General features: G+C 41.8%; 1 protein-coding gene across 2 annotated transcripts; it reads left to right on the top strand.

Annotated features, from left to right (window-relative positions):
* The first annotated feature begins 26,595 nt into the window (after positions 1–26,595).
* On the top strand, positions 26,596–66,825 carry nsfl1c (NSFL1 (p97) cofactor (p47)). Of its 2 annotated transcripts, none has more exons than XM_036148722.1 (10): positions 26,596–26,685; positions 54,390–54,527; positions 55,751–55,851; positions 55,954–56,028; positions 60,272–60,437; positions 60,537–60,632; positions 61,888–61,997; positions 62,143–62,280; positions 62,474–62,641; positions 65,735–66,825. In XM_036148722.1, the coding sequence occupies exons 1-10, from the start codon at positions 26,617–26,619 to the stop codon at positions 65,895–65,897; spliced, it is 1,224 nt and encodes a 407-aa protein (XP_036004615.1). In that variant the 5' UTR covers positions 26,596–26,616; the 3' UTR covers positions 65,898–66,825. The 2 variants fall into 2 exon arrangements, with proteins under 2 accessions (XP_036004615.1, XP_012734851.2); XM_012879397.3 differs by having other exon boundaries at positions 55,951–56,028.
* Positions 66,826–67,043: the final 218 nt, after the last annotated feature.

The raw sequence follows: 67,043 nt of genomic DNA, 5'->3' as shown, positions 1-67,043 counted from the left end.
TCTCCATGTTGTTGCTTCACTGATGTTCTCCAGCAAAGCTCCGAAGCCTTCACAGAACAGCTGCATTTCTACACAGAGACAATCACACGTTTGACTACATTTTCTAATTACATCACTCCTCAACGATGTTCATTGAACCTAATTTTATTTAGGTCTGTTGGAAACAGGGAGTTGAGTAAAAATGAACACCACACTTTGCAAAAAGCAAAACGAGAACCTTCTTTGTCACTTTGTGCACTCTGGAATTTCCCCACTGTGGGAAAATAAAAGTATTACTATTCTTTTGTGTTGCTTTATCACATAAAATAAGCAGATGTGTGTGGATGTAAGAAGATAAAACGTAAAAAAAAACAAACAAAAGAAAGGTTCAATACTTTTGCAGGGTCCTTTGCATGAGGCAGGTGTTACTGTAGGTCATTTAGATCTCACCGCTGCATCAATAATTGACACCCAGCGCTCTGACTGAGCCTCTCTGGGGAGATCTCCTTCACTTCTCTGCTTTTTGTGGCCGTCTCAGAGTCCATTATTGTACAATTTGGACCATCTCTCGCTTCACTGGTGGTCTCATTCAGCTGTACCGCACCCTGTTTGAGAGCTCTTCCAATTCCTTCATAAAACACAGTTAAAGAGGCCGTGCAGTGTAAAATATAAGGGTGGGAACAGGATATTTAGTACTTCCACTTTCAGGCAGTGAATTCTGCATTTGTTCGAAATGTAAACCTGAGGAATACAGAAAATGACAAACATCGACTCTGTTTAATCTGTGTTTGGTCTGAAGTCAGCTGAAGGAATTTTAGTTTAGAGTTCAAAACATATTTTGACGTTTGTTACAGTGAAGAAGTATGCTAAGGTTGCATGGAGTCTCTGGACCACGGAGTCCTACTGGACCAGCACGTAGCCACAGTGGACCGTCATTTCATATCGTCTTCGAAACTCAGTTTTCACTGGCGGTTAGCACATCCTGTTAGAAGTCAGATAATAATCTGTTCTAACCAGAAAAGGCAGAGAAACGGCGGGGCGAAGAATAGAGGGGCAGAGGGTTTTCTTTTTTCCTACAAGTTCTCCAGGAGCAGGATGGACGTCTGAGGATGATTCAGCTTGCTTTGATGGAAAATGAGTTCTCCATTACGGTGAATTTCCAGAAAACTAAAAACTAACAGGTCTCCAAGCGTAAAGATTTTGCTCCTTGTTCCAGTTTTCCAGCACAGCCTGGATCAAACGATCCGTCTGATGAGATCCTCACTCCTTACGTCTGGGTCATGGAGTTTTGAGACTGCTTCGCTGTTCGTTAGGCGACTTCCAGCTTGTGGCCACTGACAGAGGACCGATTAGATTATTTAAATGTATTCCTTTAGTTGTTTTAGCGCCACTTATTCTAACCTGAAGCTTAAATGTGGCTGTACAGACATACAGTCCTATCCAGGTAATTAGTTTTGCCCCAAATCATGGATGGATGGCCTGAAAGGTACATGGACATAGGCATGAGTTCTTTACACGCAGAATCTGTCTCAGAACACGGCCTTGATTCAGTCTGCTTGCCATTTCCTGTAGTGGATGATATTGTTGGCCAGAGGACAAAAGCGAGGAATGGAAACAGATAAAGTTGCTTGCTGTCCCGAGCAGCTGTCATTAACAGCACAAACACTCACGGGAAGAAACAGAGTCACAGATCCAACACCACGACACACCAAAACATCCCAGAGGCACAAAGAGGTAACGAGAGAAACTAGAATCTGGGGCCACCGTCAATGTCGCGTTCCTTTTCATGGATGAATAATTGATCCTTTCCATAATGTTGTGAAACAACCTCAGTGCCCCTCCAACGCCCCCTTCACTAGCTGCTTAAAGCTGGGCCTGACATGCCCTCTGCCTGTTAGTGACTGACCAATAGAGGGATGAGTAGCCATGACGGGTTAGCCGTACCTGTTACTCCTCTGAGCTGCTGATGGAGGTAGTCACAGAGCGGAGATGCAGGCTTATGTAAGGGTAAGCTTGGGTTCCAGAATCACAGCCATTATGTCTGCATTGTCACACTGCATGGCTGGCTTCAGTAGTTGACTTGCAAAGAGCTCATGTGACTTTAAGGAGGGACTCCTTCTGCAATTCCCTATAATCTTAAAAGGTCTACTACACTTGGTGAGTAGGGGTGAAGGGGGGGGGGGGGGCAGCAGAGGCAGCATTTTATTATGACCAGCACAGCTGCTGTCACATGTTACATTACATGTTTCATACATATTGCTTAAGTATTTGTTCACCTGCCTTGACTCTCATATGAACTCAGCTGACCTCCCATTCCTAACCTATGGGGTCCAGTAGGATGTTGCTCCACCTTTGCACCTGTAACAGCTTCAGCTCTTCAGGGAAGGCTGTCCACAAGGTTCTGGACTGTTTATGGGGATTTTTGACCATTTTTCTAGACGTGCATTAGTGAGGTCAGACACTGAGGTTGGATGGGTGGGCCTAGATCTCAATCTCCGCTCTATTTCAGCACAAAGGTTTTTTATCAGGCCAGGAGAGTCAAGGTTATCCACACTAAACTCTCTCCTCCATGTCTTCATGGATCTTGCTTTGAGCTCTGGTGCCGTCATGTAGGAGGGGCCGACTCCAAACTGCTCCCTCAGAGTTGGAAGCATTGAGTTGTCCAAAGTCTCTTGGTCTCCTGAGGCGTTCAGGGTTCCTCTCACTGGAACTAAGTGGTCGAGCCCAGCTCCTGACCCCACCACCAAAACGTTACACTTTGCACAATAGAGTCAGACAACACTGTTGTCTTGGCAACTGCCAAACCCAGAGTCGCCCATCAGATTTCCAGATGGAGAAACATGATTCTTCACTCGGTGAAGAGAAACGCGCCTCCACTGCTCCAGAGTCCAGTGGCGGCACGCTTTACACCACTGACGCTTTGCATTGAGCATGGTGGTGGCAGCATCATGCTGTGGGGCTGTTTAACTATTTATTACTACTACTACTGATTAAAAAATCTAAAACAGGTTGTTATGAAACACAACAAGGATTAGGTTTCTACTTTGTGAAGCAACTTCAGTTTTTAACAATCATCACTGTAACATGTTATACCCTAACCAGTAAAATATTTATACCTATAAAAAAATGCCCCCAGTATCACGACACAAACCTTTCATACTGCTGATGATCAGTCTTCTAAAGAGATTTAAAATCATTCAAGGTCCTTCATAATAAGGCTATTAGTCCTCAAAGCAGCTTTCCAGGGTTTCACTGATCTTGCAACCTTCAATGCATGAATTAAAGATTGATGAATGTGAGTAAAGGCCACCAGCAAAGTCTTTAGAAAACAAATATTTAAAAATGTTACCTCCCTAATTCAGTAATTACACTTCCATTATTGTCCTGTGAAAGAAAGGACACTAAAACAGCCCCCATAGACATGTATGACTGAATAAAAGCTTTTTTTTGTATTTGTCTAGCTGTTATTGACATTGCAGTGCAACAACTTATTTAATATCTATTGATAACAAAGATGGCAGCGAAGGATAGTGGTTGCAGTTGAAATATGTTAATTTTACGGACTACATTTGCTTTTCTTAAAACTGGTCCGATTTTCCTAAATAGATTTCTTTGGCACGAAGAAGAGAAAAGGCGGAGTTGATGTGCACGTCTCACTTCTTCTGACTGAGACGACGGGAGGACGATTCCTCACCTTTCAGGCTCCACCAGTGCCATCGCCATATACCCGTGTGGGCTCCTCTGACTCAATTAGCCGCAACGTCGTGGGGGGAAGCTCTCATTGTGAAATGTCCAGAAACGTTTAACCCGTCAAGCCGTGGAAGAGATCCACATGCAGCGGGAGAATGAGATGGCTCCTGCTGACGGCCTGCTGTGGTTGGCTGAGGACTCTCCCTCAGAAATCATCTGTGTCATCCTAATACTCTCCTTCTCCCAACACAGAGTGACCATATGTCAATATTTACCGAGGGATCAGCTGGGCTCTGGCATGCAGTCAGACGACAAACACACTCAGTTTCTCTGCTGCATGTCGTGTTTGTGTTGTTTTCTAAGTGGAAAGCCCTTCTTAGCACACAGCGTGGCTACAAGCTTAGAGACTCCACTTCGTTTGTTTGTTGAGGACCTTTCCGTTTCTTGAGGATGCGTTTGGCCACCTCAGCGCTCCCTTCTGCTTAGCGCTGTTATTTAGAGACTAGCCGCACAGCTAGAGACAGCTGTTTGTTGTTGTGATGTTGGCTGATGCAGCGGGGACAGCGTATCACTTGACTCCAGCAGTGTAGAGCAGAAGTATGTCAGGGCCTGAACGGCCTCGGAGCAGGCCGTGATAAGCTGATTAAAGTGTCAGGGCAGATGGGAGCTCTGTGTTTTTGGTGTGTGTGTGTGTGTGTGTGTGTGTGTGTGTGTGTGTGTGTAAATCTTTTTTGTGAGACTGAGTGTCTATCCCATGGGAAAACAAAACTGGGTTGTCTGTGTTATCTTAACGTGTTGATGCAGAGCACTGCGTTGCTTCCGTTATCTCCTCCGGCCCATCATCCTTTTTCCTCTCTCTGTCTCTATCTGACCATCTCGATACATGCAGACTCGCTGTGGCTTTAGGAGGAATCCCATTCCCCTCTAATCACAAGATGCTGAGGGCACCGCTCAGTTCTACCGAGAAGTTGTTGAAATCCCAAAACTAGACACCCTTTTCATAAAGCAAAATCTTCATAAATACAGTGCCGTGAAAAATCTGCGCCCTTCCACATTTCTTGGGTTTTTGCCATTTTTTCCACCCTTACACGTTTTATATCAAAACAAAATGTAACATCGGACAAAGATAGAGTAAAAATAAAGAGCAGATTTGAAATCCCCTTTATCACGATAAAAAAGGCGTTGATAAAGGCCTATCTGCCTCTAACTTAAACCAACCCTAAATCTAAGAACTGGTTGTACCACAAAACTCACCAGTACAATACAGTAGTTGCCACATCATGACTAATGGGAGGTGGTATGAATAATTTTGGAAGGCACTGAATGCAACATAGGGATTAGGTACTATATTACAAGGTGATACTTGCCCATGGAGGGAAAAAATAACCTGTGCCATAAATCAGTAATGAATACTGATCAGTATTTCTTCATTAATAATAGCTGATGATCTCAGTGCAGAATAACATTCCACTCCTCCATAAGCATTAAATGCATGGTACATGGATAGCATTCAAGGACCTGAACCCTAAAAAACAATATCTTTAGGCATCCCCACCCTCAGGTTTCTCATTTATTCATTAAATCCGTTTTTACACCCAACAGCGTTTTCGTATGAATTATTGAAATCATTCCAACAACACGGACAATGAAGGAAAAATGATCTGAAAAGATAATATGGGGTATCATGTGTGTAAGTGGGCCTCTCTTTATGTCAACGGGAAAGCGTAAACAGACTGCGTGAGACAGATTTCCCAATGTTTTGTTGACAGACTGTCAGCAGACTGATGATTAGTCCCGTGTTTCCCCACAGAATGAATGATGCGAGGCAGCACAGCGTGCCACTACATGAGAAAAACAATGTGACATCACACCTGTGCTTGAAAAAGGTCCACTTTGACAAAGTGGACCTTTTTCGAAATGTGGACGTACATATGGACCTCAGCAGTAGGCAACCATTACATAAAACACACAAGAAGTACTGATAGACGACAGTGCCGTATATGAAACACACACACACATATCAACTTAGATAGGGAGACAACTTTCTGTAGCTGTGGACAAACCCTCACTAACATCTGATGACATCAGATTATGAACAAAATACGAGACTTTGCAGGATGCCTAGTTTCTGTGGCTACAGTTGTCACATACAGTGCATTGAAGTATTCATAAATGTCTTTTTTCTTCTCCATATTTTGTCACACTACAAACACAAACTTTATGTAATTCATTCCTGTGAAAATGGAAGGAAACTGACATCCGTTTTCCATCCGTCTTCAGATCTTGGATCATTTTAGTCGTTTGTATCACACTTCTCATCATGCTATATCAACACCCACTACCTAACAATCTGATGGACATGAATTAGCTTTGCAGAAATTCTGCCATAAATAGGTTTAGTGCAAATCAAGAGTCTAATTTCTGTTGCTAATTTTCAGGATGACTCAGAGCGAAACACCTAAACACTCACATGCAGTGAAAGACACACAGGACGCCTTTGAAGGGTTTCCCCTCATTAAGAAGAATACGGTTTTTAGTCATCAGATTTAAATTTGGTTAAGGAATATGGAAAGTTATTTTGCCAGAGACTCATACTGGTCACATGTTGTACTTTTTTTGTATGAGCTTTTTCTGTTGCTCTGCTGCTGGTAATCCTTCCCCTGTGGCATTTTCATGATTCATGCATGGTGGAGTCACAGTGTGTCTTGCCAGAGGTTGGACTGACCTGAAGGGCTCAGACTCAGCCAAGCACCATGTAAACAGATCTGCTGGACTTTGACATGACAACAGACCCAGTTGAACACACCGAGCAGACATGCCCCGCAGGCCGCTCTTGGATCCTTTACAGTCCCTGGCTCTCTTATAGATTCTCTTTCATTGTGTAGCCGCTGACACGAGGTGAAGAAGAGCAGTCAAACTAAGCTCTCTGTAGGTAAACACCCTCCAAGTAAAAACACAAAGAAAGACACAACCACTACATTTATTGCAGACAAACTGAAGAACGGATATGTTTGAAGTGGAATCTAACTGCCCATCTGCAGCCAAAACGACATTTTTGGCCGGCAGCTCTACAGCAGCAATCAGTGGAAACATGGAGTTTACCCACAGCTAAAGGCTGCCAAAGAACACTGGCTGGTGTCAGCCAGGGAGAAATGAAAGAGACTTGGGCACTGAAAGTGTAATGTTTACCTAACCCCTTGTCTGACAGAAAAAAAAAAAATTAAAATAGCATCTCGACATCCTGCTGCTTTTATAACGTTCAGGTTTTCTGTAACATTGTGCTAGCTAGGCTACAACCGAACTGCCAAGACAAACATTTAATTTAATTTAAGTATTTTTTTGTGTCCTGTCTGGCAATGTGGCAATAAGTGGCACATTCACATGTTCCCACCCTAGTGCCCCTCTGAACATTCCTACCACAAAAAAAGGGGACGCAGTACACACACTCACACTCACCACACACATCCATTATTCCCAGGTCCAGTCACCAGCATCCCATGGGAACCCTCCCAGGAAGCCAGCTCCTCCACTGACTCCAACAGGCAACCCCGTTCTCCGAAAACCCATCCGAAGAGGGAGGCTCCGCTAGCTGCACCACCGTAGTCCCTGGGGCCAGAGATAGGCGGCAGGGACCGAGAGCCTCCCCGCAAACCAAGACCAGTCCAGCACCGAGAGACGGCCAGTTTTGCATTGTATTACATTGAAATGACTGTCGTCATTTCAGCTTTTAACTTTTTGCTCTCTCTCTTTTTCTTCATAGTAGGTACACCTGGTCTGGCGTTCTGTTAACTGTGACATCATCCAGAGAAGACGGCTCACCCGCTATTACCATCTAATGTAGAACAGATTACTGGATCAATGTGTGCTTCTGTGCTTTTTTGTCTCTCTTATTGTGTCTCTGCTCTGTCTTCTGTAAACCCCAGTCGGTCGAGGCAGATGACCGTTCATACTGAGCCTGGTTCTGCTGGAGGTTTTTCCTTCCCGTTAATGGGGAGTTTTTCTTTCCACTGTCGCTTCATGCTTGCTCAGTATGAGGGATTGCAGCAAAGCCATGGACAATGCAGACGACTCTCCCTGTGGCTCTACGCTTCTCCAGGAGTGAATGCTGCTTGTCGGGACTTTGATGCAATCAACTGGTTCCCTTATATAGGAAATTTTTGACCAATCTGTATAATCTGACCCAATCTGTATAATCTGATTGAACTTGACTTTGTAAAGTGCCTTGAGATGACATGTTTCATGACTTGGCGCTATATAAATAAAATTGAACCAGGACGAGACAAATAGCCGGACATGGAGCCATCCAAGCATCACACCGAAGGAAAGAAAGATTAAATTAAACCCACCCCAACACTAACGTTCAAACAACTCCGACACAAAGATTTTTACCTCATAGCATCTAGTTCGCCCTGCAGAAAACATCAAGGTCTGTGGTTCAGTTTGCTAAAGTGAAGGAAATTCAGATTTACATGGCTAAAAGTGACCCATACAGAACAGAGCGTTGCTAAGTATGACTAATACCTTTAAAGTGTGATTATTGTTTTTTTTTTAATTTACATCGGTGTTTTCAGCTCCTAAATATTTCTCAGAGGGTTTTAATTGTTGGCCATGAGCCATGTGTTGAGAACACTGAAAGGTTTCTGGATCATTCAGCAGCGGGAAGCCGTTCACAACGAGGACCAGGATGAACTGGATTGGGCAGATGCTAGACATATTCTGCGTTCCACCAGAACTCGTAGAACGCTTGTAACATCTGGCACGACTGCTAAAGAGAGTTCACCAAACACGCAGACTGATGACGGGTCAGGTCAAACCAGTAAATCCCACCAAGCCAGCATTGGAAACTTCATCTCATGTTTTAATTGCACTATATGAGTAAATCACAGAATTATGTCCCATGCCTGTTTATAGACTTTGTGGAGCGTTAAATGTGTAAAACTGCAGATTTATCTGTTATCTGTGTGTATGCTGTGCTTACATGTTAAATCATTTAGTGAAGTGCAGCATTATAAAGTGAAAGTGACAGACTTGTGTGGAATTTAATCAAAGGAATAACTTTAAACAGGAAATGAAATAGATTAACAACAGTTTAAGTTCTGCAGATGGTCATTATCCCTGTCACGCTTTGCTTCAACCTCCAGGTTGGAGGCCATCAGGGCTTATGGTAGTTATGGTAGTTATGGTAGTTATGGTAGTTAAGGAGCGGTGCTAGTTCAAAGCGAAGGAGCAGCTCTAGCAAGGCTAGCAGCCTCTAGCTGGAGGTGAAGGGCCTCTGTGTATCTACCAGGAATGTCCTCCTCTAGCTCAAAGCTGAGGGATCTTCAGTGTCATTTAACGGCTTTAAACATACGAGGCTGAGCCGGAACACTCCCTCTGTTATAATTTGAGGGAAAAGTCCGCCTGACTGGATGAAAATGCCTGACTGGATGGAACCTGTTAGAAGTACCGTATCCTGCGTGAGGTGAACCAAAGGCAACAAATCCAACTGAAATGTCCTTCTTTTTGCCACCCTCATTATATTTACTATTAATTTTCCCTTCTGTCAAGCCTTACAACCCTCTCTAACATCAGTGACTCAGATATTGAATGCGCAGAAACCCTATTTTCACTGAAATTTTGCACTTGACTGAAATCCTTCTGTTTTTTTTTTAAATACATTGAACATATCTTGCTCTGACTGCAGTTGGGACAGCCTGCTGACTGAGGACCGGGCAGCTTGGGGTGCTTTTGGACGGAGGAGGGACCAGTGGCTCCAAAAGAACAACACTTTTATGGAGACAAAAAAAAAAAAAGAACAAAGGTGTCTTTGCACATGCATGACTTTAGAACAAACAATTGATCTTTTCATTTCTGCAGTGACATCTGAGGATCCAAATTAATCTACTAGAATCCATCCATCCATTTTCCAACACATCTATCCCTATTAGGGTCATGAGGGGTGCTGGTGCCTATCTCCAGCTGTCAATGGGCGAGAGGCGGGGTACAACCTGGACAGGTCACCAGTCTATCACAGTCTACTAGAGTCCATCTTTTGTATATTGTACAGAAATAGCATGCTTCTCTGTATTTGTTTAAAAGAATGAGTCTGATGCTGCTTCTCAACATTGAAAGCAGTCAGTTAACGGGATTTGGGCAGCTGAGCTGTATGCCTCTTGGAGGGATCCTTTTTTACCAAGTTTTCTGGACATATCATTCTGGGATGGAGCAACCAGGAACAACGCTGTGTTTCTCTTCTGGCCGGGGAAGGCTTTGGGATCCCAACTGAGGAGCAGTAGAGGTTTGCTGGGGATAGGGATTTCTGGGTGGCTCTCCTGTATGGGGTAAGATAACCGTCAGTATAAATATAAGTCAAATTTAAGATATGTATTTGTTTCTTGTTGTCATCTGATACAGACCTGTGACATCAGATGTTTTGTCTGTGAGAATACATGTTTAGAAGGATGCAGTGATACAAGTATAAATCACAGGTTTCTGAGTATGAATCTACAACCCCTGATGAAGCTGTTTTACACTCCTTAGCAGTCGGTGGCAGTAATGCACCTGAAAGTTGTTTACCAACTGCCTTTAATCAAGAAGAACAGGAAAAAAGAGGAAAACAAAACTTGCATTCTCATAAATGAAGCATCTAATGTCACATGCTATTACCGCCACCAACTAGTAAGGAGTGTTGTAATTGTATTGTTACAAAGTTGTAACTTTGTAACTTGTAACTTCTAAACAACTTCTAAACATGTATTCTCACAGATACAGAAACATCTGATGTCGACAACAAGGAATAAATGCAAATCTTAATTTATTCACATTCATCGACTCACATTTACAAATTCAAACACCTACACATACATTTATATTGACCATTATCTTATCCCATACGCCTGGACCTGTTAACCCTGTAACCCAATCACAGATAATGGGAAATTAATTCATGGATGGATGGATATTTAAAAAAATATCCTGACATAAAGTGGAAAAATAATGTGTTTCATCAAATTTAAGACCTTGGAGATTTGTCTGCTGTGGATAATATATTGATTGCTCACAAACTATTAACAGATCCCCTCCTTTAAACTTCTGCTTTTAAGTCAAGTTCCTCTAAATTAAACCTGGCAGTTTTACTTCCAATAAGCTTTTTGCTTTGCATGATTGTATTGCCCATGTCACACACACATGCAAAAAAAAAACAAAACACAGCAGCTGAACCTGTTGCCGTCAATTCTGCTGCTCTGTCACACTGTTGGGTCCAGTTTGTTCAGAATCTGGTTCCTCTTTTCAGATTTGCTTCCAGTTTATGCAGATGGATATGTTTAATGTGTGCATGGACTACCTCTTACCTATTTATTTATTTACCTATTTTTACCTATTTTTCCAGAGAACACAAGGTAAATATAACGTGTTTTCTTTTCTACAGAATATGATAAGATGTCTTCATCCTTGGTTACGTTTTTGCAGCAAACCTGAATGATTCCGTGAGCCTGGAGAGATTTTTGGGTCCAGAATAATTTTTTCCCCTCTATCATGGCTGTTAAATATCTTATATAATATGCTCACCCTAAGGCAGGCGTTACCAACATGGTGGCTGTGGGCACCAGGTAGCCCCCAAGGACCACATGTGGTGCCCAAGCCTGTCACAAAAATAGCGCAACCCTCCAGTGTGCTGCATTTAAAATATTATTTTATTGAAATGCTCTGACTTTTTAATCATACTTGCATTTAAATAGATTTTAAATGATAAATGCATTAACATATGTTTATACTACATAAAGTCAAGGTGAGCTCTGCCTCTTCTAGTTCAAAGGTCAGTACAGGTAGCCCTTTGTATGACACAGCACCAATGAAGTAGCTCTCAACTTCTTAAAGGTTGGTGATCCCTGCACTGAGTTAATTAAATCAAGATTAGACTGAGTGAAACTGTACAAGCAAACACTTTCTATAGCTGCTGCCCCAGCATGCCATGCATGTTTGTGTCTTATAGCTCTTGTAGGATGTTCCCCCTGTTTTGCAAAGTACAGAAAAGTTTCCCTGGAGTCCAGTACGACTCAAGGGGGACTTCAGTGGCAGAACATTGTGCCTGAATGAACATAATCTGGATCAATAACTCAAAGAGCTTCAGCAGAGGAGCAACATGAGTCCGATAAATTTGACGAATACAGTATATAAAACCAGGAGTTCTCAATAAAAAGTCATGAGCGGTTGTTCAGGGTTTTTTGGGGGCTATGCGTATAAAAACTAAAGTACTGCAGGAGGGCCTTTCATGAAGATTAGTGGCCCCCAAACACTTGGAGCTGATTTGGAACCTTTGAAATTCAGTGTTTCCTTGTGTACTTGCTGACAGAAAATGGAACATAACCTAAAATAGCGTACATGTTTGGGATCAGAACATGGATCATACATGAATTTAACTCCAACCATCCCGTGCAGGATTAATGTTTAATGCTTCTCTCGGTAATCACCTAAATCAGCGTAAACATCACGAAACGCTGTTTTCAATGTTGAGGCAGATCACGGGTGGTTACAGCTGGAATAATCTGTGGGATTTTTTTGGTCCGAAGCTGGGTTCTTCTAGCTAAATCTGCAAAGCAAAGCGCTTCATCCTACTCCTCATGTGTCCCTAGAGTCATTATTGCTCTGTGTGTGTGTGTGTGTGTGTGTGTGTGTGTGTGTGTGTGTGTGTGTGTGTGTGTGTGTGTGTGTGCGTGCCAGTTGTCTTTCAGTAGACCGTTGGGCCGCAGCTGGCACTTAGGGATTCAATAAAACCGTCATCAGCAGCTGTCATCTGAACTGAACTATGGGAAAATAATTCAGAATGACAACATCCTGCCAAGTGCAGCGTGTTTACGCCAGTGACGGCGTGGCGCTATAGAAGCACTACACTTACAAATGTTTAAGCGGATGAAAAACACAAACCGTTGCTCACATACGTCACTCTGGACTAACAGGCAGGATTCCTCAGAATAAACAGGACCTCCTTTTCATTCATCTAGTGAAATCAACAGGCTTTTAGCTGCTATTCTCTGCTAATGACTCACGTTTGGTGGAAAAAACTTCTTTATGCTCACCAAGACTGTGCCTCTCTCCAGCACTCATCGGGTGAAAGGCAGGATGCACCCAGGACAGGTCACCAGTCCGTCACAAGACAATCAATCATGCAAACACCTAAAGACAATAGAGAGAGACCAATTAACCTGACAGTCATGTTTTCAAACGCATGCAGAAAGAAACCCCAAACCAGGATTTGAACTCAGGACCTTTTTACAACATGGCAACAGTGCAACCAACTGTACCATTGTGACCCAATGTGGTTTAGTAAAAACAATTCTGCCAGGAGGAACGGGCCAAAGTCCCTCCACAGAGAACAGAGAATATTAAATATTACAATGCTTGATGGGAGTTGTTGCCACCAATGAATGAAACAGCCAGTTAATAGATTCAGAAGCCCAAAAACTTTTTCACATCTGCGTTTTGGCGTCTTTAGGATGAAGAATGTCTCGTCTTTTTGACAGTAACATTCGGGATTTATTCTTTGACAAAAAAAAACAAAAAAAAACAAAAAAAAAAAACATTCACTTTATGAGCTGCCCAGTCCAAGCCCTAAGAAAAACAAACGTATGAAGAAAGAAAACCAAAATCAGTGCTACTTTATCATGCCCTCAAGCCTGCTTTGTTCATGTAGCTGGATACCACTATAGTATAGGTAATGGAAAAGATTTACTAGAACATATGCTATAGATACTATAGTATCTGTCCATACCACAGTATATTATATTAGAACTTATAAATCAACTAGATGTTATTAGGAAGCACTAAGTTATTTTCCTACTAATGGTTCTTGGGTGTTAAATGAGGGCTAAATACTATATTATGTATTAATGAACTAGTAAAATGTTTAGTTGTTGCATTTAAGTTTTTCTCTTTTTGGCGCTGCACTCTCTTAAGGATTTATTGTTTAAGTTTAACACAAATGTTCTCCTGAATGTCGTGCGCCCTCTCAGATAAGGCTCTTCGCTGCAGAGTTCCTGAAGCACGCAGGGAAAGATTAAGAAGCGCATCAAACACTGTCAGAGCTGCAGCTTCCTGTCACATACAAACTATGTATAAATAATGCGTCGCGTCTAATCTGTGCAAGATGAGATAACGCTGCAGCGACTAAGGCAGTGGCACGTCCGAGTTTTCTCAGGAATCATTTTCACCAAATAACAACGTTTCAGGCTTAGAAAGAGCTTAAAAGGAGCCGTCGGGTCAATTTGTCATGGTTATTTTATTCTATTTTACCAGGCAGCCTCATTTCCAACGTCTGATGCAGCCTCCTCCTGCAGGAAGACCTTTGCTAAATTATAATAGATCCATGAGAGCCTAAAATATGGGAAACAGCATCAAAGTGTTGATGTCGAGGTTACTGTCTGGTGTTGTTTTTCATCTCTTTGCTCATCTTACCGAGGCCCAGTCCAGCTGCAAGCCTCCATTAATATTTCCCTGTTTTTGTTGAACAGATTTGTCGTTTGTGCAGTAGCGTGCATATATGTACGTGCACGTTTGCAACGTGATCAGTGCAGCACAGATGCATCAGCTGCACGGAGCGTATGCCCCGTCGCTCCGGTGAATGCCCTCATTGCATTTGTGGGCATTGCTATGTCCAGGGGTGTTTGCATGTGGACTCTAGATCCTTCTTTATTATTATTCATTCAGGAGTGCAATATGTTTTTTGAAGTAATGAAGTTCACATGCACGGTTATAATGTGCTACCATGCTGACATCTTCGATTGCAATCTGTACTATCATGTTAGAGGAACAGTTCAGATTTTGTACAAAGTAGACGGCGGTCAGAGTAATTGTAGTGTGGACAAATTCTCATTGGTGGGTCACTGTAACAGCTGCTCACAGTTAAATAAAAATTCACAAAATGTCATTAGATTTATAACATATTATGCGTACCATTGGATTATTAATATACAAACCAATGCATTTAATTCCTGCAGCTTTCCCAATGTTCTATATATTGGATGCTGACCTCTGGGCTTCTTAGAGACCTCCTACTTTTTAATCTAATTCTAGATTCAGGAGGCATTTCTGTTGTATTTCTGACTAAGAACTAAAAAATACAAATGAAACATCTCTGTGCAAACAGTACACAACGTTAACGTTGAGTTTGTTTGGCGAAGAAGCATTTCCATAATTCAGTATGAGTCCCATTTCCCAACACAGACTGCTACACTAAGTCTGTGCAGCAGCAAATGGCTGCACACATACATAACCCTGGATGTCAGCGGCCCAGTTTTAGCCCAGACATCTGTGGGCAGAACACCTGTGGTTTAGACGTACAGTACTTAAACCAAACTCAGTGGAAGAATCACGTCTGCAAGTCATTTAGAGTTATGCTTGGCACAAATGTTTGTTATTGCTGAGCAGAATTACTGCTATCATAAGTACTGTAAAGCTAACCTATTAGATTTTCTGTCATTGCCTCTATTATCTCCATTATCTCTATTTCTTTGGCAACTTGTCTAACTTCCTGCAAAAAAACCCCCCAAAAGGCTGAAGCTATCTTGTTGGTAATCAGACTGAAACCAAAGATGAAGTGAGTTTTGCTTCACAGGAGCTTTCTGTGTGCCTGAGCTTGCCTGTGGACGTAGTTATCATTTGACAGGAGTAAGACTCAGAAGAGAGGGAGCCTTCCCTCAGCAAGCAGCAATAACTACACTAATAAGCCGAATGCTCAGGGAAGCCCATCTCTCACGTGTCCATGCCCTCCTGGACTAAATCACAATTTCTTTTTAAATTCCTTAAAGTCACAAGTCAAAAATCCCTTTGCCTCTGCTATTCAACCTTAAGTAATGTTTATCAGCTGGGTCGGACTTCAGTGAGACCCTACTGAGGCGCCGAGGTTTTGAGGCCCATAAACTGTCAATATTTAAAAGGAACAACATTTTGGGGAAAAAAAGTCTTTTAAAGGACACTGTTTTCATTTGACAGTGATAATAATTTAATTTGTGGTGTAATAAATTAGACAACAGATATGCAACTACTCTAAAATGACGATACTATAGCTTCACCCAAACACCTATCCTCAAGATGAAGGCACAAGTTTTATGCCTCTTTTCTTGTTAGTGTCAAAAACAGGTCTGCCATAGTTACTGTAATACTTTGTGTCTTTTCTTTTGTTCGAATTGTTTCTTTCAAGCTGTTTCCAAAATGGAAACAGCCTCTGCCCTACTGCCAGCTATCAGTGTTTTGCGCTCTATCGCTATTAGGCATTGCTGTGTGACATTAACGCTTTAAAGAAGGAAAAGTAAAGAATAATGGTAAAGAATAAAAAAGAATAAAAAAGTAAACAAATCATTATAAATAAATAAATAAAAAAAAACAAATGCAAATAATGTTTGTATTGTCTTTAAGGATAAAACAATCCACTGGAATAAATGTCTGGATCACAGATCAGCCTGAACTAGTAATGAAATAAGGTCCAGCTTCTCTTTGCCTGCACAGGTATGAGTAATGACAGAAGAGAGTCTGATCTAATTTTGTCTTACTTTATTAAAATGTGGGCAATAAGAGGAAGATTTTGCCTCAGCCATGGCAAAACAACAATAAGGACCTCGAAGAACAAAACCTTTTGCCCGCAGTGAAATCATTTTTATACATTGGTTATTGGATAGTAACGCTACTCTGATTCCACTCTTACTTCTTCCACTTTATCAACTGCTGCCGTGGCAGCAAAGCAGAAAGCCTGCCTTCTCCAAAACGTTTCCATTGGACCGTCATCAGGACTTTATGGTGGCCACTCCAACCCATTGACTTTGTTGTGCTTACTTTTTGTTTTGTAGTTTTATAGATTCGTTGATAGCTGCTGGTGAGATGTTCCTTCAATATTTCCACATAATTCCCGAATTGGCTTGAAATCCCCACCTGCTACTTTCCTCAAGATGGATTTATTTTTTGAAGTGAATCCCTCCCTCCTCCAATTTTTTCTTCCATCAGACCGCGGGACACATCTGCGGAAATGAACCTTTTTGTCCTTGTGTGTATTTTCAAACTGGCATCTTGCTTTCTGAGTGGCCTTTAATCCCAAATTGGTGCAGAACTTGTTTCACTGCAGTAAATGACACTCGCTTGGACTAAAATTGAGCGTCAGTTCTTTTTCTGACATCTTAACCGATTTCTTTCCTTTTGCCAATCGTGTCTCACAAGGAAGTGTTTGAGTTCTAGCTTAAATAGATGGTAGTGTGAACTAAAGTCGTTAACACAGCTCACTGACATTCACATTAGTGTATTGCATGATTTAACCATCTTTCCCTTTCTTATTTAATCCTATGAAAGAGATTCCAGGAAGTCTGATCAGGCTGTCCTAAAGGTCAACATGGTGGTTTGTGAAGAACGGGAAACAGGTTTTTCTGGATCTGGAAAAATTAATCCATGCGTTTATATTTAGTAGAATTGATTATAGCAAAGGTGTTTTCACAGGTCTGCCTAAAAAGTGGATCAGACAGCTGCAGCTGATCCAGAACGCTGCTGCCCGCGTCCTCACCAAGACTAAGAAAGTAGAGCACATAACCCCAGTTCTAAAGTCCTTCCACTGGCTCCCTGTATCTCAGAGAACAGACTTTAAAATCCTTCTGTTAGTTTATAAATCACTAAATGGCTTAGCACCTAAATACATCACAGACTTGTTATCAGTGCATCAACCCTCCAGACCACTAAGGTCTTCTGGCTCCAGCCTGCTCTGCAGAACCAGAACCAGAACCAGACACGGAGAAGCAGCATTTAGTTCCTATGCTCCACTTATCTGGAACAAACTTCCAGAAAACTGTAAAAGTGCAGAAAGCCTGAGATCCTTTAAATCAAGATTAAAAACACATTTGTTTAGAATTGCCTTTGACTGTTCTAGTTAAACAGTTTTACTTACTAATGTTCTTATTTTTGTTTCTACATTCTATCCCTACTTGCTTTTATTCTATTTTCTATCTACATTTTTTTAGTACTTGCTTTTATTTTGCTATATTTTAATCATGTAAAGCACTTGGTATTGTCTTTGTACTGAATTGTGCTATATAAATAAATTTGCCTTGCCTTTTTATCTGACGCTTGCATAAAAGCAGCCAACATCTGTCCTAACAGCATTGACTAAACATTTAGGGTAAAGGAATTACCTAGTAGGTTTAGTGTGTTAGAAATTTCCTTGTAAAATGTTAGAATCCCTCCAAATGTCCAGTTATTAAAGCTATCCCCCACACTTTGATAAACTGTTCCTGAACTGATGATGAGTTTATCAATGAGACTAATATTTGAGCTCCAGCCACAGCCATTTTCTTTGGTCTAAATGAAGAACCGATCAAAAATTTGAAACATGAGAAAACGACTTAAGCCGTGAATCTTTGCAGCTTCTTATGTGCGGCAAATCATATTAATTTGCCACAGATGAGATTCTGGCAAGCTTTGAGAGAAAGAGTAAACAACTGTGTGGAGCATAAAATCTATATATATTTTAATATTAAGGTTTAAAAACTGGTATGGTTAAGCGATAGTGTATTGCTTCCCCCCTCACCGTTTGGTAATTGAGCGATTTCTCCTCCTGCGGCTCTGTAATGGGCTTGTCATGCTGAGCTGCTCAGTGCATCTTCAAAAGGCACCAACTCTCTGTGGCTCTGAGGCGAGAGCTGTAAACTAGGTCGCCGGAATGAGCCCGGGATTTTTGCAAGACTGGATTCAGATTTTTGCGTGCACGAGGGGCAAAAATAGTGCATTATTAAAGTGTGTTGCTTCAGACCTGAGTGAACGCTTCAGATGTTATTTATTTGCAAGGCAGAATTGAAATGTAAAAGTGTTACAAATGCAATAGGGAAAGTAAAATATTGAGGAGGGGCAGTTCTACTTTTTTGGAGGGGGACAAACATTTAAAACTGAGATAATACAGATAAGATGGGTATCCTTGAAAAGAGGACTCCACTTTTACCAAATTGAGGTCTTCTTTTCCCAAAAGGTGTCACACCATCCAACTCCCCTTTCTCTGTTCTGACGGTGGGTGAGTCTGTGAGTGTACGGGTGTTCAGCGCTGGTGGGACGGAAGGGGTCTTGCACATGAAGATAATAGCCTAGCTGAGAGCCAGACCTGGGAAGCTTTTAGATTTGATGAGGTGAGACCCCGTGAGGGATTTAATGTCTTCCTGTCAATCAGAGAACGTGGGATACAGCTGCATGTCCCTCGCAGTGGTGGTGTGCCACTGCGAGGTTCTGTGTTGGTGTGTGGCACCCCAGGGACCGTTGTTCGGCTGCCATAATTCAGCCATTACCACTCCGTTCTGCCTGCCTCACTCATGAAATATGTAAACACAGACTCTGTAAGCAGTTTTGTTGTAACGTGGGCACTTTGTGTGAAGGCGTGCGGGAGCTATGGACGTGTTCCTGTATGCACGAACGTGCTCAGCCTGTCTGTTCGTTCATGGATTTGAAGAAAGACTGGGGATAAATTATGGAGACAGCGGCTTTCAGAAGAGGAGCAGATGTAGCAGCAGCTGATGAACTCAGTTTAGGTTGAGTATTTCTGACCTGAGCTGAGTATTTAGAACAAATGTAAAAGTAAAAGCTGTAAAAAGTTTACAATTAAAAGGGAATAATTATTAAATGAGGAACATATATCAACAAGATCACCAAAGGCATTCAAGCTTCCTGAACCTTTTCATATTTCTCAGTTGCAATCTAGTTTGAGATTTTATGTGACCTGTCATGCATCCTGTGCATCACTATATGACGAGAGGGGCATCAGTATCTGACACGCAGGGGGCTTCGACCAAGCGTCAGTATTTGACTAGTTGGGAGTGAGAATGCTCTGCCTCCAGAGTTACCATGGGCTTCTTAGCTGCTGTCTTACCGTTAGCCGTGGTTAAATGGACCACAGTCTGCTTTCCTTGTTTAGGCCACATCCCTTGGGCAAGTGTAAACGCTAATAGGAATTCTGTTGTGGAAAGCATGGCTTTTGGTTTGCTTGCCAGTGAAGTTACGTGATGTTTGCTGGCAGCGGGGAAAGAAACGGGTTGCTCGGCCAACCAAAGAGAGGAAGTGACCGTTTTGTGTGATCCACAGTCATGTATTGTTGATCATCTGAAAACGTTTAAATCCTTGCAGTACTCCATTCAGGTTCGATGTACCCCCAACAGCACCTCCCTCGGCTCTCAGTTGCCTGTTTGTCTACCGCTGTGTTTGTCTCAGAGCAACATGCTGGATAGCTCGCTGCCAGGGCTGCTGCTCTGACTGGCCAGCCTCTTGATAGCGCCCCAAACTACCAGCTGTTTTTACTCCAAGACACGTTCCAGGTGGTTTAATCTGCTTTAGTGCGGTGGGAAAGTTTCTTTAAACTTCTTACTGTGCAGCAGTAACTTATTTTCAACCAGTGTATTGAATAGGTCAGCAATGGAAGCCTTAGTAAAAAAAAAAAACAGTGGCTGACTTGGACAACTTCCCTCTTCCTATAAGCAAATGATGTCAGAATTTGTGGTTGTTACCACAGACGTAGATAAATAAGTAACATTCTAAGCAACTAGTAGTCAAATATACCAGAGAAAGTAATCTCTTTCTTTTCTCTACAAAAAAAAAAAATAAACCTCATGCTGTTTTTACATACATACCAAATATCTCTACACGCAACCATAGAGAAATAAAGATGATTAGGATTTCGTTTGTGATAAAACCAATAAAACTGTTAGGACAGGCAAAGTCATTACCCCAACCTGAAGGAACCTGTTTTCACAGTTCTGTGTAAGACCCATCCAGTGGTGCGCTAAATGAATTAGAAACAACTTCGCGGTTAAGCCGTTGAGCTTCTACAGAAGCCCTGAAGTGCCATAAATGTGACAATGTCAACAAGTATGTCTTCGATGTATTTGGTACCAAGCTACTGCTAATAGCTGATAGCTATGGTCCAAAAAAATGGTTTTTGGTGACCTGCAGACTCATCTGATGAAGTGAGACGGAGACGAAGACAAGCAGGACAGAGTAGCTGCTGGACTACACTGCTCTGTTTCTAACATAACGGCAAAATAAACCTCACTGTTATATTGAATTAACTTACCTGTCCAGCGGAAAACCTGCAACCTCTGCATTCGTTTTGAATTATTGCTCCCTCATGAATGATCTCCACTCCACCTTGTAAAAGCTGCACCAATGTAGCTTCTCATTTTCTCCCAGTTGTTTTCTTGGTTACTTTCTCTTCCCTCTTGCTGGGTAGAGAGTATGGACGGTCTTCCATTTTAACAGAAAATGGCAAATACAATGATCTACGATCATTTTTGCTTGTTTTATACTCCTCCTTCACAGGCAGCACGTAGACAGATAGGGAAAAAGTGTATAGATAACAGGTTTACTGTAATCAAAAGTGGCGACACAACATGATGTCTTCCATTGGCAGTGTAGCACTGAAACCTACATAATTATAAACTACTCATTTTAAGCTATGAGAATGCTTTCCTTATTGATGCGATTGTTATTAGACTTTGGCAGAATATACAGCGTCAATTCATCTTGGGAATGACATATACAAGTCCTGCACAGTGGTCAGAGGGATTTTAAGCCATTCTTCTTGCAGGATAGTGGCCAGGTCACGACGTGATGCTGGTGGAGGAAAATGTTTCCTGACTCGCTCCTCCAAAACACCCTAAAGTGGCTCAATAATATTTAGATCTGGTGACTGTGCAGGCCATGGGAGATGTTCAACTTCTCTTTCATGTTCATCAAACCAATCTTTCACCAGTCTTGCTGTGTGTATTGGTGCATTGTCATCCTGATACACGGCACCTCCTTCAGGATACAATGTTTGAACCATTGGATGCACATGGTCCTCCAGAATGGTTCGGTAGTCCTTGGCAGTGACGCACCCATCTAGCACAAGTATGGGGCCAAGGGAATGCCATGATATGGCAGCCCAAACCATCACTGATCCACCCCCATGCTTCACTCTGGGTATGCAACAGTCTGGGTGGTACGCTTCTTTGAGGCTTCTCCACACCGTAACTCTCCTGGATGTGGGGAAAACAGTAAAGGTGGACTCATCAGAGAACAATACATGTTTCACATTGTCCACAGCCCAAGATTTGCTCTCCTTGCACCATTGAAACCGACGTTTGGCATTGGCACGAGTGACCAAAGGTTTGGCTATAGCAGCCCGGCCGTGGATATTGACCCTGTGGAGCTCCCGACGGACAGTTTTGGTGGAAACAGGAGAGTTGAAGTGCACATTTAATTCTGCCGTGATTTGGAGAGCCGTGGTTTTATGTTTTTTGGATACAATCCAGGTTAGCACCCCAACATCCCTTTCAGACAGCTTCCTCTTGCGTCCACAGTTAATCCTGTTGGATGTGGTTCGTCCTTCTTGGTGGTATGCTGACATTACCCTGGATACCGTGGCTCTTGATACATCACAAAGACTTGCTGTCCTGGTCACAGATACGCCAGCAAGACGTGCACCAACAATTTGTCCTCTTTTGAACTCTGGTATGTCACCCATAATGTTGTGTGCATTGCAATATTTAGAGCAAAACTGTGCTCTTACCCTGCTAATTGGACCTTCGCACTCTGCTCTTATTGGTTCAATGTGCAATTAATGAAGATTGGCCACCAGGCTGGTCCAATTTAGCCATGAAACCTCCCACACTAAAATGAGAGGTGTTTCAGTTTCATTGTCCAACCCCTGTATTTATGAAAGGAAAACTTGAATTTTGCTGATAAAAAGCCAAATTAGTTACATACTCTCCTTTTAAAGTTAGAGTGGGTTTAGGGGATGATAGAAATAAAAATGATAATTGTAATCAGGGAGGTAGAGGAAGATGATGAGGAGTAAAAAGGCAGTTGAAGAGGGTCAAATTAGGGGCGCTTAGTGAGAAAAACCACCGGACATGGAAAGAACATGAGTCCCATGTGCAAAGGTTTTCTAAGAATTCCCTTCTCTTTCTGACATAAAAGAGGGAAAAAGATCAGTTATTATCTGAAGATTTAGGCCACTGTTTTGCTAGAAAAAGAAGAATGTGAAAATGAAACCAGTCTGTTTTGTTGCTTAAGCTGCTACTCAAACAATAGATCACATGCGAACGTCTGTCTGCTGAGGCCGAACACAAAGGATGAAGGCTTAGTGGTGCAGAGCATGTGTTCATGCACACATACAGAGCAAAGGAAGCCAGGGAAATGAGGAAACAAGTCCCCATTAAAAACTTCTGCAGCGTTTAGATTTAGCTGATCTCCAGTGCTCAGTGACAAAAGTGGGACGGTAACTCATCTCAATTCCTGCTTTGAACTGCAAACACAGGCTTCCTGGAGATAATACAGCTTTTATCTACTAGCTACACTTCAAATGCTAAACTCATTTTGGACAGCAAATTCATTTTTTTATTTATGAGTGTTTTTTTTTTTTTTGACAAAAAAGCAAGTAATTTTATTGAAGATATATTTGTTTTACTACAGAAAATGTTATAATCAAAACCAGACAAGCAGGAAACCTTTTTGATCATGACCACCAGCTGAAGCATTTCTAATTATAACAGGGTACGCTCATGCTCCAATTCACACCTTCTCACCTTTTTTAATGTTGTTATGTAGTTTTAGTTCATTTCATTTAAAATTTACAAGGTTTATTTATAAGTTTATAAATGGTAAATAACTGTTTGTGCTATATACTTTATATTGTAAGGCTCGGCCCTACTGTAACAAATGTTTATTGGTCATAAATGTGGTGCAGGAACTAGGGAGCTCGTCCTGTAACCAGCGTGTTACTAGGTTGACCTCCTGCTCTGACCTTCTCAGTGTGTCCCTGGGCAAGGCACTTCACTCCCTTTGCCTGTTATTGGTGGTTAGAAGGCCCGGTAACGCCGATGAATGATGGCCTTGCTTCAGGTCAGCTATGGCTACAATGTGGCTTACAACCGTCAGCGTGTAAATGTCTGAATGTAGTGTGAAGCGCTTTGGAGTCCTCTGTACTTGACAAAGCGTTATAGAAGTAAATAAATGGTGACATGTTTTATACTTCACAATAAGGCTTCCTGTAATATCTATACATATCTATTGGTCAGGTGCAACTGTAGTGTCAGCCTGCCATTTAGATAAACACAGTAAAATGTAACCTTCAACATGTCTTTGTTTCCCCAGTGACAATGGGGCAGAGGAAGATGAGGAGGATCAGCAACCTGCCCGTCGGCTACCGACTGCCTCAAAGCCCATGAAGAGTCAGGTACAACAAAGTTCTTTTACTAATAGTTCTTCTTTGCCCATTTAGTTATTTAGTTGTTTATTGATAAGCCTTTTTTAAATACAATTCCTGTTGTTGGTGACAAAAGGACACAACTGAGCTAATTTCTTCTTCATTTTACTGAATTTATGCTGTGGACAATGGTAGCTACATTTAGATGATACACAGAGTAAATGTCTTAAACAGAGGCTATACCAGGAGGAGTCATACAACAGAAATCAATGGAAATTTGACCAGATTCCTTTTAATAAGGTGAGAAACATTTGCCACAGTTTTGGCATATTTGGCTGAATTGAGACATAATCACCAGTGATGGAGTCAAGACTGGTTCTTCCAAGACCAAGACCGGGCCCTCCGAGACCAAGAACAAGGCCAAATCATTAGAATAAGACTAATATTTTGGGGCACTGTTTTTATTTCTCTAAAAAGTATAAGAAAAAATAATAATTTACAGCACAAAATGCAGAATAATGAAAAAAAATTAAATTCTTCTTTTTTTATTGTTTTTCACTTATATAAATAAGATTGTAGATGCAGCTCACTGGAGGGTTGTGCTATTATTTTGAACAGGCTCGAGGGGACCACATATGGTCTTTGGGGGCTACCTGGTGCCCACGAGCACCTACTGTCATTCACAATTTTCAACAATGTAATGCATCAAACCCTGTTTACTATGTGGAACACATGCCTAAAAAACAATATATGGATAAGCCATATATTCACAATCACATGCAGTGTTTTGTGATATCTGTGAACTAGTTGTGTAACGTGCCATTGCATTAAACGCACCACTAACAAAGCAGCTGCTATGTTTCAGAAGTCGACGCGCATGCACATTTGTTTTCTAAGGGAACTCCAGCACTTAGCTAAGCTGTTTTTCAAAGTGGTTATGTGTTGGTAAAACTGATGAAGATAACATTACGGAGCTATTATCCTACTGATTTTATTTGTGTCTTTTTCAACATGCAGGAAGAGGTAGGTTGGGGGGGGGGGGGGGGCCTTCAGGCTCGTGCTGTGTGTGGAACAGCAGCAGAACGCCCGAATTGGGCTGCTCTCTGAAAGGGGGACGAAAAGGCTGAACATTGTGAACAACCCCTTACATTTTTATTTCTTCATTTTCTTCCTCTATTGATTAAACTCCCCCCAATGAACACAGGCTCGGCAAGTTGCTCATTAGGTTAGGGAGTCAGAGTCGTCCTCATGCTTTTTTTACACAGAAGCTTGAATCTACAGAGCTCAGAACTCAAAGCTGAGTGCTCCCAGCGCCTCTCAGCTTTACAAACGTACACATAAACATGTGACGTGCATGAGAAGCAGACAGCATGAATCTATGTCAGGCTGGTGAGATAAATCCAACTTTGTTGGAGAGCTGAGAGTGTTGCACCAAAGTTATCCCAGACACCGCATAAAGTGGAAGGAGACTGGAACTGGAGCTGAGCTTTTGGGTCCCTGAATCGACCAGCAAGACCCTTTGTTTTTTTCAAACGCGTCCTACAAAACACCGGGTGACTGCCCCATGCGAATCCTTAAGGGACATTTACCCAGCATGTTTCTTCTACACAGCAATGATTAAACCAGCCTTCATTTATGCTTTTCTAGAATAGTCCACATTAAATAGATGATATCACTGATGTTACAACAATAAGTAACCCTAAACATCATGATTTATTTCACGTTTGTTAAAGAATGATGATAGAGAGGAAAGGTGACTTCCAGAAACACTCAGCACTGTGTTCCAGGCTTCCAGCAGTGTTGCCACATATTATCAGTGACTTTGGGCTTGTTTATCTAGACTGTTTGCAAGGTAGAGGTAATAGCGCTTGTTGCTTGTTTCTCCCATAATAACTAGCAACACTGGAGAGGCTTCCCAACTGGCACGTGCCGTTTATTTCTCAAGGTTGCGATCTGGGTACAGAGCGAAATAATATTCTTTTCATAAGCTTCCACTGTGGTACAAAACCTAAAGTTTAAAAGTCATTTATGCTGAATTAAAACCGCTATCCCCTCAAACATGTAGCACTGCACACCTTCGTCATGTGGCGTGTGTGCGCATGTAGCACCTTTTCTCAGAAGACATGTGACACAGCCGGGGGTTAGCGGCCAACGTTAGCTTCCTCAAATTTCCTTATTTATCTTTGGTTTAATGGCTGCAAAGCTAATATATTTGTATGTGGAATACGAGTTAACAAACCTAGCTTTTGGTTAGCAGTGCCCGGCACTGTATAATTAAAATAATCATTTTCAAATTGAATCTGAGTTCTATTGACCATTTCCAGACCATAGTCTACATTAGATCTCTTCACTGCAAAACGTAACAATTTTCTTCTTATTTTGACATGTATTTATTATTATGTAGGTAATGAAAACAGATGAGATTCTCTCGGAGTTTATATATTCTTCTTGATGTATAAAATCTTAAAAATCATGAACCTACAAGCACAAAAGCAGAGTTTTTTTTCCCATTTTTCATACCCATATATGTTTTTTATACTCTTATATGTGATAAAAAGACATACCCATTGTTTTTTTTTATACAATGGGTATGACGTTTTATCACATATTTCATTTAAGGTTGCCTATATCTGGTGGTTCAGATTGATGACCTACAATTGTCTGAACAGAAGCACAGGCATTTACTGGTCAGGGGGTGATTAGAGAAATGATTAAAGTAAACCTCTTTTGTATTGTTTTCTGGCTACCCAGGAGAAGAGGGGGTTGTGAGGATACAAATGCTGATTGAAGCAAAACGACAGGGCCCAACAAAACAGAAAGTAAAGTCAAGAGAGGGCAGCAGCAAAGTAAGTTAAGATGAAACGTGTTAATACATGAGGAAAAATGTCCCTGAATGCACTGATAAGATCGACAAAATGAATTTTTTGGTATTCGGAGGTTACCAGAGATGCAATTGGCGATAAGGATGTGTTGTTGACTGTGGAGAAAGAGCTGAAGGCAGATTATAATAACTGTTGTTGGCTCCAGCCTTACAGCTGGCTGGTTCTTTATCTGTATGTTTCCTCATAGTGTATTAGACACATGACCAATCCTCTTACATGTATCTGTCCTGCATTCATATAATCCATTGTCTTTTACCCCCATCCAGGTCCAGCACGGCTTTGATGATGGCCAACACCCTGTGACATTTATAGAAGACCAGGAAAATGCTAAACTTATCCTAGGTCTTGGCTTGGAGTCCTGATCAATCCAGACTTAAACGGTTTGGTATTGGAAATCTGACAGGAAACTCTACCTCTGATGCCTGTTTTTGTCCTGTTGGTTAAGATTTCTGCTGCATCTCACATGGTGCATGGTTAAATGTGTCGGAAGGAATGTGTACAAGAATGGGCGTTTACGTCCATAGTTATTCTTTTAAGAAAGACTTGCACATGGCATTTTTTTAATCTTTTGGACTAGATCAACACTTCCCCCTTTTTTGTTTTTAAGCGTTATTTCTTGTAATTTCCTGACAAACTCTTATTCCTTCAAAAACAGAAACATTTTAAGCGATGACTCTAGCAGACAGGTCCCTTGAGGGGCTCGATTGTTTCTCAAGTCAGTTTAATCAGTGTGGCAGCGGCTATTCATATGCCACAGTGCAATCTGAGGCAGGACCCACGGCAGGTGTGGAATTTCACCAGAGAGGGTGTGGATGTCTGCATGTGTGTGAGGGAATGTATGCTAAACTCATTCTGTTGGTTTAGATATATTACAGAATAGGAGACATGGTTTCAGTTCTCTTCTGGGCACCTGCAGGCAAACGAGAGCTAATATTCCTGTCTGCTGTCCTCATGGTCTGCTCAGGACTTAATTCCCGTTATTACTGCCTGTCATGTCGTCAGCTTCCTTACACTGCAGGGCCTTGTTCTCTGTCTCTATCTTATTCATTGGCAGTAAAACCTGGGAGGAGACCTGATCCGGTTGCTGTTTGTCGCAGAGCTAAATGTCACTGCTCTTTTAATTCTTTCCCCCTTTCAGAAGTTATTAAAATTATGTTTCTGCAGCAGCAAATAGATTTTTCCAATAGAAAAATGGTTCCATTATGTCCCCTCATGCTAACGGAAGTTACTGCAAGGTGGAAAAGAACTACTGTTAGAGTATTAGCTGACAATTGTATACATTTTCAAGCACTATGTCACTTTCAATTGACTAATAGACTCAGAATTATGTTGTTGTGCCTCTAACCAATCAATTGCTGGCTGTTTAAAGCTGAGTTTATTTCTAAAACAAGCAAAAGTTTTCTTTTGAGAGGAGAGGTCCAAACACCAACAAACATAAGTCTGGAGAGAGGATCATCAGGGCTGGGCTGACCTTCCCTCTATTCAGGTCTAGGGTGAGAAAAAAAGGGCCACTAACATCTTTGCAGACCCCACACATCCTGCACACAGATTTTTACTATCAGGTTAGTGCTACAGAGAGCTATTTACAAAAAACAGCCACCACAGAAAGTTTCTTCCTCCTGATGATCACAATAGACACCGTCTGGCCTCATTAATCAGCTACAATGCTGTGAAACAAAAATAAATATGTTGCACTTTTATAACTCACAACCTATAACATAACATAACAAAAAACACACTGTTTTCATATTGGTTACTAAACGTCTATAGGTTGTTAGCATTGTAACCAAAGTCAAGTTCCTGGATTGTGCACACAATCATGGCCAAACATGAACTGATTCTGTTTTCTTTCATTTTTGTTTCTATCCTGCATGATTTCTTCAAGATGTGTTTGAGGTCAATCTTCTACCCCGTACCACTAAACGGCAATAAAATCTTGCAATGTACATGCCTGACAATGCATGTGCTATGTGGTAAATCTCCCAATAAAACGGTGGCACCAGAGTCAACAGCCAAACAAGACTAAGTATTATGATATACACAAATAGAGGAACGATAAGAAGTTTAAATAGATGGTGATCTGGGCTGTGCTTAAAGCATTTACTAACTCAATACTTTGTTGTATTGTTTCAACCATTCAACTTTTACACCATTCAGCTCATTCTGTAGATGCCTGCTATGGTTTTTAGACTTTAATTTTGTTTATTCATTTTAAACTTAACTTTAAAATATATTGTCCTTTTCTATAAAAAAAAAACAACACACATTTAAACATGTATTTTTCTGACAGCGTATTCTTGTTGTATAAAGTGATTTGGGAAGCTTTGGAATCATTGCCACACCTTGTTCTCTTTTATGGCTACATCAATGGCTTTTCTTTTCTTTGATAAGAATTTTTTTAAAAAAATTTAAACTGGTCAAGAGACCTTTCCTTTCACCTTTAACATTAAATCAGCAATTAAGACAACACAACATAGAAAGAAATGTCTTCTTTCACATGATGTGACTTTTAAATATGTCTCATCTATCTCTGTAGATCATACTGCAAAAATCAGAGCAGTTCAACAGTTTGAACTTTTACACAGGCCTGCCTTACATTTTTATGCCTTTAACAATTTTTAATGTTTGTGCTTATTCTTTTTTCACAATTAAACACCGCAAGGACTTCTGCTTTTGTTCAGGTTTTTCTTCAAAATGGATCTCATCTCCTTCAGCCCACAGCATTCACGTGGCAATTTCACAGGAAATACAACTTCAAGTTTTATAGTTTCTAAAGAAAAATCCTTATTTACCTCATTTCCATTGATTGTGGTTCTGATTGCTGTTTGTGCCAGATGACTCATAAAACATAATGAATGATCACACCTGATGAAACCAAAAGATCTCTAAACCAACAGTGAAATGATTTCAAATCATTGACTTTCAGTGAGGATAGGAATGTATGAATGAACTGTATAAAATCTCCCTCGGCAGATAGCTCCATTAACAGCTGTAAATGTTGAGTATTAAACAACCTAAACTACAAAGGGTGTTTTCCTTCACTGATTCCTAATTGTTCAATTAAACTGTAACTCATCTAAAAAGCACACACCCACACACACCCTTCCACTGACTTAGAGGCTGAATCACCTGTGGATGTCACTGTGACGTAAGCCGAAGGAAGACCACTCTGAGTCACGCGTACAACACACGGCGTGTCACAGTCCTGCTGCAGGTAACTGGAAGTACACGGTGAGTTTCCAGAATGTCTTATCTGTCAGTGTTGGTAACTCAAACAGAAAACACACAGATCCAACACTTGTGCAACATATTCACCGTCCTGTTGGTAGTTTCACATTCATTTCCAGCGTCTTTTCCATTTGAGTCAACTCTTCCTGTATTCAAATGCAATGCAATCGGAATAACAACACACACACACACACACACACACACACGCTGATGGTGTGGTCTTCCTCTATGTGTTAACTGTTCCGAAGCTACAGGCTTGTTTAAACTTGTATAGTCACCAGTGAGCTGCATAGCAGGAGAGCAGGTCCAAATCTGTTTTAGTGTAAGCTGAGAATAATCAGTAATATTCCATTCATTCCAATTTTCTGTTCGACACATCAGGTTAGAGATAAATCCACTATTGTAGGTCCTGAGGTATGATTTTGTGCTCACAGAGTATTGAGATATACTCCATGTACTCCGATGATCCATCATTGGGATCACATTTGAATGTGGCTTGGCGCTGAGATCCAAACACATAGATGTGGAAAAGGGACTTTAGGCCTACACAAAACTCTTACTCTGTCTTGTACAGATGTTTATACCTCGGGACGTTTTTTTCATTCTCTGTCACATAACAACCACAAACATAATTGCATTTTATTGTCATCTTATGTGATAGTACAACATAAATTAGTACGGAACTGTGAAAATATCTAAATCACCCGTTTCAAAATTGTGAAATTATTTAGGTATCAGAATCAGAATAGTTTTTAGTTGGTCAAACCTGTGTGCATGATCAAGGCATTTGAGTTTGGTTACAGTGCTGAAAATGTACAGAGATTTGCAATACAACATAAAAAGTATGTTTTTTTTTTTTGGAAAGTGAAAAGAAATAGCAGAAGTTTTGAGTTATGAAATTGAAATGTACTTATCTTGATTCACAGTGTTGCTCACTCATCGGGCTGTAAGATGTCCATTGCGTTCATCTTAGGTTCATGGGGGAAGAAACTGTCTCTGTGGCAGCAGGTTTTTGCAAATAGCGCTCCGTCGTGCTGACCTGAGGGTAGAAATCTTGACAGCTTGTGTTCTTCTTCTTGAAGTGCCACAGGAAGTCCAGTCTCCACTGGGCCTTCTTCCAAACAGTGTCTATGTGTGAGAACTATGTCAGGACCCAAGAAAGTGCTGCTTCCTGTTGGAACAGGAAGTGATCAATGTTGTCACCTCTGCAGTCTTGAGCAGGTTAAGTTCCAGGTGGTTCCGACCGCAGATATGGAGCAGAAGCTATAATGAATCCCATGATCCTTTGCGTGACTCGACATATAAGCACAGCTCACCTCATGGAAATGAACGAAAATCTCCAGTGAGAAGAGAGCAGACTTTGTAGTATTTGTTTGGAAAGCTGTAGGCTCAGCTTTGGCTACAATCATCCATGTGCGTTTCCGTCTTGTAACACGTACGAGTTAAAGGCTGTCTGACATCAGCACAGCAGTCTGAAGCTCCTTTCCTCCCCACGATAAAGTTCTCGCTGTTGACCTCATCAAAGGTCAAGGAATAGGAGCCAGGAAGTGGAGGTAAGAGCTATGATTACAACATTTCGGATGCAACCCACATCTCCTCTGATTGCTCTTCATGTTTGCTGGTCGTTCTCCACTCCTGATGCTGTGTGTAAGCATGCTAGGTGTCATTGTTCTCACTGGATTCTTCTGTTCTGCTCATGAATCTTGTTGACTGCTCGTTCCATGTCAGATTCATTGCTAGTCCATCTTGACCTGTTCACCCCATGCAAGACCAACCTGTAGGTTTTCTTATTTTTTCATTATTAAAAACTCTGTATTTGCCACAGCCACTGTCTGTAATCAGGTCCTTCACTATTCCAAAATATGACCAAAATGTGTGCTTAATACAAAGTCTGTTTAATCCCAGTCTAAAGGTTGTTTTTAAAAGGTTCTTTAAATCTGACAAACAAGCCTCATTGCTCTAATTATTATAATTTATTGAATATGACTTTAGTAGCTTTAAGACACAAAAGAAACATGATAAAATGCTCTCTATATCCAAGACCTTGTTTGGCATGAGAAATTGGCCCTAAGGCGGCAACATATCAGGACCATCTGTTAGGCATGGATTCTTAGAGTTTCAATACTAGAGTATGCATGTCTGTTGGAATATTATGCCCAAATAAAAAAAATGTTGCTTTAAGTGATAACCATAGCATCAAAATTCAAATGTTTTATAATATGCAAATGACTCTTGGAGCAGCTGAAGTGGATGATGTAATGAGTTTGAACATGTACCGACACACACACACACACACACACACACACACACACACACACACACACACACACACACACACACACACACACACACACAAATAAAATATAAAAGAACTAGTGAAGTACATGTCTCAGGGTCTTTCATCAAATAATTCGTATATACTTTAGCAAGTTCTTTGCTGTTTTTGCTCAGTATTTAATAAACAATCTTTTTCTACCATTTATATTGGCACCAAAAGGTGAGAGAGTGGGAGATTTTGACATGGCTCACCCCTCAGAGTGGTGTTTTGTTCAGGCATGGCATGAGGAAAAATTAAATCCATTCCCCTCCTAACAAGTTTGTTATTGTTCATTCTTTTTGCATGTCCAGCCTAAATATGGCCATGCATCTGGTCTGTCGGTAATGAGAGTGGAAAATGGTAGAGAGAAAGAAGGAAGGAAACATGCAGAAAAACCTCAAGTTAAGAAAATGAACCCTACACTGTCAGGTATGCAGTTCTGTGTAGTGGAAGTGTGGTATGCGTTCTCTTCTCTCTCCAGTAGGGTGTTTTCCATCCACAACAACCATGAGGAGCATATAAGGTGGCTGGAGACACATAGAGCGGGTCAGAGCATTTGCTCACCCAGAGCGGTACCTGACCAAATCGTTCCTGGTTCCTTGTTCTTCCCAGCTAACTTTCTCATCTTCTCTCAGGTGCCATTCCCACTAAAACCTGGCTTCACGTTACACCTCAAGAAGATCATTCACTCAATCAGTTCCTAGTCCCAAGAGCCTTCCTGGAACTCCAGTCGACTGCTGCTCCTCCAGCCCCGCTGGCATCCTTGGCTACCATCATCACCTTACCTGTCCACCCTCCTACGTGGAGATCCGCCAAAACTCCAGCCACACTTCCACCCTGGACCGCCATCCCTGACAGCAACCTGCCGTATCACCTCCAGTCATCCACTATCCATCATCTACATAAGTCAGCCTCTGCTATACCATCTTGCCTCCCTGCTTGTTGCCGGTGCTCAATTCTGTCCACACTTTTTCCCACAATCTGCAACCAGAGCCAACCCAGTGGGCCAGTCACCAGTCCCACTTGCTCCGTCATCCACCTACCCAAAACCTTCAGTAAACTATTTAATCATTTCACTGTTGTCTCCGTGTTTGCTCTTTCAAGGTAAGTCATGGAAAACATAAACATGACACACACAACCACGTTAAGGGTTAATAGTCTTGCAATGCATTATGTTTGTGATTTATGAAACCTTTAATGTCTGATGGTGCGTTCACACCAAAACGTTTTTCAAACATCATAAAGTTGTCCAAAGCCTCAACTTGAATGCTTGTGCAGAGCATCAGCAAAGTGTGGACAGACTGGTCTGACGCGCGTTGGGAGGAGCTACCCTCTTCTTTTCATCAAATGCGGGGAATTTATTTACCGTGTTAAAAGTTTTGATAGCTTACAGAGATCCCAACTCCTTTGCTAGTCCTCCTCCAGGTAAGGTCCTTTACTGTCTCTGTAGTGATAGCTCGTCTGATCATAAATAACGGGAGGGGCACAAACAGCAACAATGCGTTTGTCTTCCATTAGCGACTTCCCAGTTTTATCATGGTCCTTCCATCCCATTGGACAATCTGCCTCTATGTCACATATAGGGGTCTTTCTGACTGGCTGACACTCTGCCTCAAGCTTCAAACGTTCAGATTTTCCAACACTAGCGTCAGATGCTCAGACGCTTGAAATCTTAAAACGTGCTGCTCTTATCTGCACACTGACTGTAGAAACTTCACTCTGGACTTCAAGCAATGTAGATTCTGTGCCCCTCAACACTTACTCCGGACTCTGGGACCTTGATTTCCAGCCTTAGTTCACTTCTTGTAGAACTGCCCCTTTTTTTTAATGGATTTTACTTGTTGCTGGTGCACCTTGGCATACCACATGCTTTCCTTTCACTCAACTAACTTTGAATATGCTCGGATACAGAACTCTGTGAACAATCAGCTTCTTCAGCAATGACCCTTTGTGGCTTCCCCTCCTTGTGAATGGTGTCGATGGTCCAGTCAGCAGTCTTCCTCATAATAGTGGCACCTACTGACCCAGAGTGAGGGACCGTATAAAGGCTCAGGAAACCTATGCAGGTGGTTTCAATTGATTACCTGATTAGGATGTGATCCCATGAGTCTCCAATATTTACCTTTGTCACTGCATTTTAAGTTTCTGAATGCCTGGATATTGGGTTTTCATTATCTTTAAGCCATAATGATCAATATTGCAAGAAATAAACATTATAAATATTTCACTCTATGTGTAATGAATCTATGTAATGCAGAAGTTTCCCTATCTGAAATGAGTGACAACGAATATAAAACTTTAATGTGATATTGAATTTTTATTGAATTGCATTTGTAGAACAGGTGTTCCTAAACTTTTAAGCCTGCGACCCCCCCAAAAAACAATGCCAGAGACCAGCGACCCCATTTTGGTGAGTGGGATTTTTTTAAGAGGGAAATTCTGAGAATAAAGTTGTAAAATTACAAGAATCAAGTGATAGTTTTGTAAGAACAAAAAAGTGCTAAATCTTTTAGCATTACAGGCATTAAATGATCTTGTGACCCCCAAGAGGTGTCTCGTGCCGACCCCCACTTTGGGAACCCCTGCTCTAGAACATATTTCGTGATTCCTAAAATCCAGACAGGATGTAGGAAGAGGGGCTTTCACAGAGTGGCATTCATCCAAGGACGGCCATGGCTACATTGGTTATATGGGACAGGAAGCCTATCTGCACCACTTCCCTTCTGCTCACTCTGGTTTCTGACAGTCCTGAAGGAAATCCCATAAAGACATGCAGAAATGAGAGAAAAACAGAAGGTGGGGCACGAAGCTGTCTGTTTGCTGATCAAACACAAGCAGCAGAGTTTGACAGGTAGAAGGAGACATAGATGTTGGAGGCGTTTATGAAAGAATATATTTACTGACGCTCTCTAGTTTTCGCATTGATGACAGTGAGACAAAATAGGAGCTGTCACGTAACTGTGTAGTAAAATCCAAATAGATAAAAGGCAGAAAGGAAGTGCATGGATGGACGTATGGGGGAGGATGACAGCAGTGGGATGATAGGCAGTTTGAGAGAGCTGTGTAAAAAACATCCAGACATATAAAGATAACACAACAGCAGAAAGTGTCACGATATTCAAGGACTTGTTTTGTCTCTGAGAGAATCAGAAAAGAGGAGGGAGCCGGGAGCTATATGTGCATGTGCAGTAAAGACAGAGAAGTGTGTGATGCCTTGTGCGTCTGTGGCGGAGGGGTGGAGAGACTCCAGGGAGAGAGAACCTCGACACAGCCTCTAAAACCTCTTTCATGTGCGATTGGGGCCGTGCCTCTGACTCCTCGTTATCTCGGCTAACAGACCGGGTATCGCTTTTTCTGCGCCGGCTAGCTCGGAGTGTCGGCAGCACAACTTTGGCCTGCTTTCCACGTCCTGCTTCTCCTGCCTGAAATGATTCAAACAAAACCACGACAAAAAGGGCTCAATAACATTTAGGCTCACAGTTATTTTGGATCTGACACCTCACACTATTCAAATATCACCATTCCAAGTAAGGTCCTGAGAATAAATGATTTGAGGGGTATACAGTGGGGAGAAATGTGATTTTTCTAGAAGCAAATGACCTGTCTCTCTTGTTTACGTAAAGTACAGGGTGCCCAGCAAAAGTATTCACACGCTTGAATTACAATAGCAAAATTTAACGTTATATTTGTATTTTTGGGATAGACCTTACACATGTTTTTAAGTTATTTAATGTTTATCAAATAACAGTATATCACTATGTTAAGTATCGTCTGGCGAATATCTGCCTAATCGGCTGATATTAGGACAATATTTGAAAGAGTGATTCGAGCAGTGGCATTCTTCTAACAGCAAACTCTGCACACATATAGAATAAATCAGTGATAACTTCTCTTCAAGTATAAGAATGTCTTAACAGAAATAAACGCACATCCAGGGAACACCTTTGTATAATGTTGTTTACCTGTATTAACACTATATTTGAATCAACAAATCCTCTCTACTAGGCTAGTCAAAAACTACTAAGTAAAATTGAGATAAAAGAAACTATGGAAGTACGTACACACAAAACAAACAAAAGGACAGATAAAAATAGTTTAAAATCATCACCATAAACATTATTCTGTGAATTTAGCGTTCAACGACGGTCAAAATTAAAGAACCAAAATTCATCTTAAAGAACTTGGAATGAGGTTAGATTTGCTGAACTAATTTAGAACAACATTTTGAACACCCTTGTGAATGGATGTTCAACTCATTCACAAGGGAACTTTGAGTTAGATAAAACATTATTTGTGGAAATAACATTTTAAACAATGATTTGCTAAATAAAAATCAATAATCTTTAGGGGGACACTTGATTTTTATCAATGTAATTATTTCTCCAGAAATAATTAATATTTGATTTGGAATCTTAAGAATGTAGAGGGCACTGTAAGCGGACGATGACTGGAAGTAATGCTGGGAGCGTATCCTAGCACATGGCCGCTAGCTTGATGGATTGCTCTTAAGTTACCATAGACATTATATATGTAGACGCCCCAAGGGCTGGTGCTACCTAGTGGAACTGACGTCTTAGTACAGGCTCCATCTTGGATGGGTCTCTCACGCGACCCCAGTGCATTTGTTTGTAGAGAGCTGTTTGTCCAACTAAAATAAATCATAATTCCCCAAATCTATACCAAATTTCACCCAGTTGATTTGTTACAAGCAGCAGAGATGTTATGATACAGGACGCTATCACAAATAAAAAATATGTTTTCATGCTGAAGTAAGTTGTTTTATGCTCTTTAACAAATATAAACGTGGTTTGGTATATTAATGTGTAAATGATATGTGATTCATACTGAAATAGGCCCACTTACGGAGGACGAAGGCCTCCGTAAGTGGGTTGTGCGCACTAACCACTGTGCCACCAAAGGACACCCAAATGAAGCATTTTCTTAAATAATTTACTTTGGATTGGATCTAGCGTTTAAATTGAAATTTTATTTATTTTGATAACTCTAAGATCAACTGGATCAAAACAGTACTACTTGGACTTTTTCACTTTTTAGCAATTTGTGGGGTTCCCCAAGGGTCCATCCTGGGTCCCCTCCTCTTCAATATCTACATGCTCCCTTTAGCTCAGATAATAAAAAATAACAACATCTGCTATCATAACTATGCAGACGACACACAGCTCTACATCACCATGTCACCAGGTGACTATAAACCAGTTCAGGCACTGAGTAAATGCCTAGAAGAAATCAATACGTGGATGTGCCAAAACTTTCTTCAGTTGAATAAAAACAAAACAGAAGTAATAATCTTTGGACCAATATAGGAGAGATCAGAAGTTAGCACACAGCTTCAGTCACTTCAGCTAAAAACCACTAATCAGGCCCGAAATCTGGGTGTAGTGATGGACTCAGACCTGAACCTCCAAAAGCATCTAAAGACAATTACAAGGTCGGCTTTCTATCACCTGAGGAACATTTCTAGGATTAAAGGACTAATGTCTCAGAATGATTTGGAAAAATTAATCCATGCGTTTATTTTTAGTCGAATTGATTACTGCAACGGTGTTTTCACAGGTCTGCCTAAAAAGTGGATCAGACAGCTGCAGCTGATCCAGAATGCTGCTGCACGCATCCTCACTAAGACTAAGAAAGTAGAACACATATCCCCAGTTCTAAAGTCCTTACACTGGCTCCCTGTATCTCAGAGAATAGACTTTAAAATACTTCTGTTAGTCTATAAATCCCTGAATGGCTTAGCACCTAAATACATCACAGACTTGTTATCAGCGTGTCAATCATCCAGACCACTCAGGTCTTCTGGCTCCAGCCTTCTCTGCATACCTAGAACCAGAACCAAACACGGAGAAGCAGCATTTAGTTCCTACGCTCCACTTATCTGGAACAAACTTCCAGAAAACTGTAAAAGTGCGGAAAGCCTGAGTTCTTTTAAATCAAGATTAAAAACACATTTGTTTAAAATTGCCTTTGACTGTTCTAGTTAAACTGTTCTACTGTTTTTAAACTTCTTTTTTGTTTCTACATTTTATTCCTACTTGCTTTTATTCTGTTTTATTTTCCTATATTTTATTTATGTGAAGCACTTTGTATTGTCTCTGTACTGAATTGTGCTATATAAATAAATTTGCCTTGCCTTGTCTTATAACCCAAGGACAAACACAGAGGTGGAAGCATCATTCTTTGGAGATACTTTCCTTCAGCAGGGACATGGAATCTGATCAGAGCTCGCGAGGAAGATGGATGAAACTAAACACCAGATAATCCAGGAAGAAAACCTGTTAGATGCTGTAAAAGACTTGATATTGGGGTGAAGGTTTACTGTCTAGTTGGATAATGACCTTAAACATGCCACCAGAGCAACAATGAAATGGTTTAGATCAAAGCATGTACATGTGTTTGAATGGCCCAGTCAAAGTCCAGAGCTAAATCCAATAAATAATCCTATTACCTCCTATTTACATATGTTCTTCTGCAAATCCCACTGAGCTTGAGCTATTCTGCAAGAAGAAAGGACAAAAAGTACAACTTTCTCATCCCCATTTTTTTTTATAAAATGGCAAAATCATGGATTTCTAAAAAAATTTTCTGCTGTGACACAAATAGACAAATGCCATTGCTGGAGCAAAAGCTAGCTGGTGATTTGCTGCCAATAATTATCCTGTAGCTTTAGTAGGTATAAATTGATTGTGTTATTTAGCAGACCAGTTCATGTGAGAGGAGAGCGATTGTAAGGCTTTAGCACCAGCCATGCATCTGCATAATCCTGTTAATCACTCTCGGCCTCTCTCTGTCTCCATTTTCCTATCTTGCTCTAGTTTTCTGAGGCTCAGCCCTGTCTGCATCTTACATAAGCCCATGCGCAAAAGGAAATGAAAAGGGAATGTTGGATTGTGAAGAAAATAGACCACGTCACAGCTTCTATTTTCTTTATTGAAAGACCTAATAAGGAAATTAGTATTTTATCCTGACTTTTCACTCCAGCAGTTAGTCAACACGCACAGCTCTGGATATTACAAGGCCTACAGAAACAAAAGAAGCAAACTGTTTCCCAATATCAAACATGCCATTCATGAACATCTAAGATGTGCCCAGAGGTTCTCACTGTTCTCACTGGACAAAAGTCATAAAACAATCCAACCAGACCAGAGTCCCCTCCCCTCCCCCCATTGTTCACTAACACAGACACAGCAGACACCAAAGGCTGCCAAATGTCAACTTAGATCTAGGGCAGGGTCCTTGCAGGCATGGCATGGACGTACACGCGCAGCCAGATGAGCGCCTGCATCTAGACGAGCGTGTGGTTGCTACGGTAACCGCGGTCTCTCTGGAGGGAGGGAGGGGGGGGGGTGTCTGGGAGGCTTTTAGTGGAATGTCATGTGGTATTACTCCAAACAGAGTAGGTTGTGTGTATGTAGAGCAAATGTTGGACATTTAAAGGGTCTGAACGGACCTCAGAGTGTGCGTGGATGATCCAGTGGCTGATAAAACACAAACAAAGAGGCCTGGGGGTTCAATACTCATATATGGTCATTTTCATTATCTATTTTACAACATCTGATTTAGATTTAGTGACCATTAACAGCAGCATACCATGCCAGGGGGCTTTTGTACAATGATGACTGCTCAAGCTTATTGACTCTAGTTTTAAGTTCCAATGTGTAGCAGATGTACACAAATGTATTACTAGTAACTCGTCCAACAGCACATACATGCAATTTAAACTGATTACTAAAGGCTGTAGTTAGACTTTACGCTTCCTAAAATTCCTCCAGGGAAATAAGAATAATTTGTAACATTACTTTCAACATCTTCCTATGGTATTCCAAACACATTTAAGCAAGATGAGAACCTTTTGTTTCTCACACGCTTGCCTCCTGTCCACAGCTCTGCAACATGAGTATGGCCGTAGCACATCAGTCTGAACTGCTTACTGGAAAGGTTAGGCAGTAAATATTTGAAGATATTGAAGTTAGGATGAAGTTGATATCTGTTTACATGTTCAGATGTTTGTATTCTGATGTAATTTTGCCCCAATGCTGGACATCTTTAGTTTATGTTGCAGCTTGCAGAAGAATTTATACGTTATGTTGGTTTTATGTGACAGAATAACACATAAGAAGTAGAGCATATTTGTGAAGTTTATGTAATTGTTTTATTAAAATGATATCTAAAAATTGGGTCCTACACATCTTTAGCAGACCTCCCTGAGTCAGTACCGATGTCTCTATGCCTGTTTCTGCCAGATTTGCACATGTGGAGAGTGACATTTTCCCCATTCTTCTAGACAGAATTGCTCAAAGTAGGCTAGACTGGATGGAGGACATCTTGCAACAGATACACATTTAGATTTAAGTCTAGACTTTGGCTAAGCCATTCTAACACATGCATTGATCTAAACCATTCCATTGTCTTTCTGGCTGTGTGTTTAGGTTGTTGTTCTGGTGGAAAGTGGACCTCCACCCCAGTCTCTGTCTGGGGTCTAACAGGTTTTCTTCAAGTATTGTCCTATATTTAGCTCCATCCTTCCTCCCATACTCTCTGAACAGCTTCTCTGTCCCTACTTAAAAAGGCAACTCCCCAACATGATACTGCCACCACCATGTTTACAGTGTTGGTGATGTCAAGTCATGGCTTTCTGCAAAACAGTGTTAGGCATGTAGCTCATGAAGGTTAGGTTTGTTTCATGTGACCTGGGGATCACTGAAAATGTAGAAAACCTTGCATTGTTCCTTCATCTTAACTTTTTAAGTGTTAATGTCACTAATATGATGCAGATTTCTTTAAGGGTTGTTGTAAATTATGATGTCAGTGAGCAGAAAGCAACACTCTGTTGTTGGACAACAGTCAGTCTGAAGAGGATGCTAGGGCTGTCCATAATGTTTTCACATTCACATTCATCTCCAGAGGTTCTTGAGGAGTCCCCAGAACAGAGCCGACCTTCTTTATAAGCTTGTTGAGTTTCTTTAAAAAAAACTGGCTCTGTTGCTGCTTCCCAACATATGATAGCAGAGATCACATGCTCCAGAACAGACCTATAGAAGATATGATGCATTTTGCTGAAGGACCTAAGCTTCCTCAAGAAGTACAGTCAGCTCTGTTATTTGTTGTAGACATCTTTTCCAGTCCAGTGGGCTGTCCAGGTGAACTTCAAGGTATTTATACTCCTCCACCACCTCTACTTCTTCTCTCAAGGCAAGGCAAGGCAAGGCAAGGCAAGGCAAGGCAAGGCAAGGCAAGGCAAGGCACATTTATTTTTATAGCACAATTCAGTACAGAGACAATGCAAAGTGCTTTACATGATTAAAATATAGGAAAATAAAACAGAATAAAAGCAAGTAGGGATAAAATGTAGAAACAAAATAGAACATTAAAAACAGTTGGACTAAAAAAAAGAAAGAAAAAAGTTTAACTAATGATGTTTCAGTGGAACAGTTTAACTAAAACAGTCAAAGGCAATCCTAAACAAATGTGTTTTTAATCTTGATTTAAAATAACTGAGGCTTTCCGCACTTTTACAGTTTTCTGGAAGTTTGTTCCAGATAAGTGGAGCATAGAAACTAAATGCTGCTTCTCCGTGTTTGGTTCTGGTTCTAGGTATGCAGAGTAGGCTAGTGCCAGAAGACCTGAGTGGTCTGGATGGTTGATACACTGATAACAAGTCTGTGATGTATGTAGGAGCTAAGCCATTCAGGGATTTATAGACTAACAGAAGTATTTTAAAGTCTATTCTCTGAGATACAGGGAGCCAGTGTAAGGACTTTAGAACTGGGGTTATGTGCTCTACTTTCTTAGTCTTAGTGAGGACGCGGGCAGCAGCGTTCTGGATCAGCTGCAGCTGTCTGATCCACTTTTTAGGCAGACCTGTGAAAACACCTTTCCAGTAATCAATTCGACTAAAGATGAATGCATGGATTAGTTTTTCCAGATCCTGCTGAGACATTAGTCCTTTAATCCTAGAAATGTTCTTCAGGTGATAGAAAGCTGACCTTGTAATTGTCTTTAGATGCTTTTGGAGGTTCAGGTCTGAGTCCATCACTACACCCAGGATTCAGGCCTGATCAGTGGTTTTTAGCTGAAGTGACTGAAGCTGTGTGCTAACTTTTGATCTCTCCTCTATTGGTCCAAAGATTATTACTTCTGTTTTGTTTTTATTCAATTGGAGAAAGTTTTGACACATCCAGACATTGATTTCTTCTAAGCATTTACTCAGTGCTTGAACTGGTTCATAGTCACCAGGTGACATGGTGATGTAGAGCTGTGTGTCGTCTGCATAGTTATGGTAGCTGATGTTCTTGTTTTTTATTATCTGAGCTAGAGGGAGCATGTAGATATTGAATAGGAGGGGACCCAGGATGGACCCTTGGGGAACCCCACATGTGATTTTTGTCGTCTGGGATGTAAAGTTACCTACTGATACAAAAAAGTCCCTGTCCTTTAAGTAGGATTTAAACCAGTGGAGAGCTGTACCAGAGAGGCCGACCCAGTTCTCCAGGCGCTCTAATAGAATGGAGTGATCAACAGTATCAAATGCTGCACTGAGGTCCAATAGTACCAGGACGGTGGTTCTTCCACAGTCTGTATTTATATGGATGTCATTAAACACCTTGATAAGGGCGGTCTCTGTACTGTGGTGAGCACGGAAACCTGACTGGAAAACGTCAAAGCGGCTGGTCGTAGTTAAGAAGGTGTTTAATTGTTGAAATACAGCTTTTTCAATAATCTTACTGATAAAGGGGAGGTTTGAGATGGGCCTGTAGTTCTGGAGTAGTAGTTTGTCTAAATTGCTTTTTTTCAGCAGTGGTTTGATAATTGCTGTTTTTAGGGACTGGGGGAAAACACCTGACAGAAGGGACGTGAGAGATGGTAATAGTGTTGAACATATTCCTGTTTCCCCTGAAATCGACAGTCACCTCATATGTTTTATTCACATTCAGGATGAGATAATTGTTCCCCCCACACCACACCACAAAGTGGTTCACCAGCTCCCTGTACACAGCTTCTAGTCCATCTCTCCAACACCCCATGACTATAGAGTATTTCTGTAGATGACAGGGCTCTGTCTTGTACTGGAAATGGTGTATAAATGTTGCCTTCTTCTGCTTTTGATCAGACTCACAAATTTCTTTGTATCTGGTGCCACCCTTTGATTAAGTGCATTAAAGCTATAGCTAGTATAGTAATCCTGTTCAGAAACACTGGGTGAAACGGGCCTTCCATCCTGACAGTGGTCAACACATTATGTATTCAGAAAAAGGAGATTAAAAATGTGATCTCTGTGAGAGCTATGCGGCTATGAGCTTGTTCATTTATGCTGTTTACAAGCAGCCTCTGTATTACAATGTGGTGGGTTGCCTGTTGGGCTTTGTTTTCATAGAATTGATTGCTTGTTTCTCTCGCAAGAACTGGCAACAGAGGATTCCAGCTCACACTTTTTTTTTTAAGATGGAGTGCTTATTTATCAGTGGTAGTGATGTTTTTTGTGGAATGTGAGTTAGTGAAGCTAGCTTTTTCCTTAGCTGTGGCCACCACTGAAAACAAACAACCAAAGTCTCTGGAATATCTCTTAAAAACCTTCAGAAACCCTCTACAACTATTGTTGAAGACTGCTTCAAAGCAAACCATGAAGAGTTTTGCATATTACCATGTTATAATTTAGACTCCTTACATCTGTATTTGCAGCCGATCTGTTGGTCTTACCTCATTGCAGAGTTTCAGTTAAAGCAGTTCGCTGTTGTGTCTCTGAGTTACAATGAAGGTGTGGCGAGTGCTTGACCTTTAATGACCCCTGGGATGTGGAAGGAGAAAATGCAAGACATATTGTAGAAAGGCGCAGAAAGAAAGGATAATACAGAAGACTGGAACCAGTTGTAAATCTTGCTCTGGTAGTGGAAAGGAAGGAGAGGGCTGTGGCCAAGTGTATGACTCCATTCTGGGATAACAGGACAAACCTTCCACATTGCTTTACAAAACATTCTAACTGTTGGTAAAGTAATTCTCTCTATATTTTATGATTTCCAACATTTTGCTGAACCACTGTAATTCAATAAATGCCAGATTCATACATTCTTGTGTATGTGGGTCACTAGCTTGAATCCTGTCTCTACAGACCTGGTCTGGCCAACTGTATCAAATGATTGTCTACTGCCATGGAGAGAGAAAAACAGAACGGTCTCTTTCTTTTTGAAAAGACAAAAAAAGGGATGGATTTTAGAAAAAAAATGTGCACGTGCTGAGAAGCATCTGTTAATCTGGATGCAAAACTAACAGTATAATGGCTGGCAAGATAATAAGCTCCTTCCTGGTACCTCCTTCCTGTTGATAGCAGCCTTTTTCTCTCACGCTGTAAAACATCAGAGGCTGAATTAAATGTAGAGAAAACTACAGATAACATGGTCTGTACATCTGCCCTGCCCAAAAACCCAAGAGAAAACTTGGTGATTGAGAAGAAAGATATCCTTTACCTACAGAAGCTGTTAGTTCTGTGAAAGAGGCAGAGCGTAATTAGGCACCGGCTAGGCTGGGTAATATCTGGCCTCAGCTTTTAAGTGGATCCATATTCAATTACAGATCTTGCACACAAAGCTCATGAGTGGCATCGGCGTCTTCCTGAAGATCCTTTTACTGTAAACTTTTCCCCTCAGTTGAGAGATTGTTAAGAACCAGCTTTTGTTTTCACTATTAATTTATGGTCAGAAATAATAGTTAAAACAGGACCAAAATGAGAGGCTAAATTAAATTCTACACTTGAAAAACTCACGTTTTCTTAAATTGTCCCCTCCTCTTCAGCTTATTTGAGACTGGGTTGTAGTGTAACAGATCAAGGATGGAAACACTGACATGCCTCTCCATAAAGCATTCCCAGGCCAGAATGGATGTATAGTCCCCACTGCACGTTTTAGGTCAGGATGGTGACAAGCTCTTGCCTTGATGGGGTCCAACATTAAATAGGAGCATGCCTTGGTTTGAGGTTACAAAGATCAGATAAAGACAACCTCTGTACGGGGTAAAATAGAATATTTTTCCCCTTGTTGACTCATTGCTTGGGCTCACTGTTATGTTTAGTAGCAAAATGCACTTGGTAACACAGGGACTTGGCAACTCAAGTTTTAACCACAACTTTTCGTACTGCATCTGACTAATCGAAAAGAAGCACTTGTGAGCACCCAAGGCATGAGTTATTGCGGCGCATCGTGTGACTAGTATGTAGTTTGACCGCACTGAGCACTATAGACCCCATCAGTACACCATAATGGCTCTGAAGCAATATTGTATGCCTGGTGTAGCTCACAGGCCTTGAGCTTGAGATGTCTGTCTCAATGTTAAAATATACATAAAACAAGAAAGTGACATCACGGAAAATAACTTAGCTGATCGGGACGCAGCAGAACCATGAATTACGTCTCATTGATTCCAGCATACACAATTATGTGCATCAAATGTGACATGCCTACTTCAAAGCAATGAGAGGAGGTTCCACAAAGTGTCCTTCATTTCCTGATGTTTAGACCATTGCTGGCCCCATTTTTGTTTCGTTAAGTTGTACAACACTTTATTAGGACGTTTACACTTTAATAAATGCATTTCAACTATTGCTTTATTTTTGCACTTTACGCACTTTAAGTATAGCAATTTGCAGGTAAGAAGTTTGAATTATTTATTGAAAATACATTTTAATAATTAGCATGCAAGCATTTGTTCCGGACCCAGCACAGGTGTGGTTGTTGCCTGGAAGGAAAAAAGAGTTGTTTGCTGAAAAATAAAGCTCTTGGGTAAAACTTTATATGTAAAGGTATTATCCATCCATCCATTTTCCAACACGTTTATCCCTGTTGGGGTCGTGAGGAGTGCTGGTGCCTATCTCCATCTGTCAATGGGCGAGAGGCACGGTACAACCTGGACAGGTCGCCAGTCTAACACAGGGCAACACAGAGACAAACAGGACAAACAACCTAACAGTCATGTTTTTGGACTGTGGGAGGAAGCTGGAGTACCCGGAGAGAACCCACGCATGCATGGTGCTTTTTTCACAATGCTGTTAGGGTGTAAGGTTTATATATAAAAATATAAAATGTATATTTTTATTTATGAAAATGTGTCTTGTATATAAATGGCTGAAAGGTGGAATTTGGCATAAGCAATGGTTTTGTCCTTTCACAGTTGAGTAAGGTGATAAAGGGCAACCTTGGCAGAGTCCAACTCTCACCTGAAACGAGTCCAACTTACTGCCGGCAATGCGGACCAGACTCTGACACCGGTCATATAGAGACCTGACAGCCCTTATTAAAGGACCCTTTGTCACCGATTCTGTTCATAACTTTTATGGACAGAATTTCTAGGCGCAGCCAAGGTGTTGACGGGATCAGTTTTGGTGCCCTTAGGATTGCGTCTCTGTTTTTTGTGGATGACGTGGTCCTATTGGCTTCATCAGGGCGTGATCTACAGCTCTCACTGGAGCGGTTCACAGCTGAGTGCGAAGCGGCCGGGATGAAAATCAGTGCCTCCAAATCTGAGACCATGGTCTTGAACCGGAAAAGGGTGGAGTGCCTTCTCCGGGTTGGGGAGGATGTGCTGCCCCTAGTGGAGGAGTTCAAGTATCTTGGGGTTTTGTTCACGAATGAGGGGAAGATGGAGCGGGAGATCGACAGGCGGCTTGGTGCGACGTCTGCTGTGAAGCAGGCGCTGTACCGATCCGTTGTGGTGAAGAGAGAGCTGAGCCAAAAGGCGAAGCTCTCGATTTACCAGTCGATCTACGTTCCTACCCTCATCTATGGTCACGAGCTTTGGGTCGTGACCGAAAGAACGAGATCCCGGATACAAGCGGCCGAAATGAGTTTTCTCCGTAGTGTGTCTGGGCTCTCCCTTAGAGATAGGGTGAGGAGCTCAGTCATCCGGGGAGGACTCAGAGTAGAGCCGCTGCTCCTCCACGTCGAGAGGAGCCAGTTGAGGTGGCTCGGGCATCTGGTTAGGATGCCTCCTGGACGCCTCCCTGGTGAGGTGTTCCGGGCATGTCCCACCGGGAGGAGGCCCAGGGAAAGACCCAGGACACGCTGGAGGGACTATGTCTCCCGGCTGGCCTGGGAACGCCTTGGGATTCCTCCTGAGGAGCTGGCCCAAGTGGCCGGGGAGAGGGACGTCTGGGCCTCCCTACTGAAGCTGCTACCCCCGCGACCCGACCCCGGATAAGCGGAAGGCAATGGACGGAGGGACGGACGGACAGCTGAGTAAGGCCGCCATTCGTCATTTAACTGTAATATATTTTGTTGCTGTTTGAAGGCTTGTCATGCCATTAATTGTTCGTAGAATTAGTTGTTTTTTTTAAACATACATGGTAAGATACAAAATGCTCTGGCAGCAGCTTTAGATGGTGACTACTCATAACTAACCCCCACAACCCCACTTCAAGCAAACTGACCTGTTGCTTTCAGACCATTTGTTTAATCTGGACTATTTTAAAACTTTAAAGTTGTTTCTTTTTTCTTGTTTTACTTAGGTAAATGATCTAATTATTTCCTTCCTGTACTCTTTTCAGTTCAACGTTCAAGATTAGTTCTTAGCTGTTGTGCAGAGCTGGAGGTAGTTAATTCTTTCATCTACATCCAGTGGAACAAGAAACCACAATAGGTCACCTATATCATGTTGCTGCAGTATCAAATCAGGTAGATCCTAGAACATTCTGACTGACAGTTTAGTGCTTGTGGTCAGGTGGATGATGGAAAGGAAGAAAACCCACACTGACAAGGACCCTCGGGTGTAGCCTTTGTTGGAGCAAATTTACCTGGATTTGAATGACGGCATCTGTCAAATGGACTAAAACTTTCTCCCAAAGGGAAATACTAATGTCATAATGTCAGCACACTTGGGAATTCATTCAAGTAAACCACTGTCAGTGATGCCCTTAATGCAAGCAGAATAAGTATTATGGTAAAGGGGCTCAAGATCACCTGGGTTCTCATTACAAAATATGAGAAGGGGATTATAAAAGCTTGCTGACTAGAAGCAATCTAGCAAAATTACTGAACGTAGCTACCAACTTTTAAAGAACGAAATGCAATCCCACGATTGATTATTTATCTCTTGGAATGTTGCTACGGATACCCTATAGTGAATCCAGATACACTTACTTACAAAAATGTTCACACTGCTTAACCTATTCCACATTTTGTCAAATTACAACCACAAATTATGTATTTTAGTGGGATTTGATGTCGCAGATGATGCATGATTTTGGTTTTGGCTTAGCGAATAGAAATCTGAAAATTGTGGCTTGCATTCTCATTGAGACCCTTGTGCTCTGACACAGCTCAATAAAATGCAATGGACCCAAGTACCTGCCATCATACTTTATCTAGCTAGTAAAAACAGTCAAGCTGTCTGTAATTCAAGACCAGATGCTCTATTACTGGCCTCTGATCACTTTTTTAACATGCTGACCCCACGGGGGAAAGTGGGAGCAGCAGCATCATGCAGCAGAGACTGATCAGAGGTGAAGGCAAGAGATACTGCGCTAGACACAGGGCAATTCTTGGAGAAAACTTGTCAGAGGCTGAAAAACACTTGAAATTGTAACAGAGGTTCATCTTCTAGCCTGACAGTGACTCTGAACATAAAGCCAGAGCAACAATTACAGGGATCAGCTCAAAGCACATGCATGTTTTGAATGGCCCAGTCAAAGTCCAGACCTAGATCTGACTGATTGGCAGCATTTAAAGCTGATGCTTTTATCTCAGTTTCATCTTGAGATTGGGATATTTTGCAAAGAGCAGCAACAGAGTATCAATGTGTATGCGTGTGTGTGTGTGTGTGTGTGTGTGGGGGGGGGGGGGGGGGGGGGGGGAGTTATGTTTGCTTTCTTTTCCTTCCACTTCACGGTAATTCTCATGTTATGTTGGTGGTTAGTCTTTTTTATCACATAGGCAATATCTTACATTATAGTTTAGGATTTTTAAGCAACAAAATACATTGTGTGTTGCTGTGTTTGATGCTTTTTGAGACTGGACATTAAGAAAAAGGAAAAACGGATCAAACAAATCCTCATAGTTGCTGTGACTGGAAACACCAGCGTTTCACTGAAACAGTTGGCCCCACCATTCATTAACTAATGGACAATAGTGTCCAGCAATGCGGAAGTTCTCTTCATGACTTGAAAACTTTCCCTTGACTGTGAGATAGTTGCACATCCTTCATGTGTTTGCGATTTATCGGGATGAGGGATGTAGAGGTAGAGCGGATTGCTGGCATTAAGTACCTGTTTTCACACATTGCGAGGTCTCATTTTCCTGGACTTTCACAATGCTGTGCTGGTTGTTGAACGGTCAGAAAGCATTTACTGAAAACGTTTTGCTCCTGCTCCGATCTTCTTCAGGTCAATCCTGCGCCTTCACTGAATTTGAACCACCTGCAGGCTGCTGCAGGTTTAAAGACCATTGTCTGCGTGCATCATGAAGCTGCTGCTCTCCTTCTAATGGGAAAATCACGACATTAGGCCTTCATTCAAATGCAAGGTTATCCGCTCCTATAGAATGGATGCTAATGTGAATATATTATTGTCTTCTTTCTTTAATCTCTAATGTCAAATGTGAAGCTACACAGTGGTGCTGGTTGGCATTATGTGAAAGCGGCGGGTTCCTGTGGAATTGGACCCCATTTCTTTTTCCCCCCCAGGATCATCATGTTATTAGCATCGACCCACTCTGTGTAAATACTTCCAGATTTTCAGTTGCTTCTTGTTATGTTATGTTTTCTTCTTTCTCTTGTGTATTTTTGTACCAGGTGCTCTGAGTTTTTTCCTCGACTCTGGCTTTCCTTTAGTGTTGTTATGTAGGTAGACAGATGCCACAACCTGTCCATGTAAGGCAGGTCTTGCAGAACGACTTGTGTAATATTTTGTCATTTGAGAGCTGTGGGTGTTTATATAGGTTTAAATGTGTAGTTTTAAATATTGAAAACACAATTTAAGGAAATGTTTAGCAATACTTATTTTGTAGACATTGTCTTGCAAAAGGGTTCATACACATTGACATTTTTCTCATTAAGTCAGATCACAAGATTAAATCCCAGTGCATTGTAGTTTTTCTATGTGTGATAGACCTACACCAAATGGTGCACAATTGTGCAGTATAACAACATAGAATGCCTATACTACAGATTTTCCTCCACATCCTATATCTTTATCTTACATCTCTACCAGCTTTGCAAACCTAGAGAGTGTGAAATTTTTATCTGAGCTCAAATTCAGTCACGTTGGATGGAAAACATCTGTGAAAGCTGATTTTCAAGTCTTTCCACTGATTCTTCACTGGTCTAGGCTTAAGCTATGACTGGGACATTCTAAAACACAAATACGCTTTGATTTAATCAATTCTATGATGGCTTTGCTTTTCTGTTTAGGGTTGTTGTCCTGCTGGAATGGAAACACTTGTACCAGTCTCAAGCTTCCTTCACCTACTTGAACAACAACTTGCCCACAGCATGATGCTGCCACCACCTAACTTTCAGGATGCTCTGTTTAGGGTGATGTGCTGTGTTAGTTTTCTGCCACACAGAGTGTGTTACAATTTATGCCAAAAAGCTCAGTACTGATCCCATCTGACCAAAGAGCCTTTTCCCCCATGTTTACTTGTCCCATTCATGGCCCCAGGCCTTTCCATTTTTATTTGTAAAAAAAAAAAAATAGCATTTAACTGCACTGTAAAGAAGAAATATTTACAGGCCACAGTATTCAGTTTCAGTATTCAGTATTCAGTATCCGCCTTTCAGAGATCTCAAGGACAAAAAAAGCAGCCTAATGACAATAAAACACAACAAAAACAACACACAGTAAAAGTTACAAGGAACAGGCAATTACAGGGAGTAGGCATTGCTGAACTGATGGGTTGAACTGGCAGAGGGTGTCTATGTTGCGGATGTCTGGAGGGAGAGAGTCCCAGAGATAGATAGCAGAGCAGGAGAAAGCTCTGCTCCCCATGGTGCTGAGGCGGGCAGGAGGGACAGGGAAGTAAACGGAAGAGGAGGATCTAACATGCAACTCTTCCAGATTCATCTTTTTAACTCATCTAACTCCTCTCTGGCCAGCCATTCGTCAATGATCCAGGACTTCAGGGTTAAAATAGGGCCTAGTTTGGCCTATTTGTCTTCTCACATTAGTCAGAAAAGATGCAGAAAGCAGGTTTTGTTTAGCTCATCCGCTGACATCCAAATTTAAAGTGAAAGGCATGCTTGGATTCCCTCTCTGATTTGCTCCAGTCAGCCCTTACAGAAAGCACTGTTTTTAGTGTTTCAACCACATTTAAAGATAAGTGGATGTCTTCATGTAGATGTCTCTTCTACAATGTGAATTAGATGGCTTTTATACATTTTAAGTGTTATTTTCTATGTTGTGAAAGGGGTGGTGTTTTGGTTTTAATTTTTAAGGCCAGTTGAAACATCACTGGACGTCCTAATGTGTCTGCACTGTGAAGAACACAGCTTTTGTTTTTGTCTTTATCACCTAGCTTAAATGTAGTTTAAAGAAAAAAAAAGTTATTTTTGTCATTTCTTGTCACCTGTCTTTCCACGTGTCGCTCTTCAGATGCCCCCCAGCTCTCCACCTCTCAGTCTCTGTAACACGACACTTGAAGTAACGTTAGACTAGAACACCGGCTTCAGGTTTCATGGGAAGGCAAACACGCAGCCTCACATGCCTGCAGGGCTTACCTGAGGAAGGATTCCCTGATGTCCGCCTGTCGTGTGGATTTTGCCTGACTCATAACTGTGACTGCTATGTTTTCTCCACTTACATAAACCTATACCGACTCTTAAAGACCAGACGGTGTAATATCATTTTGTGCTACTTTTGCTCACCTTCTTTTTGCTTTGTCTTTTCGGGTCTCTTTCTCTTCATTTCCTGCTCAGTCAGACCTTAAAGAAATAAAACGGCCAAAGGGAAAATAACCCCCCTGCTGTTTAAACCTCCCTACCATGCGTCTCTCTTCATCTTTTATCTTGCTTTTTGTTTGTGTGTGGAGAAAGACAGAGCATGGTGCTGCGAAAGGTGAAGTGCCAACATCGTTTTTCTCGCTTTGCTGCAGATTAATTAGTGTTGAAGATCAAACAACCAACAAGCAGAATGCACAAAACCCCCCGCAACAAGCCTTTCCCCCTCCTGAAACAATTAAGATGCTCTCAATCTGTCTGGCACGTACTGCTCTATGACATGTGACCACCCTGCCTGCAGTCGCCTTATCAGGGGTGTAAAGGTGTAACTCCTGTGGGAACACCCTCACCATCTGCTTATCTCACTAAAATCAGAGCCTCCTGTTTGCTGGAAGAGTTTTTGGACTCGATGAGGGGCCCCTCACTCTCGATCAGCATCTGTTTCACAGTGAACATGCAAAACCAGAGACAGTCTCTGAATAATGTGATGAGGGGCAGATAAGGACCCAAAGGCTGTGTTTGGGTCTCACACAGAAGTATCAAACCATAGCAAATTATAGTTCTTCAATAATGATTAAATGTGATGAATTTGAAGGACAATAAGAATGACAATAGCAGGAAATTCAGTTAGTTAAACACACAAATAAGTTGTGAAAAATATCATCAGACTGTTTAGTTACATATTCTAAAACATATTTTGAACTTAAAATGGTAAAATAGGAACACGTTTTACAGTCAGGCTTTCTATGTTTTCAACAGGCATGTTTATTCATTAATTTAGTAACATCTGAACATGTGATGTTAGAGACTTTTCTTCCTAACGTGCTTCTCTGCTACCACACATTTCAAAGACACCAGAAAAACTCTTTAATAACAGGTTAGAATAATTTGAAGTTGGCATGTTCTCTCTGTGCATGTAGGGGTTTTCTCTGGGTACGGCAGCATCCGCTTACTGTCCAAAAACAAGACTGTTAGGCTAATTGGTCTTTCTGTGTTGACCTTAGGAGTGAGTATGTGTGCATGTTTGTTTATCCCCTATATCTCCTTGTTGCCCTTTGATGGACTGGCGACCTGTCCAGGGCCGTGGACCCTGCCTCTCAACCACTGACCGCAGGAGATTGGGGACAGCCCCCACTATGAGCATGTGCAGATAAGTGGGTATAGATAATGGATGAATGTATGTAAATGACATAAGCCAAATAGCAACTATAAACTGATGAAGCTTGTATTATTTGCTGAGAACCCACACATTTTCTGGGCTGGAAACGGTGTAGGAAATTGACTAATTATTATAGCTGAAGAAATAAGCAAAGTGAAAAGGTGGTTTGATGGAATCAAACTGTTGTTAAGTCTGAACAAAACAGGAATAATGTTTGGTAATTACAAATCAAACATGGAAATCAGTCTGCAGGCAAATGCGGTGAATGTTGAAGGAGTGTATGAAAGTAAATTTCTTCGTGTTATTATTTATGATAAACTCAGCCAGAAACCGCACATTAGACATATTCAAAATAAACTCAAAGAATGAATTCAAAAAGCAAAGCTAAACATGTGGTAGATCAGCCAGCACTCCACATTCTGTACCGTCTCTTAGTTTTACCCTACTTAAGGTAGGTTTGTTCCAAAAACAAAAATACAACTAGTAAGCAAATTAAAAAAAGCAGAGAAATAAAAAAAAAAATTAACAAAGTTCAACATTGTGGATCATACTAAGCCCTGCCTTATTATTCAAAGTTATTTAAATTAACTGACATTGTTAATCTACAAAAAACTCTTATGTTTAAAGCCAATAATAACAACAAGCCCATCACATTGAAAGACTGTTCAAGAAACAGGAAGAATATGATGATTATTATTATTATTGATAGTATTGTTGTTGTTTTTGTATTATTATCAATATTGTTATTATACTACAATTACTGCATTATTATTCGGTCAATTCAATGTGTGCTTAGACTGCCCTCTTGTGGTCTTCTCAATGTTGGCTGAAGAAAGCCTTGGACATGACACGGATGAACCGTGGAAAATAAATTACTTCTTGACTATATTTTAATAGAAGGCAACATTTTTTAAAATCATACATATATACACGTCATTTTTAGGGTGAATTTGTTTCATTGTTTTATTATTTTCTTCCTCGGTGTTTTTACTTTGAAACCAGACAGGAACGAACAACTGTTGCTTGTTTCCTCAGGTGGAAGCGGACGGCTCGTTGAAGGAGCAAATCAAAATGGCGAGTCAAGAGGAGTCAGTGAGGGAGTTCGTCGCTGTTACCGGCGTGGAGGAGGAGAGAGCCCGCTTCTTCCTGGAGTCCGCCGGCTGGAACCTGCAGGTGGGGCTTTCCGGGGGGGCTCCCTGCAGCTGTAGCGGACCGAGCCGCGCTCTGCCGGCGGAAAACTGCGGTTATACGGCGTGTGTCTGACGGGTAGCTCGCCGGCTAACGCTAGCCTGTGTCGCCAGTCATTTGTGCAAGTCACCCCCTGACAAAGCCGAGCCGCGAGCTTTCAGACGCCGGCAGAGGCGTCCTGCCGCCGGTTAGCGGCTACATCCGCGGCAACAGGAACAGCCGCGGTCCTCCCTGGGCGGCGGGGCTTTTATCAAGTTTTAGCCGGTGTGCTGTGGTTCCAGAGAGCCATGCTAGCCAGCGTTAGCCCACTGTGAGGTTGGATTAATGTTAGTTGACGCAGTAAGGGTGAAGCTGCTAGCTTTTAATCTTATAAGGCAGCAGAGTCAGCGATCGGATTCAACTATAACGACCCAGCAAGGCAAATATACGAAGGAGGCGATCTACGGAAGCTGGAACCTAAAAACAAGCGAGATTGTTGGAATCTCCTCCTTCAGTGATACAAAAGAAAAAACCTGTCAACGAGCCAGAGTAAAGGTTGTTTTCCGATTGGTTACTGAACTCCAAAGCTGACCTTGGATTGGACATTTTGCCTGTTTTCATCAGAGGCCTTAAAACTGCGGGATTAGTTCAGCCGCCACGCATTTATTTGTCCAGCTATTATTAGGGGATCTGATCTGATAGTTGGTCTGTTCTTATAAGTAAATGAAGGGATATTTTAGTTTCTCATTTTTAACTAACTGTTTACAGCATTGACAAATGTCATGGAGAGGGCCTTCGCCCACTGGGTGGTCTTTGTTCAGACTGCCTAATCAATACAACTAAAGTTTCCCAAGATCACAGTTCTACAACAAACACCAAAGCACAAAGCTGATATGGATCTTTCTGTCTTTTCACGTCATGCAACTGACGTGTCCACTTTAAAAAGGATACAGGGATGGCTGAATGAGAGGGCCGAGGCCCACAAGTCGCAGCGTTCACCTGATCAATGTGTTTCTCAGCTGTCAAACGTGCATCAAGAACACCTGCAGACCACGGCATGAATGGATGATCTGAAGGTGGTAGAAGTGAAACGTCTCTTAACCCGTGTGGTTTTGTCACTGATGGTGACGTTAGTTTCCGCTCTCAGTGACTCTAGCTCTCCAATCAGGTGCTATCTGTTAGCTGTCTGGCAGCATTCCTGTGTCTCATCCCCACCTTTTCCTCCTTAGCTTGCGCTTGGCAGTTTCTTTGAGGACGGCAACGACGATGACATCATCACGCTTCCTCAGCCCGAGGGCGGCTCCTCTGTGTCTCGTTCTACTGGGCCCAGGTAGGGTTTTATTTTAAATATTCCACTTTAATCTGTGCCGACCCGTTTCTTTTCATGCTACAATTGTTTTCATCTAAAAACCTTCTCATCCGTCCACAGTAGTCAGCCCAGAGTGACGTCCTTCAGAGATCTGATGCACGAGGCAGAGGAGGAAAGCGATGAGGAGGAAGGTCAGAGGTAGGTACACTGTCTAAGTGAAGAGGGCATTAATATAACAACAAAGGGTCCTACATAGTGTCTAGCAGCTTTCTCTTGTCGGAGCTTTCAGACCCTTCTGACACTTTTAAACATAAAATAAAGTCTGTGATTGTAGAAGAGCCTGGTTGCTAAGCGCACAGACATTTCAGAGGCCTCGTGGGTCAGGGAGGAGGAAAGCGACTGATCACTGTTGGGGTTCATAGCAGCTCGGTCCGCCAGGCTCTTCCTCACCGTGGCTGAATGATGAAGAGTCCCGCCTGGGGGAGCTGGGTCCACTGAGCACCAAACCCGTTTAGGTCCCACCTGGTTCCCTGAGAGCCGCTGATGATCCTGCTGCATAAACAGATTCCTCTGCCGGTGCGATCTGCTGGGCTGGTTAACGGGTCAGGGAGGTTTTAGTCTCCTTTCAATGCAGTTTATGAAAACCAACACACGAGCCCAACATTTTGTCCAGAGGTAGCTGCCAAACATTTGGATATTTACTGTGTTTAGGTGCTTTTGGTTTGTCCACATAGTCGTATGATGCTAAACCAGCTTTTTGTCCAGAACAAAGGGAGTCATCCTTTGTTTGTTTTCATCTCATGTTTTCTGTCCTGTTTGTGTTTTACGTCTCAGGCCCTGAGTTTGTACGGCTCCCTGCTCATTCACCCCTTTAAACAATCAACACAATAGTTGCTCACCTTTACACATGGCTGACGTATTTGCCTCTGTCAACCGCTGGAAAGGATACCAGTCTGGACCAGTTTAGGTCTGGGCTTTCTTCTCATGTCACGCTTTGTGGGCAGGGGCGGTTCTAGACCAAATTTACCAGGGGGGCCAAGGTGGGGCCAGTGTTTTTTCACAGGGGCACAGAACAAAAAAATTTAAAAACAATAAAATGGCAATATTTAACTGTGTAATAATATTAAGTGAGCCACTTGTGGCTCTGGAACTGCAGGTTTCAGACCCCTGATCTAGCAGTTGTAAACTTTGGTCCCAGCTCAATACGGCTAAAGCTAAACATGAATCATCTTAAGTTTTAAATTCTTTTTAGAGTAAAGCTGTATAGGTAAAAAATAATATTGGTCAAAGTGACCAATAAGTTATGGTTTCTTTGCCATTGCAAATAATTATGAGAAGTTTATTTAACATCATGCTTTTAGCACAGGGGCCATAACAGGGGCCAGGGCCATTTCCGCAGGGGCATGGGCCCCTGTTGGCCCCTGTCTAGAACCGCCCCTGTTTGTGGGGTAACCTAAATATGGTTTCTGGGATATTTTCAAATATTACTTTTAGCGCTCTAAGACAAACAAAATGCCACGTTCAAAATATCTTTGTCCCTGATGTCGAATCTGGTCACTTCTTACCAGTAACGTCAACTCACTTTAAAGAAAATCCTAGCTAGCCCATGAAGATGCGTTATGTGCTAATATAGAGTCACAGTCCGCTCCCTCTCCAAAATGCCTTCCATATGCAGGAAAATGAGCGGAAGCATCAGGATCCCTCTCTACGGGGCAGCGTGGTGTCCCCTTGAACTCGCTCCACCACAACATCCCGCTCACTGCAGAATCTGTTCCTCACTCTGACAGAAGGTGTCCAGAGCTGCATCAACAGGCTGCACAGTTCTAGGATCACTGTGGTTGAGAAAGCTAGCTAACTGATCACCTGAAGCATGCAGCACTTTATCAGGTGTTTTTAGATATATCTCTACTCATCTCAACACGTACAGCTACAGTCACATGGGCTCACCTCGTTCCTGCTGACCGTGTGTTCCCCAGCAGCAGTTTGCTCCAGTACCAGGCTGACGTTGGAATCAGTCCCTCTGATTCTGAGTCGTTGCTGATTTGGTCTTTAGCAAAGTTTACTGTGAAACCGATTTACAGATAAAGTTCTCCTGCTTTGTAAAAGCTGCCTTTTAGTTGGAAAAGGTAATGACCGGTGTCTTTTCTGTAAAGCATAAAGCTCTGTGCAACTTTCAAGAAAGGTTCTGAAAATCCTTGGCTGAACTCCTCGGATCATTGACTGAAGTACTGAATACCCAGAACCACACCACTGATTGAATATTCTGTTTTCTACCAGCCCAGTGCGAAGCATCTGCTTCCTGTGTTTCCATGTGGTTCCGCCGGCCCGGACCCGTCTGACCGATAAACAGACTGAACGTTCTAGCGTTTGGTAGTGACAGGTTTTGGTTCGCTTGGACTTCTCTCTTTGTAAAAAGAAACCAAAGCACCAAAAAGTTACAAGTTAACAAACTCATCATCTGATTCGGGCCAAAGTAGATGTACTTTAGGAGTGAAAAGGTTCTTAAAGAGAAGTGATATAGGGGAGGAAGAGGAGGATAACTAAAATACGCGGCGGTTCTGTTTTTGCCGCTCACCGCGCCGACTCCTCGTCATTCTGGAGCCGAGCGGATCATTCAGGCAGGAAGTCAGTTGGTGAAAAGCAAAGTGGATCTGGACGGGTTTACAAGTAAAGGTCCTCATGTGCAGACTGTGGATGGCATTTTACTCTGAAGCATCTATACGTCATTACCTGCAGCTCCAGCACCAGAGGATCCCACCTGATGTTTTCATAAAAATAATTTATTCAATTTTATTTATATAGCGCCAATTCATGATACATGTCATCTCAAGGCTCTTTCCAAACTCAAATTCAATCAAATCATCAGATTGGTCAAAAGGTTTCCTCTCTACGGAAATCGAGCAGATTGCATCAAGTCTCTCCAAGCAGCATTCACTCCTGAAAGAGCGTAGAGCCACAGTGGACAGTCGTCTGCATTGTCGATGGCTTTGCAGCAATCTCTCATACTGAGCAAGCATGAAGCGACAGTGGAGAGGAAAACTCCCCTTTAACAGGGAGGGAAAACCTCCAGCAGAATCAGAACCAGGCTCAGTGTGACACTAGGGACGGCTATTTTAATTGTATTTAAACCCTACAAGTACATGTAGAGATTCTGGGTGTGTTAGGACATATTATAGCTGCTCCAAGAAAACATTGTAAAAAATAAAGTCGATATCAGAGAGAAATTCACCCCCCCCAAGATTCCACCCTGAGGTGACCTGCTGCTCCAGAGGGGTGAGGTCATGTTTCCATGTTCAGATTGTCTTCAATCTTATTGCGGTTCTGCTGGGTTCACACCGGTATTCAGTGCTGTCCAGACATGGTGGGATCTCTCAGGATGTTAGTGGCCCTCGTTAATGAGGAACCAGGGTCATCGTGGCTTTTAATGACATTTCATTTCCTGGTCAATCGGTTTTTGCTGTTTTTTATATGATAAAAAATGTCAGGTAGTAACTTTGAGAAGCTTGTCAGTGTATTAAGTTTTGCCAAAACTAGACGTGTGGAAGTCTTGAAGCAGCTCCTTAGTCAAATTGAAGTTCCTGTTCAGTTTTGCTTCACTGCATCAGTAGATGAACAATGGGGCATTCAGGAACCAGTGGCGCTCTGAACAACTGTTTGCTGCATTCCTGCTGCTACTGTAGCTCCAGTAAGACGGCTTGGAGTCCTTATCCAGCAGCTAGACTAGTCTGTTTATGTCACAGTTTCAGTGATCTGAGCTGCACAGTATATTGAATTTCAGTTTTCTTTGCCGCGAGAGGAATATCATAATCTGAAAGGACTAATTAATGCAACATTTGGTTGGATGTTAGATTTCAAGTGTCATGCTTGAGCATTTCTGCGTGCTAATTTAATATCCGGCTTGTTGGATAGGTTTTCACAGCGGCCATGATGGTAAAGCTCCCACACAGTGGCAGGGGAGTCAGGGAAATATTGGCTAACTGGTATTGATATCTCCATCCTAATGATCAGTGATGGGATCAAAATTCAGTGTTTTCCTGAAACAGGCCATCTGACACCAGAAATAATACTAAAGCCAACATGGAGAGTAACTCTTTACTGTCAATAGTGTGTATAATACAGCCACAATCACTGGTGCCTTAAAAGTAAACGGTTTACATTTTCTAAAGATATGTCACTTTGTTCTATTAAAGGGGTCTAGTCACGTATTTTGACCATAAACAGAAAACACAGTAACCATACATTCATCTTCAAATAAAACAAAATACGGCAAGCATTTTATCATATTATGTGACTAGGTCCCTTCAGTCTTCAGAAGGTGTTTATCACACAGTGAGCGACTGCAGCCAGAGTTGGGCACACACTGAATCTTTCCTTCTTTATTTTTTTGTTGTAAAGTAGTTAAAAAAACCCTGAGGATGCCTCTTTGTTCCCATCCCGTCAGGTTTTTTGCGGGGGGATCAGAACGCAGCGGGCAACAGATTGTTGGCCCCCCAAAGAAAAAGAGCTCCAATGAGGTGGTGGAGGATCTGTTCAAAGGGGCCAGAGAACATGGGGCTGTGCCACTGGACCGCAGTGGGAAAGGACCCGGAGAAGGCAGCAAAGCAAGGGTACAATCAACTTCCTGGATTTCAACTATCTAAAGAATATCAAAGCACATAACTCCTTTTTCATGTCATCCTAATCTCTGTTTTCTTGTCATTTCTCAGGCTTTTGTCGGTGGGGGTTACAGACTGGGGGCCGCTCCTGAAGAGGAGTCGACCTACGTAGCCGGGGAGAGGCAAGGCTCCAAAAGCCAGCAAGACGTGAGAGAACATCCTCCTTGCCGCTTTCTCCTGTCGTGTTTAGTCCCGCCGTTAACACGCTGATCACATCCCACTTAGCCATTTTAATGCAAATAAACACGGAGCAACATCACAGCCTGGGCTGTTAGCTGAACAATGCAGAGAACAGGAACAATCCTGCCAATCCAAAGCGGGGGAAGTTTTGGACTTCACAAAGCTCGCTGTGGGCACACAAAGATTTATCCCATAAAGACGACAACGCAGTAGAAGAGCAGACAGCTCACACACAGCTTTGTGTGTGAGCTGTATGTGGAGAGTTTTTGTGCTCGACGTGAATCCTTTTTGAAATGTATCCCAGCAGGTTCATTAACCTCCAAAATGGATTCACCCATACAGAGCCCTGAAATCTACTGATCAATAACCTCTCAATGTGTGAGAGAGCATCTGTTTTCATTAAAAACGGTGCCAGTTTATTAAACCTATTAACCAAAATCCTTTCAAAATCTTACATTTTAAATAGTATTTATGCCGCCAGGATTCCTTAGAACTAAAGATGCTGGATAAATAAAGGTTATAACCATATTCTTTAGTCTATTCCAGATTGCTGTTTAATTGTTTAAAATGAGACAAAAGTGTGTGTGTGTTTACCATCAAGCGCCTTGGTATTCAGGTTTCTGCAAACATTTGTGAAATAATGCGTTGTTCATCTGGCAGGGATTTAGAGCTTTTCACCTTCCAGGCTTTGACAAACACAACAACTGGATGTTTCTATGTTTACTCAAGCCACAGGGCTCATTCTCTCCTCAGTCTACTGAAATATGCAAATCTTAGAAAAATCAGTGCGTGTTCACATTGCTAAACACTGCAAAAAGGGAACCAAGAGTAAGTAAAAGTTTCTTAAAATAAGTGTATTTGTCCTTGATTTGAGCAGATAAATAAGACTATTTGTCAACAGAATGAGTATTTTTACCCCTAAAACAAGACGATTAGATATCCTGCACTCGAAATAAGATGATGGGGATGAATTGTTCCTGTTTTAAGAAGAGAAGTGTTAAAGTCCAAATGATGCTCCTGCAGGCATGGTTCATGGAGTTCCTCAGTCCTTGTATCCTCCTTTGACAGCGTCAGCTCTTCTACAAGATCTTCCCCTGAGGAACGGGGAAAAATGACGCTAACCTCCTCGTTTTTGCTCCTTTATTAAAAATATATATTTTCCCCCTCAACTGTAGTAGACTTAAATGCCCTGGGTGTGGTAATGACGTCTGCTTTGTGTTAGGTACATGTGGTGCTGAAGCTGTGGAAGACGGGGTTTAGTCTGGACAACGGTGAACTTAGACCCTACAGCGACCCTGGAAATGCAAACTTTCTGGAGGCAATCAGGCGGGGGTGAGAACCGCTCGACTCCTTCTGACTTCTTACAGACTGGATGTTCTCAGAGGCTAACTAAACACACAGATCTTCTTCAGTGACTAGACGTAAAGGCTGATGAATCCAATCAAGCGTTCGTTAACGTGTGGATTTCTTCCCGTAGGGAGATTCCTCTGGAGCTGAGGCAGCGCGCTCGGGGAGGCCAGGTCAACCTAGACATGGAGGACCACAGGGATGAGGACTTTACCAAGCCCAAGATGACCTTTAAAGCCTTTGAAGGTGAAGGACAGAAGCTGGGAAGGTGAGATTGGCTCTCAGGTTTTATTTAACACACCTAAGGCCAGACAATTCTGCTTGGTTAAGAGTCATAAACTGTTTAGATCTTGACTCTATCTCAAAGAGAATGTTTTCTGTGTACCTACATATGGCTGGGTGTCAGCAACTTGTCTAACTTGTGATTAATGTTGTATCTCCTCCTCGTTTTTTTACTCCAGTGCCACTCCAGAACTGGTTTCTCCACCCACCTCCCAGCAGAACCAGGCGGCAGACGAGGCCCAGGCCAGTTCCTTCGTGAGCCTCGACTCCTCCCAACCCACAACTAACATTCAGATCCGCCTGGCCGACGGCGGCAAGCTGGTCCAGAAGTTCAACCACACCCATAGGTGATAGAAAACTCTAATCAGAGCAGCTTTCAAACAGTTCAATGTTAATATGGAGGGTTTGTTTTTAATCAGAAAGGCCAGCGATGTCTTAAAACTGCAGAACTTTATGGTGATCAAAGCAGTAACCCAGAGACAAGTTTCATCAGCAGGGTTCCTGTAGCATAACTATTTATTAGCCGACCGAGCTAAGGACTGATGAACATTTATCTGCATTAGCTCCTTCCACAGTGGAACGGAGCATTGTGTGGTACCAATCTGTGCATCTTGACGGACGGGTTCAGACCCACAGAACCTCGTCAGCGGGCTGCTTGTGTCCACATTTCAGCACATAGTGTTAGCTTATGTCGTCTGAGGGCTTTACTGCCTCACTGGTGCAGATCCAGGAGCCTTACTGACCGTTTTAAGTTGCTCTCAGACACAGCTAGCATTAGCATAGTTTGACATATTGCTGTTTTTCTTGTCCATCATAGAGAAAGGTCCTCTGGACAACAAGTCTGTTTGCCTTTTAGGTTAACCAGAGTTGCATGTGTGTTTGCTCCTGGATGTTCTGGTTGTTAGCAAAGTTGAACTTCCAGCAGCAGCCCATTGGTCCGCTGAGGCTGCAGTGAGGGAAGCGGCTGAGTATCTGCTGCTGGAACAGTTTGGGCAAATGAGAATGGGTCGGTCCATATTGACTTTGACCCAAATGGGTATCTTTGAATGACTCATTGTTTTAGTATTGAAATACTGAGTATTTTGATACCCCTGGTGTCATATATCAGTGTTTCCCATACTCTCCATGAACTCTGCTTGAGCTAAATTTTTGTTGCAAGACTCTGACCACATGATGGACCGTATGATGGTGCAGATAGTACATAAGAAACAGAAACATATATGGCTGCCTTGCTTCTGTCGGTCTGCCCCAGGGCAGCTGTGGCTATAGCGTAGCTCACCACCGTCAGGGTGTGAATGTGTGCATGAATGGGTGAATGACTGACTGCAGCGTGAAGAGTTCTGGGGTCCTCTGGACTTTACCATCTTAAATGAACCGCCTAAATGTAAATATTTGATCAAGTTAGGTTTCAGGATAACTATCCTTCCCTTCCTGACAATAACTCCCCACCACGCCCTGATAGTAAATGCTAAGAGTCTCCATTCTCTTTGTGGAAAAAAAAAAAAGCCAAACAAAGCCTCTAACGGGTACAAATCACATTAAGTGTTAAAAAATAATGCTCTCACTGAGTTGTAGCTGCACAGGGAGTCATTACTGAAGTGCAGGGATTCCTCTATGGGCGACATCATCAACTAAATTGCATATTTGTTCAAACATTTGTGAGCCAGGCTGTAGGAAAGAGAAGCTTTCGCCAAGACGAAAGAGTTATTATAAACACTCTTGGTTAAATGTTTGAATGACCTTTATGAATTGTAATACATTAGTTCAATCCACACTACATAAAAGTAATTTTACCAAAAAATCATCGGAGGCATACAAAGTAAACGTGGTGAATAAGTCATTGAAGCTGTGTGAATCAAATTCAGGGAATTGTTTTAGTGGGACAGTTTCAGAGAGAAAATAGACTACTTCAAAAACTGTATTTAGGTGATATTTGTAATCCAGGGCGGTATAACCAGCACTTTTGTGTTTGCATGATTCAGCAGGAAACGCAGGTTAGGGCAGCAGCAGCCGTGTTGTGCCTGTGAGACAGCGCTGAGGGAAGTAGGAACCGGTCTCAATACAGTGATTCCAGAACGATTGGTGCTTTCACGCAAAGACACCATTGTCACAGAAATGGTTGCTAGACATATTGCTTGTGGCTTTTTGAAAGAAAGCGCTAGAGTGGTCTGAAAAAGTCACTAAATGTAGCAACAAAGACGCTAGATTGGCAACACTGGACTGTCATCTCTAGTTTTCCTTTCCTCCTGAGAGCTGCAGTGTAGTCACTAGCCAGCTGCAGCCAGACAGGAAAGAGCAGGCGTTGTCGGTTTTTCAAAATAAAGTAAATTTTAACATTTTATGATATTTTAATTCATTTCAAACTCTGATTATGGTTTAGTGTGCATATATAGGCTAGGCATAATATGGTGTGTGTGTGTGTATATATATATATATATATATATATATATATATATGCTTTACATTATTTTAACATAAAATTCATTCTGAAGATGTGGCGGCTTTTACTTTTGCGGTCCGCCACGGTCAGTTAAATGTAGGAAACCCTGAAAGCCTAAAATAGCAACAGATTTCCTCTGCCAGATGATTGTGGTCAAAAGTATTCTTCCATTAAAATCATTAGTGCGCCACAATCAAGCGCTAAAATTTTCCACCTGACACATTGCTTGGTTTAGCTTTTTTTTTGTTATACTTTAAATGTTTGGGATCATTACACAAATTTTAACATCAAACGGGGATAATCTGAGTTAATTGAAAATGTGTTTTTCAAACAATTATGTATGCAGTTTATTTAAAAAAAAAAAAAAAAAAAAAAGCAATCCAAACCAAGCCTAATGTATCTGGAAAAACTACAAAAGTTATAATACGGTAGCGCTAATCAAAATGTGGGCGCTGTTGCAGTGGAAACTGTGTGGAAAATGTGGGTTAATCCCAATCAATGTTATCCTTTTAATATTATTCAGCTCAATAGATAATAATAAAAAACAATGCAGGTAGTTCTGCTTTTGTTGCATTGTTCTATTGCATGATCTGGAGCTGGAAATGAAAATCTTTCTAAAAACTGGACTTCATCAGATTTGGCCTTCGATCAGGAGATGTTGGTTGAGCTCTGCTGGATGCTGTTGCTTTGCTCTCTGAGTAGGTGGTGAACATCGACGTATTTACGACTGTGATCATGCTACACCAGGCTTTACCAGGCTTTCTCTTCCTGCGGTTTAACACGCCTCTGTAAAACATAAAAAACGATCTTTCAGCTCCGCAAAGCATTGCACCAACTTTAAAGTACACATAAATATAATAAAAATAAAAAAATGCCTGCATGCAAATTTGCTCATGAATGGAAATGGAAATCAGATCCAGAAATATAAAAATAATAAAGCATGATTATTGTTTTTAGGAGCTAAACACGACCTTCTCTTGTTTGTGCCTGTGTGCATCAGGGTGTCCGACCTGCGGCAGTTTGTGGTGTTGGCCCGGCCCGCGATGGCAGCCAGAGAGTTTGCTCTGATGACCACCTTCCCCAGCAAGGAGCTGACAGACGAGGGCCAGACGCTGCAGGAGGCCAACCTCCTCAACGCCGTCATTGTCCAGAGGCTAAAGTGAGGCCGGGAGACGGAGCAGCACCCCGTTCCTCCGCTCCCCTCACCCTGAAGAGGCTGAGAATCCACAGCCCCTCTGAGGGAGGAGAACACACGAACTTATACGGACTTCTAGTTTCTGATTTTTGTTTTTCTAAAATGAAATGTAAGATCTTGCTTCCCATCCCCTCCCTCTCCTCCATTATTCCCCCCCCCCCCCCCCCATCAGACTCCAGAGGGCTGAAACACAGATGAGCCAGTCAGCCTGCGGATGCTGGCGACTTCCTGTTTTGATTGGTTTTACCTGAAAGTAAGAGCCCAGCTGAAGGAGCGTCATGCCGGCAACAAGGGTGTTCACTTAGGAATCAAGTCCAAGGATATTCTCTTTACTTTCTACTCTGATCTGGCCGTTGAACAAAGTTTATAGTCTGGTACTGGAGATTTTCTCCACTTTTCTGTCTGAACGGCACAAAACCACAACTGCAGTTAAAAGATTAAATTGTCCACACACACACACACACACACACACACACACACACACACACACACACACACAGATCAGGACAACGATTTAACAAACAGTTCCTTTTCTTTAACCAACCAATACCAGTAGCCTTACTCTTTTTTTTTTTTTTTCACCTCCAGCACCACACCGGCCCCCTTTTGTTGAAAAGCAGATACATTTATTTTTTTAAAAGGCCTTTGTTTCTTATCTCCTTTCCCTAACAACCATGCTTTGCCCCATTTCCACAGCAGCATGATGATGGATTCCAGCATAAACCCGACTCCACAACTGGTGGAGCAAATGAACTTAGAGATTGTAAACACTGGCTTCATTTAGTAGAATCTGAATTCCTGTAACAATGACATCTTCTATGCATCCTGGGGCAACACAGAAATATGTTTGGACCACCAGTGAAATAAACTCATTTTATGGTTGATGTAAGAAGAAACTGCTGTCTTTTTTTTTCTTTTTTTTTTTTTTTTAAACACACTGTAGGAGGCATATTCCTCACTTTCCTGAAGACGGAAACTCAAATCCGCTTTTTTTTACTGTTACTGTGTGCAGTGTTCTTCTATATTAAGCAGAAATCGTCCATCTGCTCTGGATATTTGCTGTTTGACTAAGAGTCAGATCTGTGAAGTAAATCAGCGAGTGTGCAGGAAGGTG

The sequence above is a fragment of the Fundulus heteroclitus genome, chromosome 1 (assembly GCF_011125445.2).
Source record: "Fundulus heteroclitus isolate FHET01 chromosome 1, MU-UCD_Fhet_4.1, whole genome shotgun sequence".
Classification (NCBI taxonomy): domain Eukaryota; kingdom Metazoa; phylum Chordata; class Actinopteri; order Cyprinodontiformes; family Fundulidae; genus Fundulus; species Fundulus heteroclitus.
The sequence above is the reverse complement of the archived record's forward strand: the minus strand, read 5'-3'. Positions and strand labels throughout refer to the sequence as shown.

Bases quoted from the DNA above. Each gene is read 5' to 3' on its own strand.
- nsfl1c (XM_012879397.3), top strand. From the start codon at position 26,617: ATGCTGATTGAAGCAAAACGACAGGGCCCAACAAAACAGAAAGTAAAG. The intron at 54,528-55,750 runs GTGGGGCTTTCC...TTTCCTCCTTAG, and splicing joins CCGCCGGCTGGAACCTGCAG to CTTGCGCTTGGCAGTTTCTT. The intron at 56,029-60,271 runs GTAGGTACACTG...CCATCCCGTCAG, and splicing joins GATGAGGAGGAAGGTCAGAG to GTTTTTTGCGGGGGGATCAG.